Below are 61,980 nucleotides of genomic sequence, written 5' to 3'. Positions count from 1 at the left end.
CATTGATGAATGTTTTTAGTTATGAGGAAAATAATTGGGAGTCCTTTCCTTTTCTCCGTTTTTCTTTTCATTACCCCAGAGAGCCTGTAAGCTGTAGTTGCTGCAAAACAATTTCGACTAGCTAGTCACTCAGGTCTGGGTTGCACTGCAGCCAGATGTCAGGTAGACAAATCTGTGCTTTGCAGTCATACAGCATTGCTAGATATTTATAAGATGGCACAGTTCTACCCTTGAATTATATTCATAAACTGATAGGATACTAGAGATCATTTAGTCCACTGGTTTTCCAACTTTATTCTTTAAAAAACATATTTTTATTGATTTCAGAGGGAGAGGGAGAAAGACCAACGATGAGAGAGAATCACTGATTGGCTGCCTCCTGCACGCTCCACACTGGGAATTGAGACCACAACCCAGGCATGTGCCCTTGACTGGATTTGAACTAGGGACCCTTCGGTCCGCAGGCCAATGGTCTATCCACCAAGCCAAACTGGCGAGGGCTCTTTTTTTTATAGCACAAAAACTGTTCAAATTCCTTGATATGGTTTAATTTAAAAAGACATGAGTTCTTTCACAGCATAAAATGTGGGCTAAAATTTTAGGTTGCTGAAAATTTTTCTTTTTTTTAATATATATTTTATTGATTTTTTACAGAGAGAAAGGGAGAGAGATAGTTAGAAACATCGATGAGAGAGAAACATCGATCAGCTGCCTCCTGCACACTCCCCACTGGAGATGTGCCCACAACCAAGGTACATGCCCCTGACCGGAATCGAACCCAGGACCCTTCAGTCCGCAGGCTGACGCTCTATCCACCGAGCCAAACTGGCTACGGCTGAAAAATTCTTTACACAAGGAACAATTATCCTCCTATATAATAAAAGCCTAATATGCAAATTGTTCCCTTGACCGGGAGCCCGACCGCTTGCTATAATGTGTGCTGACCACCAGGGTGCAGCACAAAACGCGCCAGGTGTTGGCGACACGCTGCTGGCAGCGGAGGCACTGCCGGCCCCAATGGGCCCCAACAAGAGTGGGACTGCGGCAGGATGGTGGAGCAGGTGAGTAGGCAGCACCAGGCCAAGGCGGGTGCAAGTGGGGGTCCGATCACCCTGCCGATTGCCCCGCAGACAGCGACCAGCAGCGGGGAGCAGGGCTGCTGCCTGGCTCCCAGGTGCTGAGGGAGCTGGGTGGGGGTTCTGATCCAGATTGATCGCCCTGCAGGCAGGATGGCGGAGCAGGTGAGGGGGCGGCACCAGGCCAAGGCAGGGTGCCAGGTGGAGCTGCAGGGCTGTAAGGCTGGTGGCACGGGCTGGGGCTGCAAGGCTGGGGGCACGAGCTGGGGCCCAATCCCCACAGGCCACCCCAAGGGATGCCACCTGTGCAGGAATTCATGCACCGGGCCTCTAGTTCAATATAAAATGTTAATTATATATATATTTAAAACCTTGAAATTCTTATTTGCAAATCCAACAAAAACGAGCTGTGCTGCTCCTAGGCTCTCTTCTCAGTCCTTAATGTTTGGAGCTGCCATTTAAAAACTATCGACATTAGCCTACCCTCTCATTTTACAGTTATTTAACAAAACATTTTGTGCAAATACTAGGTATCTAGCATTATAAGAAGCTTAGGAAAAACATTGGGCCTAAAATATGAGTATGCTTTGGTCCATGGCTTATTGAGGAGACAGATGATTACAAAACAACATAGTAAAATTTAACAACAGGACCTGTGATGTTATGGGGCCTGGTATCACTGAGTCTCTGAAACTGAGCAAAAGAGCTTGAAGGGCAGTTCACTTGGAAAGAGTATAATCCAGACTAAAGACTGGAGTTTACCCAGGGTAAGTAGCTAGGGGTACATTCTGGAAGGTACAAGTTGCTTTATGCAGCAGATAATACAGCGAGAAGTGAGAAAAGGGCCTATACCATATCTTGATTCTTCAGGAAATAGGGAGTCCTGGAAGGCCTGTAAACAGGGAAACGAGGTCAAATTTATGCTTTAAATTGCCAACAGGGACTATGAATTTGATGAGAACAAGAAGGGAGGTGGGAGGTAGGAAGGCCTACCTGTAGCTCTTTGACAGAATATCAAGAGCAGGAGCATATTGGGGAAAACATTATGCATTCGTTTCAGGTAGAGATGCCCAGCATGATTGGATGGATAGCTCAAGTCTGAATCCTTGGCGAATAGAGTATGATCCTGTATACATAAAAAGGGATGGAGAGAGATGTAGGAAAAGGTTAACTTTGCTTAACTCTTGATTTTGGGTAAATTCTTATTTTCATAATCCTTTTCTGTACACTGAGCATATTACTTTTATAACTAGGCTAAAGCAGTTATTTTAGTTTTTAAAACTTTGCTTTACCTCAGTTTTCTTTAAGCTAAATTGACACCATGCCCTATATGGAATTTCCTGCATTTTCATTCAAAATTTTATTTGGGAACAATACTATGTACTAATAGCCATTAAAATCATGCTTTCAAAAGAAATATGCAATTATTTATCAGTCTTCTTACATTGAACTTCATGATTGTGTATAATTGGGTCCTATGCAGACACAGCAAGATAGAAAAATCTCTTGGGATTAAACCAGTATTCATGGCACTTCAAGTACTCTCTTGAATGGAGTAATCACAGGCAACCCAATGTGCTCCGTCACGGGTGATGGTAGAACAAATGCAAAGCGCAGGGTCTCACTGTCTGACACAGGAGTGTGGTGAGGAGACACAGGCTTTTCTGACGCTGCCTGAGGATGAATCTTCTCTGAAAACAGTAAAGAAAGGTTGGTGGTCTTTAATTGAACTCTCTTGCCACAACAAATATATCATAATCTGTGTGATTAATATCACCTACCAAATTGATACCTGATCTTTATGATACACAAAAGCTATCGATGAGCATTTGCTTTTAATTCACTAGACAAAAAAGACCCATCACTGTAATATTGACTTATTTCCACTATGCTCAAAGCAACTTAACAGCATCTAGAGCCCTAACCGGTTTGGCTCAGTGCATAGAGCGTCGGCCTGGGGACTCAAGGGTCCCAGGTTCGATTCCGGTCAAGGGCATGTACCTTGGTTGCGGGCATATCCCCAGTGGGAGATGTGCAGGAGGCAGCTGATCGATGTTTCTCTCTCATTGATGTTTCTAACTATCCCTCTCCCTCTCTGTAAAAAAAAAAAAAAAAAAAAAAAATCAATAAAATAAATAACAGCATCTAGAATTACTATGAGGAAAACATAACCTTAACCCCACACAAGTTTTTAAAAATTTGCCTGTATCTGAATGGGTTTATTTCCTTGTAGAAGTAAACTACTAGTAGTTACTGACTAGTACACACAGTATAGATTTAACTTGGGAACCTATGCTGACTTGGAGATGCTATCAAAATATAAAAATCTGCCCTAACCGGTTTGGCTCAGTGGATAGAGCGTCGGCCTGCAGACTGAAGGGTCCCAGGTTCGATTCCGGTCAAGGGCATGTACCTTGGTTGTGGGCATATCCCCAGTAGGAGGTGTGCAGGAGGCAGCTGATCGATGTTTTTCTCTCATCGATGTTTCTAGCTCTCTATCCCTCTCCCTTCCTCCCTGTAAAAAAATCAATAAAATATATTTTAAAAAATGATTAAAAAAATAAAAATCTGAGCAAAAATTTTCAATCATATAGATTTTTATATGAAACTGATTTTTAACTCAGGAAGTTTTGGGAGTGATACAAAGTGAAACACAGGGAATCAAATCCAAATTATCCAAGGAAAAAGTTCCATTTCTCTTTTAAGTGGATGTCAAAGATGGACAATATAATTTGAAAAGATCAGTGTGGTATTTCTCAAACATGCCTATCATAAGAACTGCCCTCAGTACTTTGAAAGAGTCTGAGACCTGTTCTCTTTCGATTCTAGCCCAGTGGGTGTAGGTTTAGACTGGAATCCAAGGTTTTGTATTTTTAGCATCCCAAGTTGTTCTAATAATCAGGCAAGTTAGGGAAATAGTGGCTAAGGTGAAAACAACAGCAACACCACCATCACAGCTCCCATCCCCTTACTCAACACCTGCCCAACACACTGCCTGAAAATTAGAAACACTCAACTGAAAATGAAGAATTGTCTGTAGAACAGTTTATTTTGAGTCCAAAACACAAAATTACTCATTTTTCTTAACATACTATATAATTTTCACTGCATGAATATTTATGGTTTCTGTATTCACAAGTGTATATTTCTGAACTCAGGCTCAAATGATTCATATATATATGAATATGTGTATTCATATATATATTCATATAATATATATATATATATTAATACAGAGGACAAATACTTTAACAAATTTGTTTAGAAAATATTTTACATAAAAACACACAAAGTATTTACTAGCATTCTTCATCTTTACAACCAGTCTTCAGCTAAGATTTGGCTGAAGTCCATTTTCTACAAAACATTCCAAGACTGAATATGATAGAATGTAGTACAGTAAGTCCTCACTTAACATTGTTGATATATGTTCTGCAACTTTAAATGACATATAATGAAACCAGTTTTACCATAGGCTAATTGATATAAACAACACTTAAGTTTCTATAGCATCTCCTCAACCTTATAATGAAAACAATGTTATTCGAGGACCTGCTGTATTTTACATACTTTAGCTTATTATTGTAATTTAAAGTTCCCCTTTCTTTGAAGGCTTCTGCATATATCATACTCATAACGCAACAGAAGACTTTTCTTTAACTCATGACGTATAAATAAAATTTGTCTTTTTTGGTGTAATTTATCCCCAACCCAAAACCAAATAGTCATGATGAAATCATGTAACTGACATGTAAGGGCTTTTTCAAACAAGAGAAGCATTTAATACCTATTGTTAAAATACACTTCATTGTTTTATGTCCAATAACAACCACCTGGAGTGCTGTTACTTCTAGTATTAGTTGGCATCAAAATATAAAGTAAAAATATGTACATTTTTTATATATCAATTCTTACCTGAATAATCTCAGATTTCTTGAGTGTTCCATAAAGTGGAATTTCTTCCTAAAGTTACAGTGAATGTGGTACAACGTGTACAACTTGGTTAACCAATCTTTGCTTTTTCATTTCCAAGACTTTTCCTCATCTTGAATCAAATGCACAATCTTGACTACCACCTAATGCACTGGCTTACAGTTAGCATATAAAGTCCAACTCACACTTATTTTGGTTTATTTTACATGCTTTATTAAAACAGTACTGGTATTTACATATCTGCAGAGTCCCTCCCAAGGCGCTCTCACACATTAAGACACACCCATACGACATCCATACTTCAGCCCCATGCACCCACACTAGTGAGCTATGAGGGTCAGAGTCCTAAAATTAGGGAGCTGTTGGGGGATAGAGTTGTTGATTTGGTTTTCAATTTTTTTGAAAAAAGCATGGGGGAATGCATTTGGCCATTAAAATGCTAATTAAGTTTGTGTATATTAACATATATGGCAGTAACACTGAATATTCCTTTTACATTCTATATACACAGAATGACATCAAGGTTTTGCAGTCAACAGAAGATTCCAACTTCGGTCTCAATGCTGCTTGTAGTGACTTCTGAATTCACATAGGGGCTTTCCCTAAAAATAATTCAAGTCTATGTAAGTGAAATAAGGCACAAGTAATATTGATTTGATCTAGGTGAAGGGAAGGGATGAAAACTAGTTTCAAATGATCTTACTGTTGGGGTTACTTTAACTTAAAATCCACCTGAAATCCTGTCTCCTAATATGCAGATTTCCTACTAATAAAGGTGTTTTGTTTTTTCCCCTTTTCCCTGACAAAACCCAAAAGTAAAAGTTTGGGAATTCACATTTGCATGTTTCAGTAACCTAAACCAGCGGCGGCCAACCGGTGGTCCGTGAGGTCCGAAAGGTTGGCGACCGCTGATTTAAGGAAATCTTTGGAGCAGCGGTCGCCAACCAGTGGTCCATCAGGTCCGAAAGGTTGGCGACCGCTGGCCTAAACTACTCAAATTGATATACACCCAGCCTTCTCCTGCCCAGGCTCCTCCCTCCCTCAATACCAAAACAAAAGCACAGCACAGCAAATAGGAATCCCTTGTTGTTTTTGAGATTTGTATACTTAAGTAGCAAATACATATCTGGTTGTCTTTGATTTTTTTTAAAAATAAGAAAAGCAACCTTGTAACTTTCTTGCTCTATAAAAAAATAATTCCTATCTCCTTTTCAGGATGATGAAGCCCCAACTGACATTACAAACAACTGTAACAAATGAGTTTGGCAGCATAAATAATGTCGTTTTCAAAACTTCATAGTGAGATTCATTTAGCTTGTACACAATCTGTTGAATGTTTTTTTGCAGCACGTGAACCAAACCCAAAGACGCTGGACATTCTGTGAAAGGGAGTAAGAATCGCAGTTCTGAAGGCCCCTGACTTTAGTTGTTTACAAAGTTCAATCCTGTTTATTGTGATCCTTGGTATCTTCTTCATCTGTATATTCTGAAGGTTCTTCTCCTGGTTTTAGCAGTCTGCCTACATAATCATATTTTTCTGAAAGACATCAAAAGAAAATCAGTAGCAATAAAATGTTTCACTATTCCATTGTACAGCACGGAAGGCACTTGCCTGTTCTGGAATGATATGGAATAAGCTAAATTTTTCCTACTGCTCACCTTGGCTGGTCTTTGTACTCATGTAAGGCTTGAATAAAAGAAAACAGGATTAGGGAACGTATAAAGCTTGGGAATTGTGCTTTGCAGGAGAGTGCTCCATACTACCACTTCGTAATCAAGGACACTATATCAGAATCACTTAGAGTAGTGGTTCTCAACCTGTGGGGCGCGACCCCTTTGGCAGTCGAACGACCCTTTCAGAGGGGTCGCCTAAGACCATCCTGCATATCAGATATTTACATTACGATTCATAACAGTAGCAACATTACAGTTATGAAGTAGCAACGAAAATAATTTTATGGTTTGGGTCACAACATGAGGAACTGTATTTAAAGGGCCAGAAGGTTGAGAACCACTAACTCAGAGAGTTTAAAAAAATATATATGTATGTCCAGAACCCATCTTGGAGCTACTTATCCCAGGCTTTTGGGTTAGGCCTGGAGAGAGACATGTAGTCTTAAACTGGTCTAACTCTATTGTGCACTGTGGCTCTCAGAATAGTTCTTTAAATCTTAATAGCCCAAAATATAAAGAAACAAGTTGGCAACATAGGGAATTTCCAAGTTATTTAAAATCTATAAATATATTAGGGTTTATATAGAACTGAGATGAAATAAAAATGTACTATTCTTTTTTCTATCAAATTCTCCTCTTAGATCTGTTACATTGCTTGTTTTTTTTGTTTTTTTTTTTAAATCCTCACCCGAGGATATTTTTCCATTGATTTTAGAGAGAGTGGAAGAGAGGGAAAGACAGAGAGAAACACTGATGTGAGGGAAACACATCCACTGGTTGCCTCCCGCACTTGCTCTGACCAGGGCCAGTAGGAGCCTGCAACCGATGTACATGACCTTGACTGGAATTGAACCTGGGACCCTTCGGTCCACAAGTCGATGCTCTATCCACTGAGCCAAAATAGCTAGGGCTACATTACTTGTTTTTATGTCACCAGGTGTTTCATGTAGAATATTGCTATGTCCAAGTTGATACATGGTCAGTAATTTCTTGGTTGGGAATTTGAACCTATCTTAATTGAATTAACTCACTAACCAAGAGGATAAGATAGGACTGCTTTATGCAGTAGAACCAGTACAAGTGCCAAGAAGCTAGAAGAACTGTTCCAAAGGATCCAAAGGTCACATAGGTCCAAAGTGTCACATAGGTGGTAATAACTGATGTCGCGAGGGTATAATAAAGAGAAATGACATTTTCCCTATATAGTTCGATGGTAAGATTTAAAAAATCATTTAGAATAAATTATAATTATTCTATAACATTAATGATCAGTTCAGTTTTAAATATACGCCTATATATTTTTTAAAACTATGCCTTAATAAACAAGCCTTATACCACTCAAGGTATTACAATTTTTGTTAGACTTACAGTTTGCAACAAGTCAATTTTTAAATATGGATTTTATAAATCACATGTAACAATCATATTGCTCTATCAAATAATGATAGTGATGAAAACATATGGGATCCTTGGGCTCTTAAAGAATGTGAAATAGCATTCACTTTCTTTGGCCAAAGACTGAGTATTTCCAAAGAACCCAAAAAAATAAAGGTACCTTTAAACTGCATTTCCCATTCTCGAACACTTTCCATTTGTACAGCATTCAAATCTGACAGATCATCATATTCATCTTTAAGTGCATCTTTATCTAGGCAAAATGTCGCCAGTCCTCTGGAGGCATCCCTACCAGCAAATATTCCATATGGACCCGCTGCGGGGGGGAAAAAGAAATTATATTTAGATAGCCTAACAAAGTGTCTCAAAGGAAAAAGTCAAAAGAAACTTCGTAACGACTCATATTTGGTAACAGCCTTAATTTCAAAACATGCACAGACACTAGATAGGATGAGAAGAAATTTCTTAGAATCTGCCTTATGACCAAAGTAAAGCCTTTCACTAAAATTTTAAACCTTAAATTTCAATTATTTCATATACCCCAAAACTTGTATTCAATGATGAAAACAGTGCTGTGCTAGGGGGAGAATAGATTATTTCAGAAATTAGGTTTGGAAGTGAGTTGGCTTCCAAATGATGCTTTACTGATTGCTATTAATTAATTGTGGCTTCTAAAATTAATTGACAGAACATCTACTGGATAAGTACTATGTAGAGACTCAGTGACTGTGGATCTAAAACATTTTTTTTCTCCTACCCAATGTAGATTGAAACTCTATGAGGACGGAGACTGAATCATCTTTGTATCCTCACTGACTACTTCAGTGCCCAGCCCATGTGTGATGTTCAACAATTCTTTGCTGAATAAATGGTCTGATCAGAAATGACCTGTTTTCAAAATAAATACCACCCAATTACCATAATATACTCATTATTATCTATATAAACTATGAAAAGTTATTAAAGAAAATAATGGTTTTCATTTACCATGACTTTTGGAAACAGTGGCTTTATAAAGAACAATTCTTCTCATTGACACAAAATTATTAGCATTTTGTACAAGGAGTTAGAAACTACCCTGAGGAGGAATGGCATGATTTATATGCTGATGGAGTGAGCCATTCCCAAAGTTTGTCCTTGAGAGCAAAAACTATCTTACTCATCCCTGTATCCTCAATGCCTAGCAAAGTGCCTGACATGAAGTAGGAACATGATACCTTTCTTCCAAATGAATTAGTTGCAATTCCAAATAAGGAGAAACTAGCTTTTGACCCTTTACAACACAGATTCACTTATGGTAAGCAAAATCTACACCTAAGTATAGACAAAAAAAAAAAAAAAAAGGAGAAACTTCAGTTATTTAAAACACTAATAAAACTGAAACAACATAATTTTCTATATCAAGAAATTGGTTAAATAAATATTAGTATGTTAATTGAATGGAGTAATATACAGCTACCAAAGAGAATGAGGTAACTATATGTACAGACATAGAAGTCTATGATATATTAACTGAAAAACGAAATTCAGAAGAACATACAGACATATGTAAATATCTACATATATAAAGAGGAAATATGCAAATTAGGCCAGGATGCCATAGTGGATCACAACCAGACAAGAGGAGGTTGTGCACGCAGGTGAGGCCCAGAGCGGAGCTGGAGACGGAGGTGGGGCTGGTGAGTCACTGCACCCCGGTTCGGGCCGGCCCCCTGGAGCCAGAGTGGACAGGGACAGGGGGCTGGCCCGCAGCCTCTGCGTCCGAGTGCAGGCCCAGAGAGGAAACGGCGGGCCCACCTCCCGCGGAAGCAGCGCGACTCCCTCCTGCCTCCCGTGGGCGCTGGCGGCTTGTTTCCGCTAGGGTTCCTGCCGGCTCCAGCGGAAGCATCGGGCGGCCTACTGCGCGCGATATCACGCAATGGGCTACTAGTATATATACAAGAGGCCCGATGCACAAAATTTGTGCAAGGGGTTCAGCCCTCGCAGCTGTGGCTGCCTCGGCCAGACCTTGCAGCCCCAGCTGCCTTGGCCTTCGCAGTCCTGGCCTCGTCTGGAAGGTCATCCGGACAGTCCTCCAGAAGGTCGCTCCGCTGTTCGGTCTAATTAGCATATCAGCTCTTTATTATATAGGAGTAGAGGCCCGATGCATGAAATCGTACATGGGTAGGGTCCCTAGGCCTGGCCAGCGATCAGGGCCAATCTGCAGGGAGATTGGGGGGCGGGGGAGCCCCTGGCACCTGCCTTGGCCAGCCTGGCGCCGTCTGCTTGCTGGCCCCGCCCCCCTCTGCAGGCAACCAGCAGGGCGATTGGGGGAGCCCCCGCTGGCACCTGCCTTGGCTGGCCTGGGGCCTGTGGGCAGCTCCTGTGTTGAGTGTCTGCCCCCTAATGGTCAGTGCGTGTCATAGCGACTGGTTGGTCTGCCGTTCAGTCGATTTGCATATTAGGCTTTTATTATATAGGATTATGATTCACTCGATTAAAGAATATACATGTATGCACACTTTAATCTCTGTATATGCATGAAAACACCAGGAAGAATACAGACCAAACACTTAACAGTGCAATATTTTTGGGGAATGGAGAAGAAATTTTTACTTCATATAATTGGTAAGGTCTGGCTATTGAAAAATTTAATTCTAAAAGAATCAAGAGTTTTCCGTCTTTAAGTTAGGTTGCAGACTTTTCTGTTTAAGATGTTGTTTTAAGAATTACATACTAATAAATAAGATTTCCAAAATATGTAATTAAAAACAATACCTTTCCTGAGACTGAAAGTTATCCATACAGGACAGAGGTAATTTAGAGAAAATAATTTTAAAACCAGAATTACTGGCTTAACTGAAAAACAGAGTGGTCAGTAAGAAAGCTCCCATCCAGTTAACTGAATAAAGTATTTTATAATGAGAAGTAAACCAGTAGAAAAAACTGGAATTCCTTGATTTTTAAATTAGCAGAATAAGGATTATACCCACATTCACATTGGAAATATTTAGGAAATTAAAGGTTATGAGTCAGAAAAGCACTTGTACCTTTTAAAGAATTCTAAATTTTAAATAGACAAAAATCTAAACATTTATGATCATTACTTTGGATGATAGAAAGCACTGTACCATAAAGAATGTAAGAAACTCATTGTCTGAAAAGTTTACCATATGACTCAAGGGTCCCAGCTTTGATTCCGGATTCCAGTCAAGGGCACATGTCTGGGTTATGGGCTCAAGCCCCAGTAGGGGGCATGCAGGAAGCAGCCAATCAATGATTCTCATCATTGATGTTTCTATCTCTCTTTCCCTCTCCCTTACATTTTTTACAAAGAGGTGAAAAATAGGCATTTTCATGGAAGTCTACATTGGGCCAACTTATCTGTAGAGCAATTTAGGAATAAGTACCCAATTAGCAATGCCCATACCTTAAAAATCAGTAATCTTACTTCTAGGAATTGGTTTTATAATTATAATTTTACTCACATGGATAAAACGACAGTACAGGAACATTTATAGCAGCACCATGCAATAACAAGATTAAAAACAATTTGAATGTTCACTAATAGTAGACTGTTAAGCCCAACCAGCATGGCTCAGCAGCTGAATATCAACCTATGAACCAGGAGGTCACGGTCGATTCCCAGTTGGGGCACGTGTCCAGGTGGCAGGCTTGATCCCCAGTGTGGGCGTGCAGGAGGCAGCCGATCCATGAGTTTCTCATCATTGATGTTTCTCTCTCTCACTCCCTCTCTGAAAGCAATAAAAATATTTAAAGAAAAGCATTAAAAAAAATAGTAGACTGTTAAGTTACAATATATTCATTATGCATATATTTAAAACTAGAGGCCCGGTACACAAAAATTTGTGCACTTGGGGGGAAGGGGGGTCCCTCAGCCCGGCCTGTGCCCTCTCGCAGTCTGGGACCCCTTGGGAGATAACGACCTGCTGGCTTAGGCCTGCTCCCGGGTGGCAGAGGGCAGGCCCAATCCCTCGGTGCAGCCCCTGGTCGGGCTCAGAGCAGGGCCGATTGGGGAGTTGGGGCGCCGCCCCCTCATGCACAGAGCAGGGCAGATTGGGAGGTTGTGATGCCACCCTCAGTCACGCTCAGGGTAGGGCCGATTGGGGGGTTGGGGCACCGCCCCCTGTCACACTCAAGGCAGGGTCAATGGGGAGGTTGCGGCGCCACCCCCTGTCACGCACAGAGCAGGGCCAATCAGGGGGTTGGGGTGCTGCCCCCATCACACACAGAGCAGGGCCCATCAGGGGGTTGGGGCACTGCCCTCTATCACCCACAGAGCAGGGCCGATGAGGGGGTTGGGGCGGCGCCACTCTCACACTCAGGGCAGGGCTGATGGGGAGGTTATGGCTCTACCCTGTCACACACAGAGCAGTGCCCGTGGGGGGAGGGGGGATGGGGAGCTCCCCCCTATCAGGCACAGAGCAGGGCTGCTCAGGGGGTTGGGGCCCCGCCCCCTGTCACAAACAGAGCCGAAGGGCGATCAGGGGGTTTGGGCGCTGCCCCTTGTCACGCTGATCCCGGTGCCGGGAGGCATATTACCCTTTTACTATATAGGGTAGAGGCCTGGTGCATGGGTGGGGCTGGCTGGTTTGCCCTGAAGGGTGTCCTGGATCAGGGTGGGGGTCCCCACTGGGGTGCCTGGCCAGTCTGGGTGAGGGGCTGAGGGCTGTTTTCAGGCTGGGAGTGACTGAAGTTCCCAACCGCTCCTTTTTTTCTTTTTCTTTTTTTATTCTGGGCCAGCTTTAGCTTGAGACTTGGCTCCAGCTCTTAGGCCTCCGGGGCTGAAAGTAGGTTTCTGGCCTTTGCTTACAATGTTGCGAATCTGCTGGCTGAAGTCCGGCGGTATTTGTTACAATGTTTCTTAAACTGCCTGCTCAGAGGACTGCAGCTGCAGGCGGGAAACGTTGGTTTCCTCCAACGATCTTCCGATCTTCTGTCACTGAGGCAAGCAAGCCTGATGTTAGTTTCAAGCTGCCTGGCTGCCGGCCGCCATCTTGGCTGACAGTTAATTTGCATATCTTGCTAATTAGCCAATGAAAAGGGTAGCGGTCGTATACCAATTACCATGTTTCTCTTTTATTACTGTAGATAATGAGATGGCTCTCTTTATACTGATATAAAAGGCTGCCAAGATATTAAAATATTGTTAAAGGTTTGTATAGTATGCTACAATTAGTGTGGGGAAGTGCAAATCCACATGCTTGCACTTGCAGAGAACACTCTAGAACAGTGATGGCGAACCTATGACATGCGTGTCAGAGGTGACACGCGAACTCATTTTTTTGGTTGATTTTTCTTTGTTAAATGACATTTAAATATATAAAATAAATATCAAAAATATAAATCTTTGTTTTACTATGGTTGCAAATATCAAAAAATTTCTATATATGACACGGCACCAGAGTTAAGTTAGGGTTTTTCAAAATGCTGACAGGCCAAGCTCAAAAGGTTCACCATCACTGTTCTAGAATAATACTCAGACTGGTTCCTCACTTCTAGGGAGCGGAATATGGTGAGTGGGGTTGTGGGAAGGAGACTTATTTTTTCACTATATACCTTTTAAATGTTCTGTCTTGAGCATATATTACCTAATAAAAAATTCTGTTTTGTTTTCCACTAGGCCTTATTTTGAAACATACCTCAAATCACTCTACAGTTAGACTTCCACAACCTAGGGCTCATGGAACATCACAGAAAATACCCCAAGAAACAAAAATATACTGATTGCTGAAGGTAAATTTGCAATGAAAATTATAAACTAAAGGAACACCATGGAGGAGTGAGTACATTTAACAGATGTGAGAACTGGCATCCAAAGAATAATAGAAGCAGTTTAAAGAACAATAGTATGTTTGCTTAACGTTATTAAGAAATTAAGAGATAGATCATAAGGAAAGATTAACGGACATGATGGAAAGAACGAAAAGATAATGTGTATCTGAGCTCCAGAAGAAGGACTAAAGAGAATGGGAGAAGCAATAATTGAAAAAATAATGGGTTCACATTTTCTACAATAAATGAAAGGTACACATCTTCTGATTTTTAATAAAGTCTGAAAAAAAAAATTGCTGCCTGGACAAATCCTAGTGAAGGAGAACTCCAAAAACAAAAAGGAGGCCTTGTAGCTCAGTTGGTTAGAGCCCTGTCCAGTTATGCCAAGGTTGTGGGTTTGATCCCCCCTCAGGGCAAAACACAAGAATCAACCAATGAATACATATATAACTGGAACAACAAATCGATGTTTCTCTTTCTCTGTCTCCCTGTTTCTCTCTTCTCCCCCTCCCTTTGCCCGCTCTAAAATCAAGTAAAAAACCCCACAAAAACACAAAGGGGAAAACATCTCAACTATAGCAAGTTCTCACTTAATGTTGTTGATAGGTTCTTGGAAACTGACTCTAAGAGAAACGATGTACAAAAAAACCTAATTTTATCGTAAGTTAACTGAAATAAGGAAGAGTTAAGTTCCTATGACCTATTTCTGGTCAGGAAAACATCACGGAAATTCTAAATAAAGACTCAAACCACTTGTAATATTAAACACTGAAATAAATATGAGCTATATGGAATTTAAGAAAGATGAATAAAAACAAGAGAATTCTTTTCAACCCAAGTTTTCCAGTTCAGGGATGAGGCTGGCCAGATCTTATGCCAGCAGCTCAGATCTTATGCAAGAAGAGACCCACAATTAATCACAGGACCACTCACACCCACACTCACTCATACCAGCACAATGCAGACACCCCAATTCATCTAACATGCACATCTTTGGGATGTAGGAGGAAACCAAGAGTCGCTAGAGAAAACCCATGCAGACATGGGGAGAATACATAAACTCCACACACAAGTTTTTTTCTCATCAACGTCATAACAAAACAAAGTTGAACAAAATAGTTTTTTGAGGACCTGCTATACAACCAAAGAGAAAAAACATGTTAAAGCAATGAAAAACAAAACAAAAGTAGACTTAAAGAGCAGAAGACAGTGGCATAATACCACTTAAGATTTTAGGTACAATAATAATCTACAATTATACTATCATTCCAGAGTGAGGGAATATAGAAACAGATTTTTTTTTTTCCCTAGCAATGAAATAACTATAGGACGTACTTCATTAAAATGAAAACTGAGCCGAAACCGGTTTGGCTCAGTGGATAGAGCGTCGGCCTGCGGACTGAAAGGTCCCGGGTTCAATTCCGGTCAAGGGCATGTACCTGGGTTGCGGGCACATGCCCAGTAGGAGATGTGCAGGAGGCAGCTGATTGATGTTTCTAACTCTCTATCTCTCTCCCTTCCTCTCTGTAAAAAATCAATAAAATATATTAAAAAAAAAATGAAAACTGAACCCTGAAGAAATAAGATGCAATAAACAGCAGTGAATAAAGAAAATAACTACATTGACTATTGAAAAAAGGCAATAGTAATTTAACCAATTTGGAGGTGAAGTTTAAAAAAATACAGTGGAACTAAGAGTCTAATATCAGTAATACTGAGCCCGACCACCATGGCTCAGTGGTTAAGCACTGACATATGAACCAGGAGGTCACTGTTCGATTCCCAGTCAGGGCACATGGCCCGAATTGTTGATCCCCAGTATAGGACATGCAGGAGGTAGCCAATCAATGATTCTCTCTCATCCTTGATGTTTCTCTCTCCCTCCCTTTCCCTTCCACTGAAATCAATAAAGACAACAACCACAAACATTAAAAAAGAAAATAGGCTTGGGGAGAGATCAGAGTTAAAACTTTCTAACCAGGGCCATGGCATATGCCTGTGTACTACACAACTTCATTTGTATACATGGTAGTTTTGTATATTTATTAAGAAATATTCTGTCAAATGCCACTTAAGTGTCTTAAAGAGAGAGGCTTTTTTCCTAATTCACATAAAAATGTTCAGCTAAAATTCTTATCTTGTTCAGAAGAATAGTGTCTCTAGCAAAAACTTAAGGAAATCACCAAAGAACGGAAATAGAATGCATCCAAATCAGTAGAGGAGAAAAAGTGAAATAATTTTTTAAAATTGATCTGAGAAGGGCAAAAGGTGGAAAAAAGAGGCAATGAAAAGTATGACAGCCCTAACCGGTTTGGCTCAGTGGATAGAGCATCGGCCTGCAGACTGAAAGGACCCAGGTTCGATTCCATTCAAGGGTATGTACCTTGGTTACGGGCAACATCCCCAGTAGGGGGTGTGCAGGAGGCAACTGATAGATGTTTCTCTCTCTCTCTCATCGATGTTTCTAACTCTCTATACTTCTCGCTTCCTCTCTGTAAAAAAATCAATAAAATATATTTTAAAAAAAAGTATGACAAAGAGAAACAAGTAAATAAAATGGCAAAAATAAATCTAAATAACTAGTAATGACTAAACAAATAGTGATTAAACTAAGCTATTAAGAGACGCAGTGTTAAAAAAAAAAAAGAGACATAGTGTTGATAATAGATTCAGTGGAAAAAAATCCAGCTATTGGTTATTTGTAACTGAAAAATAAAACATAACACAGATTGGTTGAAAGTAAAAGGATGGAAAAAGAAACAATGAGGTAATACCAATCAAATCAAAGCTGAAGTCAAATCTGAGAACTAGTAAGTAGGTAGCACTGTAATGTACAGGCAACTCCTTAGTATTAAAAATGGAGCCGAAATCCTGTATTAAAAATCTTGAGACAGGATGCAGGTTCTAAGAGTACAGCAGTTATTTAGTGACGTCTATCATGGGTATGGGGTGGGGGTTGGAGTGGGCTATGTCATAGACTGAAAGAACTACTAAAAGAATGTGAATGGCTACCTCCAGATGTTACTAAACTGACTCTTCCAGCTCTAATAGCATCTTCTGCCCTCATATATGCTTTAAGCTATCCTTTTATACTTTGCAATAGTATTTAATATAAATACAATTCCCTCAGGGGTGCCAACCAAATAGGCACCGTAGAAAAAAACTAGTACGTATACATTTGCGCAGACTATTAAAATTCATCAGAAAACTAAGCTGATCCTATTATCTTACAGGTAGATAATGGATGTGAATGGACTTTAAGCCTTAACAGACCCAGTTGGCTTCGAAGCAAGAAGCTGGGATGAGTGCTAGGTAGTGTCAATTAGCACATCTATGAAGGAGTAGGTCAGGTTGGGCCTGTCTGTGAGTGAACATGAAGATAAAGCTCAAAAAATACACACCAACCAACCAACCAAAAACCCACTTAAAAGGCACATGTGTTCTTTTCTCCAACCTCCCAAATATTAGACATTTCATTGGGTACTTCTTATGTACGACTTATTTTTATTTTTCACAGTGTAATTTAAAAGTTGAAGAAAATACAGTGTTGGTATATATCAAAATACTCTACATGGAATAAGGGGGAAGCAAAATACCTACATTTCAGAAATGTGGGATAAACAATTAGTAAGGTAAATTGTAAAACCTCTTGCCATCCTAAAAAATAAAAACATTGTTTTTAGAAGAGTTCCATTGCAGTAATATTAAATTATTTAAAATTATATTGTTTGAAAATCCTCCCAATCTATTGACTCTGGAAACCTGTGAAATTATGTTGTGATACAATGGGAGAGGATGGCTTGTGAAGCCAGTTCACTGGATTTGATTTCTACCATTTACTAGGTATGTGGGCAAAATTTCTTGGAGTTTATTTCCACATTTGTAAAATGAGAATATCTTCAGAGATGGAAATACCTTATGGATTTCACTCTTCAATATGATAGCCCTGTGGCTACTGAGCACCTGAAATGTGGCTAGTGTGAGTGAGGAACTCAATTCAAAATTGCATTTAATCTAATTAATTTTTAAAAGCCACATGTGCCTTGTGGCTACCATATTGGACAGTGCAACATAAAGCCATGAAAGTGTGTTTCTTTGAGGCTTTAAATGCTTATGAGAACTAGGAGAGGGTATAAAAAAACAGCAGTAAGATAGATTCTCTACAAGTTTATTCCAAAAAGCAGTTTACCTAAAATAGTGTAGATAGCCTTTGAGGTGAAATATATCTGGATTTCAATATCATGTCTGTGTGAGCCTAGCAAATTTACCCAAAGTACTGAAACCTCAGACTCCTGAAGGACAGGAAAACCTACTAACCTCTCTGAGGCATTGTGCAGATGACAAATTAACGGATCTGATACAGTAGGTGCTTAACAAATCTGGTTTTCTTTCTTCTCCCACATTTCATTTTCTCACATGACCACTTTCTTCACATGCTGGCCAAGTGCTTGAACTGTTACTAAGTTTAATATTGACAAACGTAGTTAATGCCAACTGTTTGCCAACATGAGCATATCCACTAAATTGTCAATATTTAATTTAAAAAGAATCTGAACTTTAAAAATGACCAAAAATATATCCTCAACATAGAAAAAAGAAAACATTCTTTAACTCTAAAACCATTATTATAAACTGGAAGTAGATATTGCCTAGGTATGGCATAAAAAATAGGCTTTCTGGCACCCTTAGCTCATTCTTTTAAGCTATTAAGATTCTCAGATAAGGATTACTGCTTCTGAATTATTCTGCTACAAAACTGCTTAATTGATTTGAGAATGAAAATAAAAATTTAAACCAAAACAGAACTTGTATCTGTTACATAGAAATTTGGCTCCAAAATTTTTGCAAAGTGCCACATCTTTTACATATTGCAAGCCCATAAGATGAGCCAGCTACCTTTAAGGTTCCTTTCAATAATAATTGAATAAGAGATATTCCAAATATCTCTATTAGGTTGTTGATAAATACCTGGAATAAAATAATTGTCTATCATTCTTAGGCTGGGAATTGGTGGAAGCTAACCTAAAACTGACTTCCAGGTTGTTATCTGAGGAGTCCCCTCACTGCTCAAGCCACACAAAAGCTATCTACATTACACCTATAACTCTTATCTTAATTTTTAATTTCTGTTGCAGAACATTTGCCGCTGGAGGCTGCCAAACTGTGTCTATGACTGTCCCTCTTAGCTATTTTCAGATAGTGGCAAGGCATAATGTGTGAGGATAAATATGCTTATTTGCACTAAAATTTGCTTCACTGTCAGTTTAGACAAGGGGCTACAAAGGCAGATCTTTTAGTTTGGTAAGCTCCATATTAAAAATCTAAACCTGAACACAATTTCTAACCACTGAACACACATTTTAATATCAATGAGGGAAAAACTTTAGGTACAAAATATGGTGTAAATCTTCACTAAAAAAAAATAAAAAAATAAAAAAATTAAGGACTATTTAATTTGGTCTGTGCATCTAAATACTGTACTTTGGCCCTACTTTCTTGTCTCACATGCTCTTAAGTAAATAACAAAAAGTACTAACCATTTCAGCTGTTTTTCATATTCGTAGAACTAGAAGCAAATACTTGACAAGCTATCTGCGACTTAGTACGGCTGAATGTAGACATACACACAAAAACAAGCAACTAAGAAATAGTTTGATACAGAAAATCTCCAATTTCTTACCTCTATTCTAATTAACAAACAACACACCAAAACACTTCTTTTCCAGCCACGAGGTACTGAAATCATAAGTATATATTAGCAGGTGTCAATAAATCCCATGCACCAACAGACTGAATCAAATAGGGAACCAACTAGTCTTTAAGACTTGCCAACCTCCTTCACTTCAAGGCTTGGATGTACTCTTTTTCAACTCACTAGGTCTCTAATTTCCTTACTAAACTTTTATTGTCACTTTTTATGAAGTTTAGAATTAATTACCACACAGCCAGGATGTACAATGTTGCTCAATTTCATGGTACACCAACAGGATCCAACTGAAACTTACTGGCATAATCTGAAGTGTAAGCTATAACTACACAATAAAAGAAGGGTTTCTACACCAACTACCCTACACACACGGTTCTCTGCAAGCAAAGTTCTAAATATGCTTCACTTGCAGGACTGGTGCATGAGGGATAATGAATTTGTAGCTTTTTAACGTTTTTTTTCTCTGTGAAAACACAGTAAGTCATTATCAACGTGTATCTGAATACTTGCTTTCGTACTACAAAAAAAGAAAAAGAGAAACAGAAGGAGAGAGAGAGAGAGAGAGAGCGAGAGAGAGAGAAGGAACTATCAGACTGACATGCCTGCTGGGTGGATGAGCTCCACCCCCAAAACTCTGGGCGAATACCCTGGTTAGTCTTTCTTAAGATCTTCATTCTGGTCTGTCCTCATCCCACATACACTGTTAATCTTGGAAAGCATCTCTGTACAAACACTGGTTTTTTAAAAAAGTCTGAGGTGTTGCTTATATGCCCAGATTTCACAGGCTACAGGGTTGGGACTTGGAACTACGTGTACTAAAACGTGGCCTTATGGAGAGTAGTGGTGGGGAAAGGGAGGTCAGTGGCAAAAAGAGTGTAAAGAGAGAGAAGCTGTGAATTTCGGGGCCCAGAATGCTAGGTCCCTCCTTTACAACCCCCCTGCCTGCTGCCCCCACCCGTCCCAGGAGTCAGGCAGCTCCGGAGAGCTTGAGGGGTCAGGCGTGCCTGGCGACAACCGAAAGGATTTTGAAAAATTCAGCCCTAGAAAAGGCTGGGAGTAGAAAAGAGATGGGATTACGCGGAAAGCTGAGAGCTGCTTCCTGGGGCCACACTGGGCCCCCGACTTCAGGGGACAAGCTGGAGGTGCCCGCGGCTGGGGGTGTGCGCGGGGCGGGCTGTCCCAGGTGCGGCAGCTCAGGCGCGCAGGTCCCGACTTGGAGGAGGCTGGGTCGAGGCTGCGCCAGCTGACCCGGGGCCTCCCCTTCTAAAGGGGGTAGCGCTTGAGGTGCAGGGGGTCCTCCCCGTCCCTTCCGGCTCCTCCTTACCAGGGCCGTAGAACTTGCTGCCTTTGGTCACGTCGAAGACTTTCCCATTGACCGCGAGCAGGATGCGCGGGGTGCGGGACCCGTCGTATTGGCGCAGCTGCTCCAAGCTGAAGTCGCGCTTCTTCATGCGCGGCAGAGCGGCTGCGGGGCTCTCCTCGCCCGACCCGGCCCCGGCGCCCAGACCCCGCCGCCCCCAGCGCACCCACAGCCGGTAGGCCCCCAGCAGCACCAGCGCCACCAGCGCCACGTTCAGCAGCATCTCCCCGCCCCCCGTCAGAAGCGCCAACGCCGTTGCCGCCCAGCCACCCCCTTCAGCTGTCGCTCCCGCGCCGCCCGGGCTCCCGCTGCTGCCTTCGCTGCTGCTCTCACTGCCACTCCCCAGGGTGCCTAGCTTCACGTCCCCATCACCCGCCGCCATCACTGCCCGCCAGCGCCTGCCTCCTTGTCCCCGCCCCGTGCCCGCCCCCAACCCCACGGTCCGCCCCGCCCATCTGGCCTCCCAGCCAATAACGTGAGGACAGGAGGCGGGGTCATGCCGGCTCCCGATTGGGTGTTGACGGGGTAACGTTGTCTAGGATCTCCCTCCCCCTCCCCTTTTTTGCAGGCCGCGCTCGCGTGCAACGCCCCGCCCACCTCGCCCCACACTTCCCGGCTCTCTGAAGTGGAAGAGGGGGGCTGGACCGAAGAAAATAGGTAGTGCCGGCCGCGCGCGCGCATGGGCGGGGCGAGGCCACAGCGCGTGCGTAGGGGCCGAGGCGCCACGCGCTTCCCATTCCACCGCGCGCTCTCCGTGAGGAACGCTCCGCCCAGTTCCCTTGTGCGCGTGCGCCCGGGAAACGCTTCCTTTGCCTGACCTAGGTTCGCGTCCGCGAGTACCGCCTGTTTGCCGTCGCTCCGCCCGGCAGCTTCACGTGCTCCGAAGCGGCCGCGGAGGTGGGGCCCGGCCGGGGGCGCCTTTCTGAGGGCGCGGGCTGGTGGCTTGTGGGAGGCCGCGACAGTCTTAACCGCTGGCACAAACCGGTGAGGGACCGCTCTCTCCCCAGGGCGCAGTCGCGCCCGCCCGGAAGCCAGGAGCCGGGGCACGCAGACAGCTGCCGCCCAGAAGTTTTGGCGACGCGCGGGTCTCCCGGGCGCGGAGAGGGCGCGGAGCCCGCACCGGGGCGGTTTGGCTCCGGGAAAGTCGGGGCGCCGGCCCCGCGCCGCCACTCCCTGGTGGTTTGGGTCAAGGGTGCTGCTGTAGAACTTTCTCTCGGGTTTTAGGCTAAAGGTGTCGTTATTCCTTACATGACACATGAGGTGGCAGAGAAGTGCGTAAGATGAGGTGGCCCTTCTAGCGTCTTAGTCTCTCGAGTCCTTGGAGTTCGGGCCTAAATGTCACCTCTGAAGCCTCGTTACCGGGCCCCTCAACTCTTGCGAACTCGGTTGGTTGGTGGACGTGCTGTCTCTGTCTCCCCGGCCCTGTTCAGGTTTCTTTGTGTCGCTGAGTTGCCCACCCCACACCCCACTCCCCACACCCACCACCCACACCCACACCCACACCCCACTCCCCACTACCCACTACTAAGCGCTGCGCACTGCAGGTGCGAAGGGGGGAGCCGCAGTTTTCCTTGAACCTGAGGAACCCACGGGATGGAGGAGAGACCTGGGCAAGCAGTGGTGACATGTGACCGGAGTTAGAGAAACAGCCGGTGGTTCATCCTGGTTTTAGGTAGGGAAGAGGAGCAAAGTCTCGGAAAAGGAGGCCTGGGCCTCATACTGCGTTTTGGAGGAGACATTGAAGGTAATGACAGGGCAAAGGTCAGGCAGCCATGGAGCTGAAGTGAGCAGGAGGCTTGCTTGCTCCAGTGATGGAGGAAGCCAGCCTGCCACTGGCTCTCATCTCCACTCAAAAGCAACCAAGTTGCAATTATAGAAGATAAATAAACCCCAGATACCTGCTTTCAGCCGCCAGTGGCGAGCAGGAGCTGGCTCTCAGCTCCACTGAGGGCAACAAAGTTGCAATTATAGAAGGTAAATAAATCCCAGAATAAAAAAGAAAAAAAAGAAAGGCTGGGAGCTTCTGTTGCTGACAGGCTCAGCCAGCCTGAAAACGGCCCTTAGCCCCTCACTCAGACTGGCCAAGCACCCCAGTGGGAACCCCCACCCTGAAGGGGGTGTGACCAGCTGCAAACAGCCATGAGCCCCTCACCCAGGCTGTCCAGGCACCCCAGCGGGGACCCCCACCCTGATCCGGGACATCCTTCAGGGCAAACCAGCCGGACCCCACCCGTGCACCAGGCCTCTATCCTATATAGTAAAAGGGTAATATGCAAACTGACCCTAATGGCAGAATGACTGGGAATGACTGGTCACTATGACACACACTGACCACCAGGGGGCAGACGCTCAATGCAGGAGCTGTCCCCTGGTAGTCAGTGCACTCCCACAGGGGGAGCTCTGCTCAGCCACAAGCCAGGCTGACGGCTGCTAGTACAGCAGTGGTGGTGGGAGCTTCTGCCTCCTCAGCAGCGCTAAGGATGTCTGACTGCAGCTTAGGCCTGCTCCCCGCTGGCAAGTGGACATCCCCCGAGGGTTCCCAGACTGCGAGAGGGCACAGGCCGGGCTGAGGGACCTGCCCCCTCCCGAGTGCACAAATTTTTGTGTACCGGGCCTCTAGTATATATATAAAGGAACCAGTATGGCCGGGGTCCAATAAAACTTTATTTGTGGATACTGAAATTTTAATTTAATATAATTTGGGGTATCAGGAAATAGTCTATTGGCTTTTTTCAATAATTTAAAAATGTAAAAACCTTCCCCCGCCCCCCCCCCCCCTTCCTTGGAAGTGTAAAAACAGCCCACAGGCCATAGTTTGCTGATCCCTGTTTTAGAGGTATTTTCCTGAGGCAGAGTGAACAGGGTTTAATTAGGAATAAGTCAGTGGCCCTATAATCTAAACTAGTGGTTCTCAACCTTCCTAATGCTGTGACCCTTTAATACAGTTCCTTATGTTGTGGTGACCCCCAACCATAAGATTATTTTCGTTTCTACTTCATAACTGATTTTGCTACTGTTATGAGTCGTAATGTAAATATCTGATATGCTATATGTGTTTTCTGATGGGTCTTAGGCGACCCCTGTGAAAGGGTTGTTTGACCCCCAGGTTGAGAACCGCTGATCTAAACTCATCCAATCTGTAACATGTTTGGAAGTGAAAGAGGGCACTATTAATTACACTGGGAGAACAGAAGTAAAATCACATTGTTGTCCCAAGCAAATCATCCGAAGATGAAGGTTTAGAGGTCGAGGCTGCCTTGGAACTCTGTGAAAGGAAATGGAGAGGCTGGTGATGGAAATAGGGAGATGGGGAAGAAACTGATTTGGGGCAGAGATGACCGTGGTAGTCCCAGGCGTCCTACAGCAGGACAGTGTCAACCGGCAGAAGGAAACCACCCCACGGGCTATTTTATCACAGGCCACTCCTTATACTGACAAGCACTGCGTCGCCAGCTGTTCCCTAAAGCCGTGACTGACAGCACGGGGCTACCATGGCCGGTCAGTGTTGACCTGGCGTTTGGCACTTCTTACACAGGACTGTGGCGGGCATTGCCGGACCTTTCGCATCATGGGTCCCTTCCCACTAAATGCCAGTAATGTACCCGCGGTATTGTGACACAGGAAAAACAAAAACAAAAAGCCCTACTTCCCCTTCACCCCACACACACTCCCTACAGATGGTACTGGTTGAGAACCACTGGCTTAGAGCAAACAGGATTTACTTTGGAGCTCAATTATGAGTTTGTAGGTTTATTTTCCTTGTTTGGTTTGGAGGGAAGAGAGGAATTAAGCAGTATGTTCTGTTCTCAAGGAAGTAAGTAGGGTGGGGAATGTAGGGGAGGTAACAAACATCATCTGCCATGGGAGGTAAAAATTTAAATGTTTGTATCCTGGCTGGTGTGCTCAGTAGTGAGAGCACCAAAGGGCCTTGGGTTACATTCCCCATCAAGGGCAACATACTTGGGTTTCAGGCTCCATCTCCTGTTCAGATGGTGGCGTGTGGGGGAGGCAGCCAATTAATGAGAGAGGTGTCTCTCTCATCCCCCTCCCCCGCCCCCTCTCCCATCTTCCCTCTTTCCTCCATCCCCTCTCTCCCTCTCTCCTCTCCATTCTCCCCTCCCCCTCCTCCTCTTTCTCTCCCCCTTCCTCCCCTCTCCCTCTCCCCTCCCCCCTCCCCCCTCCCCCCCTCCTCTCCTCCCTCCCTTTCAGAAAATCAATGGGAAATATATTCTCAGGTGAGGATTTAAAAAAAAAAATTAGATGTTTTCTTTTATACCCTTGATAATTATCTCAGCTTCTCCACACTTGAAGCCCTTCCTCTTTTATTTTTTTAGTCCTCTGACTAACTTATTCTCATTCTAAGCCTCCTGATCTAGTCTGGGAGAGACTTTTTCCTTTTTCTCCCCTGGGTAATGATCTCTCCCAATAGGATATTCCTGCTTTGAATGCTGCAATAATTGTCCAACCAGTGGCTTACTCCGTCTTCCCCTCCTTCATTCCCACATGAAAGAACTAGTCTTGTATATTGGTTTCCTTTACTCTGGCACCTATCTTCAGTGATGCTCACCTATTTAAAGAAAAGAACTCAGAACTCTTAACTGGCACTCACGGGCCTCCATTAAACCACAAACCATTTCTCTGCCCTCCCCCTCCACAGCAAACCTAATCCACTTTTTCTGTTACACCTGACACACCCTTTATTTCAGTGATATATTCTCCTGTACAATACCTAATCTTATACCCGCCCCCCCCATTGCTAAGTTCATTCCCCATTCAAGAATTTACTCATGCTATTTCCTCATTGAAAGTACCCTTCTCTCTCCAACCATCCAAATTCTGCTACCTTCCAGTTCCTTCTCTAATGCTACCTCTGTCCCATGTCTGAGCCCACACTGATCTCTTTCTTTGCATTTCTATGAACACCTTGCCCATACCAATTTTGACCTTTTATTTTATGCTTTTCTTGACTATTCTGTTCTTGAAATTTTCCTTTTGGTCTTAAAATTTCTCCTTTTGCCTCATTTCTTTTCTGACTCTTCCACTCTCCTTTTCCTCCTTATGTGCATGCCTCCCTGGATTTGCACTTTCCTACTCCTTTGAACTAGGCATGGCCAATGAAGTAGAAGTGATCTTTGACATTTCCAAGCAAAAACTTTAAGAACCCATGTACAATTTCTCAGAAGGCCTCTTTCTTTTGACACAGTGATGTAATGTTTTAGTTATCTATTGCTGTATAACAAACCACCCCAGATTTAATAACTTAAAACAATAACTATTTGCCCTAGCTGGTTTGGCTCAGTGGATAGAGTTTCGGCTTGCAGACTGAAGAGTTTCAGGTTTGATTTTGGTTGTGGGCATATAGTACTCCATTATAGGCTCGATCCCTGGCCCAGGTTGTGGCAGGCAACCAATTGATGTGTCTCTCTCACATCGATGTTTCTTTCTCTATATTTCTCTCCCTTTATTCCACTCTGAAAATCAATGGGGAAAATATTCTCAGTGAGGATTAATAATAATTAAAAAAAAACCCACCAGTAACTATTTTATTATCTCTGATGGTTTAAAAAACCCAAGTTGAATGGGTTCATGGACAGTTGCCTAATTTTGCTTGGGGTCTCTCATGTGGTTGCAGCCAGGTATTGTCTGGGCTGGAGAACTGGGATGCTAGAATGGCCAAGTCTTTCTCCTTCCCAGTGTTATTCCAGGACCTCACTTCACATTGGCTTCTCCAGCAGAGCAGCCTGGTTTCTTACATGGTGACTAAGGACCCTCAAAAAATGCAAGAGCAAAAGCTTCCAGGTTGTTTGTAGGTCTTGGGCAGGGAAATAACACATTCTGTTGGTTAAAGCAGTCACAGGGCCAGCTCAGTTTCAGGAGAAGGGGGCATAAACTCTACCTCTTGATGAGAATTGGGGAGAAAAATGACAGAATTTGTGGCCATGTTTAATCTACAGTAACAGCAATGTCTCAAATTGTGGCTGTTCCCATCAGATAGGGTCATAGAGTCGGGACAAAGTAGAAAAGAGCCCTTGGCTAACATATATGGCAGTATGAATCAGAAGTACATCTTTGCTATTCTAAGTCACTGAGGTGTTTGGTAGTAAACAAAGCCTAATCTATACTAATACAAAAGTGGTACCAGAAGTAAAGCACTGCTATAACAAAAAAACTAAAATATGCCACATTCACATATATGGATATGTTATAAATGTTAGTGGTTGGTGGTTAGGCAGCATCCAGCTCTGATTCACTTAGGAATCTCCCAGCAAATCTAGTTAAGAAATTTGAGCTCAATAAATATTTCTCAAATAAGAGAGACTGTTTCTTGTAATTCTGTTATATTTCCCAATTTTAGGGGAAACACTTCTTTCCCACATCATATGTTTCTTGAAGCATGGAGGAGGTGCCACTCACATAACACTGATACTTTATTCCAGTGCTACTAGCAAGTTTCCTGATGTGTAAGTTTGGCACGTGCAATCCACTTTCTTCTTATACCCTTTCTCATGGGAGCCAGCACCACACACAGAAAGCGTGCTTTTGGCTCTGCTGCTTCATACCACAAGTTTCACAGGGGCCTGCCCATGCCAAGGGAGGCCTGGAATAAGCTTAAAAGATAGATCCTCTGGGGGAAGGGAAGCTTCAGTTTAGGAGCTAAGTTCACTGCCAGGGAGTGACAAAACCTCTTATTTGAACTTTAATTCACAAGAGCAAGAGAGTTCAATGTTGGACATTAATAATTGTGGACTTTAACACAAAAGTTGGTACTGATTACTTTGGGCTCTAATTTAGAACAAGATAATTTAATCTCTGAACTTTTCATTTCTTTCTGGCTAATTCATGTTGGGAGGGATTCATAATCAAATTGAGGCAATCTTGTTGGCTCTTAATTTTTAGAGTATTTTTATGTTATCATTTGATCTTCTTTTAGAACTTCTGATTATATTGAATACGGTAGTGGGACATAATTTGAGATGGCAATAGGACAGGTTGTGAATTATATATTGCCTTGGGTTTCAAATAGCATTAGAGCTGAGTTAATTGGTGTACTATTCTGACCCATTCAGGGCATTCTGGGAACAAAACCTATTTAACAGAGGCCCCCAGGAGATCCCTCAAAAGATGAAATCAGTATTAGAGAAGTATTCCTTATGAAGATGGGAGCAGGACTACCCCAATTGGCTACTGACTTCTTACCCATAGGGGATAACCATATCTCAGTGGGTAAGCTGAAAGGGTTAAGGCAATGGTCTTTATACATTTTTGCTGACATACCTTTCTAAAATAATTTCTAAGTCGGCATGTAAAATTTTTTTGTCCTAAGCTTAGTTGCAAAAGATATAACTTCTGTTGTAATATAAATATGAATATTTTAAAATAAAAAAGGTTAGGCCACTTAAAAATGCATTTCATGAAATTAAATCCCAGAGAAATGAAAACTTACCATCCATTTTTATAGAAATTTTATGTTATTCTTTTTTCTCTTTGAATTTTCATTCTACTTCCTCACAGATATTTAAAAAATATATTTTGTATCCCCCTAGTACCCTCACCCACCCCACTTCCAAAAAAATTATTGGATTATTCTTACAAAAGTAATACATGTTCTTTGCAGTAAGCCTAAGAACACAGAGATGTACAAAGAAAAAGTTAAAACTTCCTCCTTTCCACTCAACACCACACACATACATACATAGTGTGCTTTAAAATATATGTATACTTTTAACTAAAATAGATCTGTGCTGCACAATGTGTACAGTTCTCCCCATTCTTACCACCACTCCCAAAAAACAATATCATGGACATAATTCTAGTACCTGGTAGATGTCAGGCACCATGCTTTATCTCATTTACTCCACAGCTACCATATGAGGTAAGTACTCTTAGCCCCATTGGGTGGACAAGGAACTGAGATGTGATAAACTTTCCAAGGGTCACACAGCTAATGACTGTGAAGCAGCAGTTTGAACTTGGGCAATGTGGCTCTCAAGTCCACAGTGCTAGCCAGTGCCTTTTAATATCTCCCAAATAATGTTATTTTTGTTCTTTTAAATAACTGCACAATATTTATTTGGTTATCTAGAATTTATACAATCATTCTATCGATAAATGTTGAGTTTTTTTTTTTTTTATTGTTGTTGTTGTTTGATTTTCCCACTACTTAAAATGCCTCAATATGAAATTCTCCAAAGTGGGGTTGAAGATCAGAGGGCATGCTTATTTTATTATACATGGCCAGATTATGTTCCAAGGCGTATGTAACATTCTTACATACCAAGAAATGTGGGATGGTATCTGTTTCCCTATACCCTCACTAGTCCACATGATACTGATATTTTTAGGGTTGTTTGTTTGTTTTCCACTGTGGTCAGTAAAAACCGTGCAATTTTGATTTGATTTGCATGTTTCCTGACTACAGGTGAAGTTACGATTTTTTTCTATGTTTTTGAGATATTTGCATCTCCTTTTCCATGATTTGTTCAGTTATTTTTTCTCGTGTTTATTTTTTTTCTGTTGGGTTTTTCTTCGATCATTTTGGGGGAGGGATGTTTATAGACGTAGCAATAACTCTTTTTCTGACATGTGTATTCATTCACCTTTCGCTTTTTTAAAGGCATCCTTTTCTTTATAGAAATGCTTAATTTTTATGTGGTAAATCTGTTGGTTTTTCCCTTCATGGCTTTTGGGCTTCCTGAAATTGATAGGCAGCTCTCTTCATTAAAGATTGGACAGCTAGCCACCACTCCCCTTGGAGGGTGCTTGGTGGGCTTTGATAACTTTTGCCTAAAGCTCTTTTTTTTTTTTTTTTAACATATTTTATTGATTTTTTACAGAGAGGAAGGGAGAGGGACAGAGAGTGTTAGAAACATCAATCAGAGAGAAACATTGATCAGTTGCCTCCTGCACACACCTCACTGGGTATGTTCCCACAACCAAGGTACATGCCCTTGACTGGAATCGAACCTGGGACCTTTCAGTCCGCAGGCTGATGCTCTATCCACTGAGCCAAACCAGTCCGGGCACCTAAAGCTCTTTTACGTTTGCTGTTTCTTCCCACTCTCCTAAGGATTGCTTTCTCTTGGGATTTTCTGTTACATTCAAGCAAAGCTATTTTGGCCTGGGTGTCATTTGTCAATTATAGAAGGGGTTTGCATGTCTTTGCTTTATTCGCTATGTGCTAATTTTCAGTTTTTCTCTCCTAGTTTTAAGAAGCAATCACCATGAGGGTTTCTATTTTATGTTTTGAGTTTGGGGTCATCTTCAGCCTCTGGGTTCTTATGATTTTTTAAAGGCAGTTTAGAGGGAAGATATGCACTTGGTACAAGAACTGTGGATGGTGAAGATAAATTGGTAATGGGGAGGTTGTGGGTTTGAAAGTGGATTTGACTCTGTCTTTGAAGCTGTATAATCCAGATGAGGTTGTTCTAAACCTCAGGGCCCTTTTCCATAAAACTGAAGTGATAGTCATACTGCTCTGAGGCCACTTTTTGACAGTGCAGGTTGGTCTCTTAACAGTTAATTTAGAAGTTTTTTCCTTTTTGGTCACCTTTCAAGAATATGTAATTTAATGAAGTCAGGCCTTCACAAATTACCTTGGTACTCCTTTTGGCAAAACAAACTCTTTTGATTTGCTCTCAGCCCATCAAAGAAGGATAAACTCTTTTGGCTTAAAAGACTAGAATCCTTTACAGAGTCTTTGGAATGAACTGCCCATGTTTCATTATTGAGAAGAGAAACACTTAAACTCTCAGTGGAAATTAAATTTGAGTTTATTTTACACAAACCATGGCTCAGGTCCAAGGCTCTAAGACAGAGCATGCGTGGGTGGGGGTGGACACTAGAGAAAAGAGTCTGGCCTGCATTTGGGTGGATTTCAAAATGTGTACAGAATTTGTTCCAAGCCTTCATTAATGGGCTCATCGAAAAGAAAGTTAGAAGAGACCTAGAATTAACCAGGTCTGTGCTCTGCCCTCAAACTGGTGATCACAAAACCAGTTAGTGAAGGTAGTTTGTTGATTGCTCATTTGTTAGTATTCCAAATGGTAAGTACTGGGGCTGAGAAGCTAAACAGAAAAAGTGGGTCACAGGAGAATTTATAGTCTGACCCTGTGTAATGATCTGCCTTCTTCTTTGCCTCCCACTTGATATTTGAGGCGGCATAGACCTGCTCTTAATCTGGATCCAAGAGACAAGGGGAAGGAGGATTAAACCAGCAGTTCCTAGCTTAAAAGTCTTGCTGTTCTTCAAGCTCAGGCCTTGAAGGGTTCAGACTTTATGCAGGGATTCAAGGCAGCTAACATATTTGGATGCTAAGTATAAGATATTGTGTGGGATGGTGAGTGTTTATATACAAGAGAGATGGAGTGAGATGGAGGTGGAGGAGAGGGAAAAGGGGGTGAAGAAGGAAGGCAGAGTTCTTCCCCTCAAGTAGCAGAGGTGGCTAACTCAGATGTCTAGGATACCAGGCACATTTAATGGCTATGCATGTGTAAGAAAAACAACATAGTAACTAAGATAAAGGACAAGAGAGACTGTGTCACTGACAGTAGGACGTGGAAGTGTGGGGAGAGTATGACAAACGACAGTGTGCATCTCTATTTAACAGGAGCTTGGACCAGCAGCATCAGAATCACCTGAAAACTTGTTAGAAATGCAGATTTTCAGCCCATCCCAGACTTACTGAATCAGAAACTCTGGGGGGAGGGTGGGGGAGGGTTCTGCAGCCTGTTTTAATAGTCTCTCCCTGTGATTCTGATGCTCCCTGTAGTGATTGTTGCCTTGTGGTAATTTGAACTCAGTGTTGCTAGATCTTTGAATTTTTAAAAAATATATTGTATTGATTTTTTACAGAGAGGAAGGGAGAGGGATAGAGAGCTAGAAACATCGATGAGAGAGAAACATCGATCAGCTGCCTCCTGCACACCCCCTACTGGGGATGTGCCTAAAACCAAGGTACATGCCCTTGACCGGAATTGAACCTGGGCCCCTTCAGTCCACAGACCAACGCTCTATCTACTGAGCCAAACTGGTTAGGGCTAGATCTTTGAATTTTTTAAGAGGAGCTAGAAAACTAAATTTTTATGGACATTTCCTGAATTTTAAGTGTCAAAAAATGAAGAGGATAAATGTAATTTGAGGGGGGTGCGCTGTGTAGGCCACACTGTAGGCCAACGAGAATACATCTTTGGGCCGTGTGGTCTCTAGGCCTCCTGTTTCAACTTAAAATACAGTGATCAAATAGCTTGTTGACAGTGGAATAATTGAAAACGCTGTCAGACTAGAGGCATGATTCTCAGTGTGTTTGTGGGCGTGGGTGAGGCAACAGGACATTAGAATCTGGCAGGAGGGGGCTTTTAAAAGCTGCATAGATTCTGATAGTTTCTGAGCCCAGGTGCTTCCCCACCTCCCTCCATAGTGAAAGAGCTTCCCTTAGGGGTACAACAGCAGAGCAATCTGTGTCACAGTTCTAGAACACTTAGTTAAGTCTTCATGAACTGCTTCCACACCTGTCCTTTCATCAGATCCTTACAATCTTGTGCAACAGGTATGACAGGTATTGTCTTCATTTAGAGCTGCCGAAATACACTGAGTGATTTGCCTAAGGTCACACAACTTGTAAGGGGGTAAACGTGAAACTGAGATATCTAATCTTATCATTTCTAAATTAGAGTTTTTATCCCATATATTATTTTAAGTATGTATGTGTATTTGTTCATTCAAATCACCACAAATTCTTGAGAGGATGTAATATGGCTCATTTCAATGACAGGTGATTGGTCTTTTCATGTCCTGTGACCAAGCCCCAGCTTTCCCCCTCCCAGATCTTCCTTTTGCCTCCTGTGAATCCCCCAAACCAGTTGCTTCTCCATCACCCTCTTTGCTTCTGACATCTTCACAGGTTTGGGGTTTCTCTGTTCTGGCTTGTCTTGCCACACACTAAGTCTCATGGGGATACTCTGAGCCCAGAGCTGTCCCCAGTACAGGTGATCTGTGACCTGGATGTCAATTGTCGGGAACTGGATTGAGCACCCTCCTTTTACATAGGCTGCTGAATATCTTGCAAAGCAGTGCCTTTCTGACACATGATAAACTTGAGTGATAGACAACATATATCATCGGGAAAGCTAGAATTTAGGATTCTTCAAATATCCTTGCGAGTCTAGCTTAAAACAAAACAGTCATGCAGAGGGGCAAAAGGAAAAGAGAGACACAGAGAGAAAGACAGAAATGGGAGCTACTTAGTGACCAAGGAAGCACTGCAATGCAGAATGCTCAGCACAGCCCTGCTGTGGGTATTTGGAGGAGGAAATGGAGAAGGTGCCTTTGGCCAGGACCTTGCTTTGCCCAGGACTGGCTTTATGACAATTTTTTACTGGGGATGGGCAGATCACCATTGGGAAGGGTGTGTTTCAGCTTTATCTTGGATGCTTCCTTACTTTACATGACTTAATTCAGAAACTATTCAACAGTTTAGTGTATAGATTGAACCGCTTCCTTTGCATGTAATGAAAGTTTTATTTAAAATCCTAGCCCTAGCTGGTTTGGCTCAGTGGATAGAGCGTCTGCCTTTGGACTGAGGGATCATGGGTTCAATTCCGGTCAGGGGCACATGCCCGGGTTGCTGGCTTGATCCCCAGTAGGGAATGTGCAGGAGGCAGCCGATCAATGAGTCTCTCTCATCATTGATGTTTCTATCTCTCCCCTCTCCCTTCCTCTCTGAAATCAATAAAAATATGTTAAAAAAAATAAAGTCCTCATAACCATTTTCACTATTTTTCTACAATAGGAATAGTCAAGTGAGAATTGTAAATAGTTTTTTGGGGCCATTTCTACTTGGCAAAACAGTTCTGAGATAGACAGAAAAGTTGTCATCTAAGATTCTTGCCCTTTCTTGGAAAGTCAAGTAAAAAACAACGAAATAAACCACCTTACACTTTAATACAAATTTCACCCATCATATTTTTAAACATTGGGAAAGATGTATAAGTTCAGTTTTCCCTACTGGCCTGGACTCAACCACCTGCCTTTGTCTTTCACGGTCACAAGTCCATAAACAAATGCTCCGGAGGCAAAGGTCCTTTAGTCAACTGTGATAGAACAGGAAAGTCCTCATGAGCATGCCAGACAGGACAGCGTGAGCTCAGCCACACCTGCCTGGAGAGCAGCCTTATCGAGGACCCTCAGGCAACAGTGTCTGTTGTCTGTCTGTGAGCAGTTGGGCTGCAAGTCTTCACGGTTTCTTTTTTGGAGTCTGTATCTTTTTCTATCTCTGCCATTTATAGCTCTTGACCATGATTCTCCCCACTGTCACAGGGCTGGTCTCCAGCCTCTCTCTTTGATACTAGTTGTTCCTACTCATTCACAGGTCTCCCAGACCCTCCTTTCTGGAGCCTGGGATCCCCTTGGCCATAACTCTCCCCATTCTACCTTTATCAAAGTATGAAAGGGTCATGAGGCCCATAAACCTGTGACCAAGAGCCCTGCTCTCCTGGGAGGAGGTGCCTAGAACTAAGCAAAGTGCATTTTCTGGAGGCCCAGGTACCCGGCCCCAGGCAGCAAAGATGGCGGCAAAGACCCTGGCCACCTGTGCGCAGTGTATTCCTGTGCTGCAGGTCCTGTCCACTCCTCTCTCTTTCATCCTCACCTCCTCGACTTTAACATCTCCCTTCTCTCTGCCTCAGAGACTTCTGTTGTATAGTTTATGCTTTTCAGAATGTCCAGTGCTATTTTAATGAACATTTAATTCTGTTTTCTACTGTATAAAGTACTTGTTCTGATACTGGGATATGACTTTTTTTTTCTATTTCAGAAAACTTTTGCAAGTTGTTTTATTTACAATGCCAACTTTTGAAAAGTCACTAAACTAAAGTTAACTGGACAATAAACTAGGCAGAAATCGCTTTGCAAAAAGAGGGAAAGCCCAAAATGTCACTTCTATAGAGAACCCACAATTCAGTTTTATTCAGAGCAAAGAAAAGATATTTTGATCATACTGGAAGAAACTCAGCCATAGGTTTGCAATCTGTACCAAAACTACACATGCAATGAAGACAATATTCTGCTAATACAATTGATTTTCTTCTGCATTTGTCTACTGTTTGCCTAATATTAACAATTATAAACAGAGCAGTGGAACTAGTATTTGGAACAATCCTTACAGTGTTACAGTGTCAGGCACAACTTTTCACTTCTCTTCACACCACTGGTTCTCTTTGCGTACCTGGGCTTCCTCTTCTTCAGTAAAGTCATTTTTTATATTGAAGGTCTTGCGAATCTCTTCAGGGGTTTTCCCCTTGATCATATTGGCAACAGTCTTGCATGTAACATCAAGCAAACCTTTGATGTCTAAATAGTTTGCAGTCAGAATTAGTTCAAATAGTGTTCCTTGGTCAACTTTGAGGAATTCTTGGTCCCAAACAGGAATATCATCTGTTTGCTTTTCTTTGTTCTCATCATCCTCAGGAGGAGGAGGGTCATCCTCGTGGTGGGTGCACCACCGAATGACCTTTTTTAATATTGCTGCATTAACATTTGGTAGAGGAACTGGGTCATCATTGCCTTAATCATCCATTCCCAAATCTTCTAACATGGTCTTGATAGTCACAGATTGTTTGGCAATTTCAACATCAACTTCAAATATCTCTCCATCAGAACTCTGCAATTTAATTGAAGGCATGGTGCTCGGTCTCAAGGAGAGAGCGGGCCGGAGGCTGACGAGAGCCGGGCAGCATCAGCAGAACCAAAAGGAAAAAGGTGGAGAACAAGGCCACTTTGGATATGACTCTTAATGCCTGTATTATTTCTGTCTGAAAATGAAGTTTATGACAAAGAAATATGTTGATGGAATGTGATATCTTTATTAACAGAAGAAATTAGTAAACTGACTCAACTGTTATTAAGGGATATTTTAATTTGCTTTTTGACAAGATAATGATGGGTAAATAGTAAGTAATGCATCAATAATTGTTAATTTCTTAGTTATCAAATCCATCCTATATAATAAAGAGGTAATATGCAATTTGACCACCACGCCCTCGCACAAAATGACCACCCTCATGTCGTCACAAGATGGCCAGCAGGGGAGGATAGTTGGGGGGGACCAGGCCTGCAGGGGAGGGCAACCAGGCCGGCAGGGGAGGGCAGTTGGGGGGGGACCAGGCCTGCAGGGGAGGGCAGTTGGGGGGCAATTGGGCTGGCAGGGGAGCAATTAGGCGTCGATCAGGCCGGCAGGGAGTTGTTAGGGCAATCAGGCAAGCAGGCAGGTGAGCAGTTGGGAGCCAGCAGTCCCGGATTGTGAGAGGGATGTCGGACTGCCAGCAGTTGGACATCCCCCAAAGTGTCCCCAGATTGGAGAGGGCGCAAGCTGGGCTGAGGGACCCCCCCCCCAGTGCACAAATTTTGTGCACCAGGCCTCTAGTATTAAAATAACAGTAAAGAAAATAAGTATAGAAAAACTGCACTTACAATTCTACCATTCCAGATAATTACTATTTTTATCTTCCTGTGTTCTCTTCCGGACCTAGGCTATGTACTTTGGCATCTGCGGATGGGGTTCCCAAGACACTTCTGTGGTGGAGGAATTCTTGTGAAAAGTTGTATTCCATTTGACTATTGTACTTGACACTAGCTCTTAGTAGCATCCACATTTTGACTTGCTGCAGTAACCAGCTTTAGTCTATTATCTCAGAACGATGGCTGATCATTATAATGTTGAGATTTGTGTGTGTGTGTGTGTGTGTGTGTGTGTGTGTGTGTGTGCGCATGTGCGGGGGTGGCTGCAGCACGTGGGAGAATAGACGTGTGACAGTAGGTTTTCATTGTATGTAGTGAGTCTGTGGGTATTAATAGGCCTTTACACAGAAGAGCTAAATAATTCCCTCCTTATCTTAACTTCACTGTGTTCTGTTGATGTCATGGAAAGTTCAAGATAGGCAATGGATGGGCCTGAAGTAATAATCTACCTTATCCTCCAAAAGGGATAGCAATGTACATTCTGAAACTCAGTGGGGAGAGAAACAACTCCCTCTGGCCTCTCCCTCTTCCTAGTTTTCTTTCTGAAATTGCAGATTTCTTATCTTGATGTTTATAAAACTTGCCTGATTACAAAAATTATCTGAAGTGCTGGTGAAAAACGTAATTTCCTGGTCTTTTCCCAGACTTATTGAATTTGAATTCTGAGGGACAGCTTTGTTTAAACAGATACCCTGGTAATTTTTATAATCTATGCAAATTTGGCAAACAGTAGTTTATTTGAAGCCAATTTATAGCTGCTGGGTCACACATTTGTTTAGTCCACTTTATAAGAGAGTTGGCCATCAATTCCATCCTCAGGAGACCGACAGCTGTGGGTGCTGTCCTCTCAATCCAAGTGGCTATGGCCATGGCTCAATGACATATGTGTGTGTGTGTGTGTGTGTGTGTGTGTGTGTTTATAATTTTTCCTTATGCTTTTTTTTATGTGGTTATTGGGTTACTTTTAAAAATATATTTTTATTGATTTCAGAGAGGAAGGGAGAGGGAGAGAGAGATAAAAACATCAATGATGAGAGAGAATTATTGATTGGCTGCCTCCTGCAGGCCCCTCACTGAGGATCGAGCCTGCAACCTGGGAATGTGCCCTGACAAGGAATTGAACTGTGACCTCATGGTTCATAGGTAGACATGCAACCACTGAGCCATGCCAGACGGCCTTATTGGGTTATTTTTAATTGTTTATGCACTGAAAAATTGCTCCCTTATTAATCCCAGTGGTATTAATATGAAAGTTAAGCAGAGTTTATGCAACTCTGGGTCATTGCCCAGATCTGGAGTAGTATTCCCTGAAGTAGGCTGGGTCCCTCTCACACTGGGGACCAGGGCCCTCCTGCTGTCCTCCTGCAGCCACACTGTCTACTTTCCACTGCCCCTTTCCAAGGCAGTGTCCCATGCTCCCTTTTACGTTTTTTCTTGTGTCAAAGATAAAATAGAATAATAACAATAAATCATAATCCAGTAACTCTTATCTTCCAGATTTGGTCGTTTCAGCCAGCTGGTAGAAAGAAGGTAATAGATGAAATGAACTCATGCCATCGTGTCAACTACTGATTGGTGACTTACTTCATTAAGAAACTATCCCAAGGACGTTTACGTTTTAAGACAGTGCGTGTTAAGCTAAAGAATACCAGGTAGTTTTAAAGGAGAGGGGAAATTTGGGGCAAAGGGATCTTTCAATCACACCACAAGGGTCATAGTTCACTCTGATACCCGAGGTCAGCTGTTGCTCTTGGAAACGTGTTGATATGGTATTCAGCCAAGAAGGGTAGGGAAATATGCTTGAGTCTGGTTAAAGGGCAAATCCAGACCTTTCTCCCCACTCCCTTTGTCTCTCTGATCTCTAGAAGGGCATTAGATGAGTGCACTCTCTGCAAGGTGGGTTGTCATGGAAGCAAATGGATCACCTGTGAGTGCAGGGTCCACCCCAACAGAGGGAGCGTCCATCCCCTGCAGAGCCAGGAATTGCACAAACCCAGTCCGGGTCCTCACATTTTCATTATTTAAGGCCGATGACTTGTAGACTAAGTGGGTGTCAGTTACCACGCTTACATGTAGACAGAATCAAGAACCTTTGGCACAGGCTCTTATCACTGTGTAAAGGTGAAAAATTGATTGGAAGAAAATGTAGTACTTTATTCTGCCTCGTGTCAGTTGAAAGTTTAGTCTGTGTCACCAAAATAATAAACAAATCCAAATCCAACCAGACAGGCTTTTTTTTCTTCATTAAAGGATTCTGCATTAGGAAATGAAAATGTTTGACAGAGTAAATGCAGAATGAATAACAGAGCAAGCATTTGATACCCTTGCACATGAAACCCTAGTCATTCATCAAGCTGTGTGGTGTGACATGTCTGCTTCCTGCTGTCCTTGTGTCCTTAGGTACTGTGACTGCTTGGTGATGGGACAGACCTACAGAGACTAGGCTGGACATGTCTCTTGAATTTTATTTTCCACCCTTCCCCACACATTTATACTTCCCATATTAAATGAAAATCCAAAATGTTGGCAACAGAACTTTGATGGGCCCGATTTCTCTCATTTATGAGGTGTATGGGATGAGATTGAAGAACTCTCTTGGCTCAAGATTAATGGTTAAATATTCCAAAAGACATATTTTCCTGAGTGCCTTTGATTTATTGTAGTGTTTTGAGAGGCTTTGAGTTAGAGTGTTTAAATCACTTATTCTTCAACTGTATTGGAAGAAGTAAATGTAGATATTTTATTATAGTCAATAGTTTATCAGTAATGGCTGATCCTTCTAGGTGCCAGGCTCTGTTCTAAGTGTTTTATGTATATATCGTATCTAGTTCTCATAGCAAGCTCATGAATGATTGCCATGTTGTGGCCATTTGAGATGGAGAAACTGAACCACTGGGGTCTTGGGTGGCTTCAACAAGGTTCTATACTGGCTAGTGGAGCTGCTGGGCTATGGGTTTGGGAGGCATTACTCCACAGCTTTCATGCTTTAGTTGAAACTTTACTGCCTCCCCAGCAAACAGATGCCTAGAACACACTGCAACCTAGCAGGACAGCTCCTCTCTAATATTATGGGAAGGGGGCCAAAAAGAACCTTTGCCTTATCTATATAATTTGAATTTCTTTTTCTAATGATAATGTGTTTGTATATTACTGAATGCAGTTGAAACTGTGTAAGTTAAAATTGTCAGAGTCCCAAGTCAGGTTATTAATTTCTACTAGTTCACTACCACTTAAATTTTTTTTTTTAACTGGAATCTTAAAGCTGGTGGGTAATTTAGAAATCATTGAACACAATCCCCTTGTTTTTCAGATGAATAAACTGTGGCTCAGTGACTTACTGAACAAATTAGTGACAGAGCAGGTCTGCTGATGCCCAATTTTGTACACTTTCTATTGCATACCTTTCGTGGAGTAAAACATACAGCTCTTAAATGAGCAGTTTGAATTTCAACAAATGACTCTATACATGAAACCAATTAAAAAGCCAAGATGTAGATCATTCCCATGACCCCTGGATATTTCATTGTGCTAGGCATCTTTTTGAAAACTTTTCCTTTGTTCATTAGTGTATGTTAGTAAGAATTTAAATGCTTACATTTCATATGTGCCCACACATTTTACAGTTCTCAACAAAGGCACACCTTACTGTGTGGATTCTTCCTTCAAGACAGAACCAGGGTTTTCAAAAAGTCCCATGCTCTTCTTATCTTTTACAAACCAGTTTCTAATGCTGAAGTTGCTAACTAGTGTTCCTTGTTTAGAATCAATTACTCAAGTTGGTCTTTAGCCTGACGTAGTTATCATTTCATACAAAATTATTTTTCCATCCTTTAATGCCCAAGCTCCCCAGACATATTTATAGTCAAAGTACATGTCTTTTTTTTCCTGTTAACCAAGCAGTTTATGTTACTAGAGGCCCAGTGCACTAATTCGTGCACGGGTGGGGTCCAGCCGGCCCGGCCCTAATCAGGGTGGATTGGGGCTGGGCCTGTCGGGAGGAGACCACGGCGGGAGGTTGGCCAGCTGGCCCGCCCCTATTAGGTCCTGATCAGGGCCAGGCCAGCATGGGAGAGGGGCCGGCCATGAGGAGGGCCTGTGGGTGGTGGTTGGCCGCCCAGTCCCTGAGTGGGGTGCAGAACCGATGGGGGTCAGTGGCCAGGGGAGGGGCCGTGGGAGGTTGGCCGGCCAGCCCCATCCCCAATTGGTATGGGGGGTGCTGATTGGGGGTGGAGTTGGCTGGGGGAAGGGCCACGGGCCAGTTGGGGGCTGATCAGGGGTGGGGCTGGCCCTGGGGAGGGGCTATGGGCACTGGGCCAGCCAGCCCCACCCCCGAGTGGGGTGGGGGGCCAATTAGGGGCCAGTGGCCTGGGGGAGGGGCCATGGTTGGTTGGCTGGCTGGCCCTGCCCCTGATTAGAATGGGGGGACCAATTGGGGGTGGAGCTGACTGAGGGGAGGTGCTGTGGGCCAATGGGGTGGTGGAGGCCCATAAGGGGCAGGGCCATCCGGGGGTGAGAGGCCTCAGGCAGTTGGCAGCCAGCCCTGCCCCTGTTCGGGGTTGGGGGGCTGATCTGGGGTGGGGCTAGGTGCCGGGAGGAGCTGCAAGAGGTTGGCCGGCTGGCCCACCCCTATTGGGGTAGTGATCAGGGGCTGGTTGGCCAGGGGGAGTGGCTGCAGGCCGATTGGGGTAGTGGGGGCCCATCAGGAGCGCGGCCAGCTGGGGGGAGGGGCCTCAGGAGGTTGGCCGGCCAGCCCCACCCCCTGATGGGGCCGGTTTGCTGGCCACAGTGGGTGTCATAGTGACAGGTCGTTCTAGTCATTACTGCATTCTGGTTGCTGGCTTTTTAGATATATATAGATAACTTTGGAACTTCTGTAAGAATAAGACCTATTTACTAAAAAGTTTGGTCTGCTTTGCTTTGTGTTAATGAGAAAAGCATTCCAGCTAAGTTGGTGGTGAATTAACACAGCAATAGTCTGTCAGCTTGGTTCCTTGCACATCCTTATCTTCCCCATTTGATTTGCTCCTTGGGCTTGGTGAATGGTGTGTGTGTGTGTGTGTGTGTTGGAGAGCTGTTGTCTGGCAATGGTACCAATATGCTGATGAACAATTTTAAAACCAACTCCTTATTCACAAGTATGGAGAATATTTTCTGGCATGAGTGAATCTTAATCCATATAATTTTGACATCTCAAACAGTACAGTCACCTTTTCTGGATCTCGTTATACAGAATTATCCTAAAACCCCTAGGAAGTATTCCCAAAAGGAAATAAAGTAATTTTGATAGATATGTTCATAACCGTGATACTGAAATGTGAAAGTTGGAAATAAACAGAAATGTTCAATAATAAGAAAATGATTACATGGTTGATAATTATATAGGCACTAAAAATGATTGCTTTGTAACTAGGTTGATACATGGAAATACTTAAGACAATATTAAGTGAAAAAGAAGACCCTAAAATTTTAAGTACTTTATAAGTAGTAATGTACATCTACGTAAAAATATTTATCCCTTAATGGAATTAGGCTGGAAAACATTTTTGGTAAGAGAACATTTATTTGGTAAATTTCAGAAGTAGAAGAAGTAATTCCTAGAAGAAATGGGCTTAGGAAACAAGTTATGGAGGTACGGGAAGGGCTCTTGGAGCTTGGGTGTGAGGAAGCTAATGTTTTATGTTCCTGAGAGGAGGAAGGGGAAGGGAAAGGGAAAGGCACAGGCAGGCATGCTCTTGGGAGGGAGAGCCAGGTTGTAAAACTTTTTTTGCACAAAAATAATACTGATTTTAATGATAAAACATTAAATTTTTTAGTCCTTAAGTTTTTAAAAATTTATCTTTATTGTTACAAGTACTACAGATGTCCCCCTTTTCCCTCCATTGAACCCCTCTTCCTTACTCCCACTCCCTCCCAGGCCTTCGCCACACTCAAAAAATGTTTTTATTTTGAAGTAAGTTCAAACTATAGAAAAGTTGCAAGAATGATACTAAGAACTCCCCCTAATCTCATTTACCCTTTACAATACTTGTCACCAATTTTTAACATTTTGCCAGATTTGTTTTATCATTTGCTTTCTCTCTTTTCATATACACATATATATTTTCTTCTGCATCATTTGAGAGGAGGTGGCACATTCATGTCCATTTCCTAATTCTTCTGTGCATTGGTCCTAAAAACAGGGATATTCTTTTATGTAACTATGATGGAATTATTAAATTCAGGAAATTTAACATAAATATAACACCTTAAAAATACTCAGTTTATATTCAGCCTATATTCCAATTCTGTCAGTTGTCCCAATATAGTCCTATCCTAGCATTTCCCCCTCCAGTTCAGGAACCAGTAGAAGATCACGTATTGCATTTCGTCATATTGTCTCTTTGGTTTCCCTTAATCTGGAAGAAATCTGGTTTTCTTTGTCTTTCTATGACAGTGACATATTTGAAGAACATGGGCCAGTTATTTTATATTATACTAGAGGCCCAGTGCATGGATTTGTGCACATTGAAAGGAAATTAATTAGAAGAAATATTTTAGAGGCTAGGGAGGAACCACAGGATGCGTGTACAGCCCATCTCGCCCAGTCCTTATCGGTGGGACCCCAGCAGCAAGCTAACCTAACGGTTGGAGCGTCTGCCCCCTGGTGGTCAGTGTGCATCATAGCGACTTGTTGAAAGGTCAAACAAATGGTATTTGGCTTTTATTATATAGGATTCGTCTGTTTGGGTTTGTGTGATGTTTCTTCATGATTCGATTCAGATTTCTTCATGATAAGATGTCTGGTTAGAAAATAAAGGAAAGGTCATGTCCTTCTCAGGGTATGGCATCTAGAGCCACATGATATCCATCTGCTCCTCATTGGTCATGTTAATAATGATCACTGATTAAAATGTTTGGTTTCTCCACAACAAAGTTCCTTTTTCCCCCCTAACAAACAATAAGCAGTCTGAGGGGCATTGCATTAAGAGCACTTAAATATCATGCTCCTGATCCCAGTCTCTCCCCAGACTGAGCATCTAGCTCGGTTCCTTTTTAAGACACTTTTCACAAAGGCTTATTTACATATATCCCAGGTAAACAGGAAAACTGGAGTGATTTTGCTGAGGCTGTCCCTTTGCCTGCATAACACCCCCATCCAAACCTGTCTAGTTGGTACAACAATTGAAACCTATCTCAAAATGCTGCCATCTCTTCTTTCCTTAATTAGATGCAATGTCTTCCTCTTTGATCTCCGGGAGCACTTTGTACTTTTCTTGGGGCACATGTTAACATCTACTTCGTGCTTACCATTAATGGTGTGCTTCCTTTATTCTAGTTACCAGACAGTAAGTGCCTTGAGGGCATGGGCTGTGTCTTACTCATTTCTGCATCCTCTACTGGGCCCAGAAGAGACAGTCACTGGGAGACAGGTGATCAGTGTTTATTCAAGAAATGCATACTTACTCCTACTACTCACCCCTTCTGATGTGCTAATTGAATACCCAATCGAATATTTCAAGAACTCAGTTTCATCTCTTTAGCATCTCTTCACCTCCTGTTTAACAACATGTTGCTATTTTGCCCTTGAAGTAAGAATGGAAACCTTTCAGTATCATTTCTGTATTCTTACTCAGGTGTTAAGAAAAGTGTTGAGCGAATGAGTTCCTTCCTTACTGTGAGGATGTATGTTTCATGTTTCTTTCTAAGTCTCTTACTAGAGCACTGGGCCAGCTTCTCATTGTTTTGACAAGAAGGTATGATGAGGTCTGCTCTTCCTCTGAGGCATTCTTCTAACATTTACTAAGAATACTCCATGTGTATTGATAGAACAGATCCCTACCTAAAGATTTCCCTGTGTTCCGGTTTTAGAAACTGTAAGTATAAGCTGTCAAAATCACAGGAGTTAGGAGCCAAGATTATTAATTTGTTCAGATAGTATTAATTTGTTCTGCCAAGACATGTAAGAACAATCATTAATTTAGTTTATAAGTTTAATGAATGATTAGAAGAACAAAAATTCTAAGTAGGTCAATCAAATGTTATGGTTCAACTAACTTGCAGTTATACTGGAAAAGGGTGTCCAGACAGATGACACTAGGCTTTTTATTACTTTACTAGAGGCCCGGTGCATGACATTTGTGCACAGGAGGGGGGGGGGTGTCCCTCAGCCTGGTCTGCACCTTCTCTAATATGGGTCATCCCTCTCGCAATCCAGGATCGCTGGCTCCTAACCGCTCGCCTGCCTGCCGGCCTGATCTCCCTAACTGCCCTCCCCCGCCAGCCTGATCACCCCTAACTGCCTCTGCCTTGGCCTTGCCACCATGGCTTTGTCTGGTTTGCAGGTCGGCCATGTCCCCATCGGGGTTGGGGGTCTCTGCTGGTGGGCAGGGCCAGCCTAAGTGAGGGGCTGAGGGCTGTTTGTAGGCCAGCCACGCCCCCATCAGGGTGAGGGTCCCCGCTGGGGGGCATGGCTGGCCTGGGTGAGGGGCTGAGGGCTGTTTGGGGGCTGTTTGCAAGCAGGCCGAACCCCTGGCTTTGTCTGGAAGGATGTCTGGAAGGTCTTCGGAAGGTCTCCCAGTCTAATTAGCATATTACTCTTTTATTAGTATAGATATAAAAATATATAAAGCCAAAACCGGTTTGGCTCAGTGGATAGAGCATCGGCCTGCGGACTGAGGGGTCCCAGGTTCGATTCCGGTCGAGGGCATGTACCTCGGTTGCAGGCATTTCCCCAGTCGGGGATGTGCAGGAGGCAGCTGATCGATGTTTCTCTCTCATTGATATTTCTGGCTATCTCTCTCCCTTCCCCTCTGTAAAAAATCAATAAAATGTATTTAAAAAAATTAAAAAAAAATATATAAAGTACATCTTTTCTAAAGTGTGTGTGTGTTTTTTTAAAATATATATTTTATTGGTTTTTTACAGAGAGGAAGGGAGAGGGATGGAGAATTAGAAACATCCATGAGAGAGAAACATTGATCAGCTGCCTCCTGCACACCCCCTACTGGGGATATGCCCGCAACCAAGGTACATGCCCTTGACCGGAATCGAACCCGGAACCCTTCAGTCCGCAGGCCAACGCTCAATCCACTGAGCCAAACTGGTCAGGGCTAAAGTGTGTTTTTAAGTGTTGTTTTTTAAAGGGATGGGACCACATAGTTCTTATAGCGGGGCTTTCCTTAGAATCTTAACTAGTCCATTATTTTAAGAATAATTTTACGATTTAATAATAGATTTAGAGTTCTAGAAAAGATGCAAAGATAGTACAGAGAGTGCGAATATACTCCTCACACAGCTTTTCTTGTTAACATTCTACAGCACTATGCACAGTTGTCACGAGTTAGAAATGAACATTGGTGTATTATTATTAACTAAACTTAATACTTTGTACAGATTTCACTGGTTTTTCTCTAACGTCCTTTTATTTGTTCTGGGGTCCCATCTAGTATATCACATTACATTTAGTCATATGTTTCCCTCGCTTCCTCTGGCATTGTGACAGTTTCTCAGACTTTCGTTGTCTTTGATGACCTTGATAGTTTTCAAAGCACTAGTCAGTATTTTTTTTTACAGAATGTCTCTTAGTTTGGATTTCTTCAATGTTTTTCTCGTGTTAGACAGAGGTCATGGGTAGGGGGAGGAAGACCACAGAGATGTAGTACCATTTTCATTACATCATATTAAGGTTACATACTATCAACATGACTCATCACGTTGTTGTTAATCTTGAGCACCTGGCCAGGGTAGTCAGGTTTCTCCACTGCAAAGCTTTTTTTTCCTTTTCCATGTTCTTCTCATTGGAAAGCAGTCATTATGTCCAGCCTACTCTAAAGGGGGGAAGGGGATAGAAAAGTTCTACTTCTTGGAAGGGAGATTATCTACATAAATTATTTCAAATTCTTCTGAAAGGGAGATTGAGCTCTTCTCATTTATTTAATCATTTATTTGCATTAGTATGGACTCATAGATATTTATTTTATATTTTAGTTTAAAATCCAATATTTTGTTATTTACTTTATTGCTTAAATTGTTTCAGCTTTATGAAACAGACTGTGGAATCTCAGAGGGAAGGTGAAGGTGGATGGGCAGGAAGAGATCTACCAAAGAACTTGTATGAATTTATGCATAACCCTTGGACACAGACGATCGGGTGGGGACAGGGGCAAGCTAGAAGGGGTCAACGGGGGAAAAAAGAGGACATCTGGAGCTCTTTGGGAGCAGACCTTTGAGAACTCTTTTAGTTGGTTCCTGTGTCTCTGATGCATTCCATCATTTTGTTTTTTGAGCACTTCCTTATTTATAGATGGGGAAATTGAGGCCAAAAGTGAGGGGTGACATTGCCAGTATCTCATAGCCTATCCATGGCTGACCTGGGATAAATCCTACTCCTTTTGCTGCACCATGTATCTCCTGGGACTTGCTAACAACAAGGGTTGAAAATTCATGGTGGGTTTTACAAAGCGTTCTGAAGCCTTGACCAATTATCCCTGCCATTGCTCTGAATTGGTACATTTTTCGCTGTCATACACTGGGCTCTTCAGAGTGAGAAACACTTTCTTGTTTTTTTAATGAGGAAAGAAGGTTACAGTAATTAGTCTCTGAGTTGATCATTTCATTCATCAGCTCAGCCATTACTATGATTTGAGGGAGAGGCCAAAAAAGGGTGGGGAAGTCATTTCACAGCTATGATAAATATCTGTCTTCTAAGACTTTCTGTCAATTCCTAAGAGATGTGTCACCAAGAAGCCCTGAAAGCTACACTTTGTCTATGTAGACAAATGATTATAATGAACAGTTTCAGAAAACACTAAATTCCAGTATGTAATTTCTTAAAGACACACACATAAATTTAACAGATATTTACAAATGACTTTTTATATACAAAAATGTTGGGGTTTTTTTGGATATGAAAATTAAGAAGATATCCCTGATACCTGTTTTTAATGAGCTTATTACATTGTAGAGAAGGCAGATATATTAAGCCATTAATTACAATAGAATAAAATAAGAGTCATAAGGATAAAACTATTGATGCCCTAGTCAGTTTGGCTCAGTGAATAGAGCGTCACCCTGAGGACTGAAGGGCCCCAGGTTTGATTCCTGTCAAGGGCACATTCCTGGATTGCAGGCTTGATCCCTAGCCCTGGTCAGGGAACCAATCAATGTGTCTCTCTCACATCAATGTTTCTCTTTCTCTGTCTCTCTCCCTTCCACTCTCCCTAAAATTTCAATAGAAAAATATTCTTGGGTGAAAATTAACAAAATAAAACAAACAAACAAAAAAACCTACAGATAAACTACTAGAAAAAGAACACTGAAGTTCAATTCAGAGGATCAGGGAAGACTTTCCGAAAGATTTGAGCAGGACTTTGAATGTTGGTCAGATTTCAATAGTTACAGTTGGGGATGAAAGCTCTACAGGCCAAAGGAAATGCATGAGCAAATGTGCATAAATAGTGATGGGGGAAGAAAAAGAAAAATGAATTAAATATGTAATAGTCACTTTTTTGTGGCACCTCTGAGGCTGTTGGCTGCTTCAGGAACTCATTGAAGTGGATGATGAACAAAAATGTAGTAATTTTTATGAGAAGCATATGGCCACAGAAGTTGCTGCTGATGCTCTGGGTGAAGGATGGAAAGGTTATTTGGTCCAAATCAGTGGTGGGAATGAAAAGGTTTCCCCATGAAGCATAGTGTTTTGACCCAGGGCAGAGTCTGCCTCCTGCTGAGTAAGGGGCACCTCCTGTTATAGACCAAGGAGAACTTGAGAGAGAAAATGCAGATCTGTTTGGGGTTGCATTGTTCTCAACTTGGTCATTGTGAAAAAAGGGGAGAAAGATATTCCTGGTCTCACTGATACCACTGTGCCTCATGGCTTGGGGCCAAAAGAGCTAGCAGAATCCACAAACTTTTCAATCTCTCTAAAGAAGGTGATGTCAGAAAATCTGTTGTGAGAAAGCCTCTAAATGAAGAAAGTAAGAAACCTAGGACTAAAGCACCCAAGATTCAGCGTCTTGTTCCTCCACATGTCTTGCAACACAAATGCAGGTGTATTGCTCTGAAGAAAAAAGGTACTAAGAAAAATAAGGAAGGGGCCGCAGAAGATGCTAAACGTTTTGCTAAGAGAATGAAGGACGCCAAAGAAAAATGCCAGGAACAGATTACCAAGCGATGTAGACTGACCTCTCTGAGAGCTTCTACCTCCAAGTCTGAGTCCAGTAAAAAATGAGATTTTTGTAACTGACAAATAAAGGACAGCAAATAAAATATAAAAAGGAAATATGTAGTAGTGACTTTGGTCATATATGCAGGGCTATGATTGGCAAGCCTAGGGAGTCTGTTCCATTCAGTAAGCTTGTGGGATCTATGACAGTCTATTGAACAGGGAAGTGTCATCATCTGGGATGTTTTTATGAAGATAAAACATGCAAGATTAATTAGAAAGAGACTGATGGTGAACAGACCACTAACAAAGTTATTGTGGAACTTTAAAGCAGAGCTGGTACAGGTCTGCACAGGAGGCTAGCAGTGGGAGTATAGGAACATTGGAGAACGGTGTGCAAGTCAACTTTGGACCTGGTAGCAGGATGAAGGAAGGGGATAATAAAATAAATTAAAGATGATTTCTGTGATTTGGAGCTTCACTACCTGGGAGAATGATAGCGTTACTACAGAAATAGGGAAGAGAGGGAGAGGGGATGGCTTGGAATGGAAGTTTCAAACTGTAGAGATCAAAGGGCTGTAAAGATATGTATGTACAATTGGGTGTAGGCTTTGGTGTGAGTGTAGCTTACAGATTTAGGTTTGGGAGGCATTTGCACAGGAAATAGGGGCTAGGGTAGCTGTATGTTATACTATCTCTCCCTGTTATTTTCTGTTCTCTAAAGTAAGTTTTTTATATGTTGTAACAATACTATGAAACGGAGACCTAGAGAGGTTGATTGGTTTGCTTATGTTCTCACTGTTCATTAATCTCATCACCTATTGAGGCCCGACTATGTGCCAGATTCTGTTCTAGTAAATGCCAAAACTTGGGTCAGATCTGTCTTCAAACTTGAAGTCTTACTACATGAGAAAATGAGAGGTAGGTTAGATCCATCAGTGAAAAAAATATATGGTGAAAATAAGATGAAGATACCATCTTGGGGAACACTATGCTTTGGAGAGTGAGGGGAAGAAAAATAAGGGCCAAAAGAAGACAGGTAAGGTGAAGGTAAAGGGAAGTAGAAAATAAGAATAGCATTACGTCTCAGAAGAGGAGAGAGAGCTAGAACGAGAAGGAAGGAATATTTATCCAGCTAACAGTGTCAAATGCTGCAGAACAAGCAAGGAACTGAAAATTGAGCACTATTCTTAATGTGGTTGAGTTGGTTAGATGAATCCCCTCAAAATGGGGAGAAAGAAGCCAGATTTCATGGAATTAAGGAATAAATGGGTAACACAATGGAGGCAATGAGCAGAGATAATTTGGTAAACAGAAAAGGGAGACAGTGATCGACAAAACGGAAAGTGTAGGAGACCAAGGGGCTGAGGATTCTAGGAAGGTAGTGAATTATCTGAACATTGGGCCAGGCTGGATTGGGAAGCAAATCAAGCTGAACTGAGATGGATTATGGGATTGTGGGCTGTTACAAAAATCAAAGGGCAGTGGGATGAAAGAATGGGTGAATTGGGGAGATGGCAGATTATGGTCCTACAGAATGAATTGAATTTCAGATTAAGATTTTAGCCCTGACCGGTTTGGCTCAGTGGATAGAGCGTCGGCCTTCAGACTAAAGGGTCCTGGGTTTGACTCTGGTCAAGGGCATGTACCTTGGTTCCTGGCACATCCCCAGTAGTGGGTGTGCAAGAGGCAGCTGATTGATGTTTCTCTCTCATTGATGTTTCTAACTCTCTATCCCTCTCCCTTCCGCTCTGTAAAAAAAAAAAAAAAAAAAAATCAATAAAATATAAAAAAATAAAAGTCAGTGTGCTGTATAATTAAAAAAAAAGATTTTAGAAACGGGGCGTTATCCTATATAATAAAACCCTAATATGCAAATTGACCAAATGGCGGAACCACTGGTTGCTATGATGCGCACTGGCCACCAGGGGGCAGACGCTCAATTCAGGAGCTGCCCCCTGGTGGTCAGTGTGCTCCCACATGGGGAGTGCTGCTCAGCTGGAAGCCGGGCTCATGGCTGGCGAGTGCAGTGGTGGAAATGCTAAGGAGCAGTGAGCTAAGCAGTAAGGAGCAGTGAGCAGGCAGGCGGTAAGCAGTGAGGGGTCCCAGACTGTGAGAGGGATCCTGGACTACGAGAGGGTGCAGGCTGGGCTGAGGGACCCCCCCCCCCCCCAGTGCACGAATTTCATGCATCGGGCCTCTAGTATATAATAAAGCTAAGATTTGACTGTATTGAAAGGAGGCTGAGATGGAGTGAAGAAGAGGAAGGAGGCCCCTGTCAGGGTTATCCGTAGATATGGATCTTCCCAAAGATGATGGTGTTCCAAGTGTAGAAGAAGAGCCAAAGATGATGGTGGAGGAAGATACGGAGCCTGGTTCTAAAGCAATTGGGGAGGATCCCTCAGGTCTGTGAACAGCCATAGGAGGGATGGCAGATGGAAATCAGATGTTCTTCACCTGAAGTGAGGAGAGGTTATTAAATAAAGTTTTGGGAATATAAGACAGTGTGAGAGGTGTGTGACGAAAGCATAAAGAATGCTTACTCACATTAGAAGGGAGATTTAAAAGTCACATTAAAGAAGTAGATGGAGTGAAATAAGATGGTCAATTGCTAGAGTCCATTTGGATGGGGATGAAAATGTTGGGGCCAGATGGGAGGAGAAAAGAAGAAATAACAGAAACAGACATTTGAGAGGAGGCTGGAGGAGATGGGGAGTTCTCAAAAAATTTAGTTAGACTGCTGGCTGGATTACTTTAAAGTGATTATAAAGCTACCATAAGTAAATATAGCTCAAGTGTGTTATACCATATAAATATTTTGAAATACAGAGTGGAGCTGTTACACAACAAGGCCCGAATGCTTACTTTGGGTTGGCTAATCAAATGGTGAACCTGAAAAGGTCAGGGGAATTCTCTTTCTCTCTTTTTTTAATGGAACAGATGTCACCATACATTAACTTTGTTTTAAAAGTTTTAGTAGCTATATAAATAGTTATGTGCCCTGGAGGAATAATTCTCACACTTTTTTGGGGGAGTAATTTTACTTTCTTTGAAATGTTATGGAATTTTTAAAAACAAGTTCCCATTTGCTTGAATAACTGCCATACCATCTTTAAACCGTGCAGAAGTTCCCCCAAATAAGCCAACTTTTAAAATAAATCCTTTCCTTCTGAATTGCAGAAGCCTCCTCTAAGTGGACAGGGTGGTGTCCACAGAGTCAATACAACACTAGATCTGGCATCGGATGCCCTGTGTGTAAGACCAGCTTTCCCGTGCATTGAAGGAGTGACTTGGCAAAGCTACTTAACCTCCTTCAGTTTCAGTTTCTTCATTTGTAAAATGGGAATGAAAACAGCATCTTCCCCAGAGGTTGTACATGAGGATGAAATGAGGTAAGGTATTTGAAATTATCGACTCTGAGGGTTGGGTTCTGAGAGCTCCTCATTGAGGAATTCATATGTACATCAGAGGTTGAGAATGTGTGGTCTAGGCTCGTGGTGGGCAAACTGCGGCTCGCGAGCCACATGCGGCTCTTTGGCCCCTTGAGTGTGGCTTTTCCTGAGCCTTAGGAGTACCCTAATTAAGCTAATAACAATGTACCTACCTATATAGTTTAAGTTTAAAAAAATTTGGCTCTCAAAAGAAATTTCAATCGTTGTATTGTTGATATTTGGCTCTGTTGACTAATGAGTTTGCCAACCACTGGTCTAGGCTATGTGTACTTCTCATCTGAGTCTCTGGAATGTCTTATAGTTTCTATAACCAAGAACAAGATCATGGTGCTTATTTATTTTTAAATATATTTTTACTGATTTCAGAGAGGAAGGGAGAGGGAGAGAGAAATAGAAACATCAATGATGAGAGTGAGTCATTGGCTGGCTGCCTCCTGCATGCCCTCCACTGGGGATGGAGCCTGCAACCTGGGCATGTGCCCTTGACTGGAATCCAACACGGAACCCTTCAGTCTGCAGGCTGATGCTCTATCCACTGAGCTAAACCAGCTAGGGCAACCATGGTGCTTATTTAAAGGGAGAATAGGGGAAGTCTAGTGGGCCACTGAGGGAATAAACTCACTATAGGGACTTTAAGTGAGCACTCTGTCGGCTATGGCCCTTGAAACTGCTCCTGACTCCCTTCTTGAACTGCAGCAATCCACTGGCTTATCCTTCTTGAGAGACAATGCCAGTTCCTCACCATTATGGAGAGATTAACCCTGATTTAAGCCTCCAATTTTCCTGGCAAGAGCAGGGTTCAGGTTCTATTTATAGTAGGTCTTTGGACTAGAGTCTGGCTTTATCTCTGAACTGATTTTTTTTACCCTGGTGATTATAAAGTCAGTTCTGAATCAGGTTAAGAAGAGAATATCAGATTGACCTTCTAACTCTTCCTTTAGGCCTTTCCTACTTCAAATGAACATGTCTCAGGGAGCTGTATTTTTTTAGATGTAGAAGTTAGGGAATTAGGAAATTAGCTGATTAGGGTTCTAAATAAGATTATCCTTTTTATAAGATTATAGGACTGGATTAGTCCAAAGAATACCTAGACATTTTTTAGCCATCAAAGGGTCTCTCTGATCATACTTATCTCTTCTCCCCTCCCTTCCCCTCTTCTACTCTCTCTTTCCCTCTCCTACTCTCTTCTCTTCTCCCCTCTTCTACTCTCTTCCCCTCTCTCCTACTCCCTCCCCTCCCCTCCCCTCCCCTCCCCTCCCCTCGCCTCCTCTCCTCTACTCTCTTTTTATTCCTCCTCTCTCCCCCTCCCTTTCCTCATTTATTTATTATCTATCATCTACCTATCTATCGATCTGTAAGTTTGTCTATCCTATCTATCTATCTATCTATCTATCTATCTATCTATCTATCTATCTACCTATCTATCATCTAACTACCTGTCACATGTCTTTGTCTACCTGTTGTTTTGTTTTCATGGAAATGAGAGCAAAGGGTGATGAGGGAGTAGAAGTTATCTGAAATATCATTGGAGTTTGTTGGAAATGTTGGATGATGGCAGATCAATTACATATACATATTTGTATCATTTATTAAAATAATGATCAAGGAAGAAGACGACTTTTCTGGAGTCCAGTAGACACAATTCAGGGTAATGGGGAAAAACAGAGCAAAGGAAACTTATTGGTTAAAGGCTAGAATGCCAGGTGATAAGAAAACAATTAAAATCTCCTTTATCTCCCCAGAAAAATTGAGTCTATAGTCGCTCCAACTCCTCACCTGACCTCATTTTCCTGTTGCCACAAAAATATCTGCCCTATGCCCTGGCTGGTTTGGCTCAGTGGATAGAGCATTGGCCTGCGGACTGAAGGGTCCCAGGTTCGATTCCAGTCAAGGGCACATGCCTGGGTTGTGGGCTCAATCCCCAGTGGGGGGCGTGCAGGAGGCAGCCGATCAATGATTCTCTCTCATCATTGATGTTTCTATCTCTCTCTCCCTCTTCCTTCCTCTCTGAAATAAATAAAATATTAAAAAAATACCTGCCCTAAGACGATGGCCCTTTGGTCTACACCTGTTACCTTTGGGAGCAGCCAACAGCCCCACAGGTGCTCAGGCTGTGACAATACTGCAATGAAGGGGGAGACCAGCGTGCTCCCTGTGAGACAGCTCCTCCCCTAGCCAGCATTGCTCACTGATGAGCTGTTTTCTAAGAAACCCTCACACATCCCAGCTAAATACTCTGGATGACACTGCTTACTCGCATGCTTCCAGCTTCCTAGGACTACACTTAACACCCCCGCCCCCATCCCAGTGACCTCAGTCAGCACGAGAAGCCCAAACCTCACAGACCATCGTCATATGTTGCTTATCTCAACACTGCCTTCTACCTCCCCTAATATGACTCAGTTTACTTTGATTTCCTATAATTTCATATTCCTCCACTGCACTCTGGAATTCCTGGTTTGCCATCAGCAAACTCTTCTGTGTCTCACACTCTTCTCTGAATATTTGCTTCCCCTTCTTCCTCTCACTGAAACCTGGCTGTTCCTCTCAAGTGGAAGATGTCTTTTCATTCACCTCCCGTTTGCCTCAGGACCTGTAGATAGAGTAGGTCTTGGTTTCTGTATCTCTAACATTTGGTGGATAGTCCTTGACCAGCCTCTCACGGGTTCTCCAGAGAATCAAATGATGCACGCTGTAGGGTTTCTTCCACTGTAAGGGATTGCTCAGCTACCTTTTGCATGTGTCACAGTCCTGGGCTCTTCCAAGAAGTGATATCTTTGGTACCCATGCCAGGAGGACCTTTAACTCACCTCCCTCACTGTCACTTCTCCTCCATTGTCAGATCTATCCCACCTGATGTCTCAGCTGTTGTCATTCCTTCTGCTCTCCCGCAGGCTATGGAGCTGCCTGGTGCTTTAAATGGATGGACCATAAAGCCTTTGTGAAGTTGCCTGTATATCCTTTATGTCTGTACATATATCAGATTGTAAACCCCCAGAGGAGCAGAGCCAAGTTGTTAACTCATATTCACGGCTCTAAATTCAGTGCAGTGAGCAGATCGGTTTATCTTCATCATCATGATGAAGAGGAGTTGGAAGATTTTTCTCCCATTATATTAAATGCAACTACTGAATTTTACACACTCCCTCTTAGAATTTTTCTGGGTGGTCTCCTACTTTTCATTTGCATACCTTATTATCCCAGAGTGAAATGCAGGATAGAGAGGTAAATGGTCTGAAAACAAACGTACTATAATACATTCACTTTGGCTACGAAAATAAAGCAACCCAAACCTAGTTTTTCTTGCAGTCTTTAAATCCAGATGGTAGTAAAATTTGACATTTCAATTCTGTTTGTGAAATTCATTTTGTTTTTAAATTGGGAAGAACCATGGAGCTAAAAATGGTCCAAAGTACTAGGAAAGCCTGGTGAGACCTCTTTAGGCGTTTTATTAATATGGACTTGGAATTTTAAAATGAATTTGGAGACAGTGTAGATAGAGCTGCAAATAACTGCGGTGGGTATGAACCAGGGCCCCAATACCCAGAAGTGATGTGCTACCTCATACCTAACCTGAAAAAGACAGAGGATTGGCTTGAGCAATGAAAGGAAACAGACATCTGGACAAAAATAGAGACTGTTTTAGTAGCCAAATTTAGTTAATTTTTTATAGTTCTCATTTTTTTTTGTTTATAGTTCTCATTCCATAAGGTAGGTTATCATTCTCAACAGTCTGTTCTGAAATTATGTAAGGTCTTTTTTATAAATAAACATCAATATTGTAAAGATTCAGTTTAATTAGTTAAATTTAAGATTTAGGGGTCCAGAGTGTTCAAAACCAGGTAAGAAGGCCCCCTTACAGAATACTTTATTGGCAAGTTTTATTTCTGACCTGATCTGTTCTATATTTATTCCTGGAAGAAATCACAGAAACAAATCAGCATTTATATGTTATAAACCGTGTATCAGTTAAGTTTCCTTGGTTGAAAGTGAAGAAAGCTCAATCCAAATAGATTTACTATGAAAAGGGGATTTACTGCCTTTAAAACTGAGAAGTGCAGTGGGGAGACTGGCTTACCTGTTGCTTGACACAGGTACTTCAGAAACATCTCCAGGGCCTCCAGGTCTCACCTCACTTCTCTCTCTTCCACATGCAGGTTTCATTCTTAGACAGAACCTCCCCTCACGGCTGACAGAAGGCTGCAGCCTCTCAAGACTTCACACTGCCAGGACTTCAAGTCTGTTGGGGAGAAGGAGACCACTCATCCTCAGCATATGAACAAAAGCCCCAAGTCTGGTTATCATTGGCTGAATTGGGTCATGTGCCCATCCTGAAATCAATCACTTTGGGTAAGAGGATGGAGTCTGCTGATAAACTTAGTCTAGTTAAAGCTCACACTAGATTTAAGCATGGGAATCAGTCATTTAAACCGCGTGGCTTGAAATGGGTGGGAGTGTTTCCTTTAAGGAGATTCATGATGAATACAGGGATATATATATATATATATATATATATATATATATATATACTATAAATAATATTTAATTAAAATACTTAATGCTTTAATAGAATATTTACTAATGTTGACTGTTTACAGTGTGCTAGGACATTGAGGTGAATACGAAAGGTACACTCCTTCAGATTTCTTATGGGAAATCACTTGATTCTTAAAGTTGATGCTGCTATGAGAGCTTTATGTTTCCTAGCTCTCATGTATTTAACTAAGAGGGTCTGAGTACCTGACTGCTTTGATATATTGTAGAAAGATATATTAATGAGCTATTTTCTCACCTTTCTCCAGGGAAGCATACATTCTCTGGAGATGGAGAGAACAAATTTCTTCAAATACTTCCTTCCTTTTACTAACCATATTCTATGTATAGATTAAGATGAGAAAGTTATTTCTGGCACTGGGCTGAAGGAAATTCCTCAGTGGTGCATTGCTAGTGTAGACATAAACTGTATATTTGTGTGTGCGGTGACAGTTACAGCTCCCTCCACTGGCTCTGGTTTGGTTCTCCTTCCCTCTGATGATTTTGTCTTTGTTTCCTTCCACATCTCTGCCCTCCTCCATAAATACATAATACTTATGTATGTGCATGTGTATGTGCATGTGTTTATACACAATTGATATTAAAATATTTATTAAATGATATGGCATATTCATCTGCCAATCAGAGTGGATGTCAGCCATGACCAACCAGAATAATTTTAGTGGGACATAAAGGCTGTGAAGAAGCAGAAACCATGTCTTATGTGAGGAAGCAGAGATTCAGATTCACACAGAATAGGGTGAGGGAGCCAGTCAAGAGTGAGAAAACAGAACTAGGTCGAGAGTGAGAGTGATTGCAAGAGAGAAGGGAAGAGAGTACTTAGTATCCAAATTGTCTCTGTGTTTGATGGCTCCCATTCCTTTGAGGGCTATCTCTATTGTACCATGGTTCTTCTGAGATACCTGTTTCCTTTATTGCTCTATCGATTCTTCTACTAAACCACTCTCTTCCCTTTCAAAGCTACATTGAGGGACTCTGTTAGTATAAACTAAAGCTAACTAACTAAAATTAATGGGCACATAGCATTTTTGTAACTTGCTATAATAACATTGTTATTCCCTTATCAATAAAAAACATCTTCCATGTCTGCAGATAGAACTACATCATCACTCTTGAGGCATGAGTCTATTTACTGATCCACAAACACACATACTTTAAAGGCTTTTGATACACACTGGAGCAAAAACATTTGTCATTAACAGTTTCATTTATTTGTCAAAAAATTAGCCACTAACCTGAGGACATAATCTATCTACAACAAATCCATCTAAATGACTGATTACATATTGAAAACTGGCTGCCTTCCATAACTGTAAGCCAACACCCTAGTTGTGACTAAGGTAGAGTGACTTGCTTCATTCAGTACAAATCAAACTTAGTACTGAGTTTTTGGACTTAGCTTTGCCAACCACACTTTGGTTCTTTTTTTTTTAAATATATTTTATTCATTTTTTACAGAGTGGAAGGGAGAAGGATAGAGAATTAGAAACATCGATGAGAGAGAAACATCGATCAGCTGCCTCCTGCACACCCCTTACTGGGGATGTGCCCGCAACCAAGGTACATGCCCTTGACCAGAATCGAACCTGGGACCCTTGAATCCGCAGGCCGACGCTCTATCCACTGAGCCAAACCAGTTAGGGCTTGGTTCTTTTTAACACTATGAAGTAAGAAGTGGTCAGAGATTAGAAGAGAAACGTTTATTTAGTTATTTTATTTTATTATTTTAAAAAGTATTTTTTATTGATTTCAGAGAGGAGGGGAAAAAGAGAGATAGAAACAATGATGAGAGAGAATCATTGATTGACTGCCTCCTGCACCCCTCCACTGGGGACCAAGTCTGCAACCCAGGCCTGTGCCTTGACCAGGAATCAAACTGTTGACCTCCTGGTTTATAAGTCGATGTTCAACTACTGAGCCATGCTGGATGGGCTTATTTAATTATTTTAGCATGATTGTGTTAGTGATAATGCTGCTCAAGAAAGTTTTCAAACACACAAAAACCTTTAATTCAGTCTCTAATGCTGAAGCTTTTAAGCTTCCCATAATAAAAATTTTCTTGAGAGAGATCACTAAAGAGGTTGCAAGTACCTCGAGGTCTCTCTTTCTTGAAGATGTGGTCAGGATTGACCCAAAATAACGCTCCTAAATTCCGTGTCCTTGGTGAAGGTGTCTCTCACCTTCGGCTTCACTGCAGTGAATATAAAGTGGAAGTTACCAAATAAGCAAAGAAAATTATATAAGCTTTGACAGCATATCATATGAAATGTATTATTAAGATTGTATTACCTAGATTGCTTACATACACACTAAATAGCTTTATATTTTATCCTGCACAGAGAGGTTAACTTATAGTTAATTGATGGTGATTGTGGGTTCCATAAAGGGGTGCCCAATAGGTGCTTGGTTAGAAGTACAGTTATTTCTACAGAAGAGAAAATTCTACTAATGGCCTATAATAAAAATGTTGGGCATTAACTTCCTAGTCAAGAGTGAAAATATTTATAATAATATTGTTTCTATGAGAAAATTAATGTCTATGTTGATTTAAAAATAACTTTTCCAGGAACTTAACTCACCTAAATGAAAGAATTGCTCGTCTCACAAATCTTTTTTTTTTTTGTGTAAACTTAAAGGAAATATGGTCAAAAATATTAATACAGTTTAAAATTGCTTTTGAATGGGATTCCTATTGATTAAGTTTGGACAGGATAGTTGGAGCCAGAACTTGGAGTCTGGGACATGGCATTTGGGAGTTTGAGATAGGATGTGCGAAGCCAAATGAAGCTTTTGAGAATTGAACTAACCAGAAAAAGTCAGGATTTTAAAAATTATAATCTGTACATTCTAGATGGAAAGAAGATTGGGAGAGCAGTTCAAAAACTGGTGTAGGCCTGAGATGATGAAGGCCTAGGCCAGTGATGGCGAACCTTTTGAGCTCGGCGTGTCAGCATTTTGAAAAACCATAACTTAACTCTGGTGCTGTGTCACATATAGAAATTTTTTGATATTTGCAACCATAGTAAAACACAGATTTCTATTTTTGATATTTGTTTTATATATTTAAATGCCATTTAACAAAGAAAAATCAACCAAAAAAATGAGTTCGCATGTCACCTCTGACACGCGTGTCATAGGTTCGCCATCACTGGCCTAAGCTAATGTGTTGGCTCTGGAAGCAAACATAAAGGGGGAAAAGAGATAAAAGAGATATCGGAAAGGATATAAGATGCTGATAACAGAGGGGCTGGGGAAGAAATGGTAGGAGAATTATGACTGTGTTTGAATGACTAAGAGCCAAGGTTTTTCCACCACTGTATCTTCAGTGTCTCAATCAGTGCTTGACACAGAGTAGGTGTTCAGTAAATATTTGCTGAAAGAATGACAAGTATATAAATCACCCAAAAGGAGATGAAGTTACCCATATGACTTTCTCAAATTAATTCCTCACTTGATATTTGTGAATCACACACCCGAGACTCAGTGCAAATGTTTACCAAACCATATACTAGGGGTTTTTTCTCCCACCAGCAGACCTGGTTTGGCAGATTTGTTTTATAGCGTGTCCATCATGTTATCCCTTTACCTTGTCTCCAAGGAGTGGATTCTCCAAAGGGTGATGCTCCTATGATTTTTCCTACATCTTTGGAGCAACAAATGATTTACTGGTGGACCTGGCTACCAATTTACTCCCTCCATGAAGTTAGGAAGAGAAACATGCTACATTAGTATTTACTTGCTTTCTATGGTGTGTGGAAAGTGGAAGGAAAGGGTTGACTTGCAAGGAGGAAGCCTAAGGGGCCAGAGTTTATACCCATGAAATCCTTCATTAGGAAAGACTATGGAATTTGGGGATGGTTTGAAGTCCCAGTCTTAAGTTGAGGAATGCAAATAGTATGGTGGAAAGAGTCTAAACAGGAATCAAAGAAAATTCACATGGATCCCTGGCTGCCTTGTGGGTGGTTAGAGCATCGTCCCAAGACACCAAGGTTGTGGGTTCAATCCCCAGCCAGGGCATATACGAGAATAAAACAATGGATGCGTAAATAAAATATGTGGAATAACAAATCGATCTGTCTCTCTCTCTCTCTCTCTCTCTCTCTCTCTCTCTCTCTCTCTCTCTCTCTCTCCCTCCCACACACACACACACACACACACACACACACACACACACAAACAAATCAAGAAATAAAGAAAACTCATGTGATAGAGGGCAACTAACAGCTTTCATGAGTCTCATTTTCTTCATCTGTTAAAAAAGAGAGACTTGGGTTAGGTAATCTCTAAGATCCTTTCTAGCCCTACAGCCCTAAAGTCTATAATTCCTTTGTAGACCCAAGGCATTGATGAAAATATCATCTCTTCTTCATTATGGCTTCCATTCAGCTTCCTTCTGAGTACTTACCCTGTGTTCCACTGTCCTCCCAGTACATACTTTTAAGCCCTTACCAGCATTTTGACTGTGTTCCGTAGCTTGTTATCATGGCAGCACTCCTCATTTTGTTAACACTTAATAACTTATTCAACTCAGATAACTTAGCCGCTGTGTTTGAAACAGCTAGTTTGGTGAGATTGTAAAAGGTACCCAGAAATTTATTAGGAGTGGCCTCAGACACAAATCAGCCTGTCTGCCCTATAGTTAGTGTCCATAACACACATATTTATACTCCCACTGTATTTCCCACTAAGCCATAGCATTCCAGGACTCAGTGGCTGTGTTAGCCCTTGCAATTCTAGTCCATCACCTGGAACCATCTTTCTTACCTAATGTCAAATGGACACATAGTCCTATCATAAGCATTAAAGAGTAAGCAGGTGTCTTGTTAAAAAAAGTCTGAGCTCTCATATTCCTGATTCAGTAGATTTATTGACAGGTCATTGCCTGTTCTGTTTTAAAAAGGCTACTATATCATATCTGTTCTCTGAGAAAATTCTTAAATAAATACATATAGGCTTGTTGACCTCAGATTTCTATGTATTTATTAAATTTGGATGAAGTTTAACAAGGAGGTCATAGCTTTAAGTTGACAATGTAAATACTGGCTATAAATTATGGGTAAAGATTGAATAGAGATTCAGAACCTGAGTAAACTTTTAACCTTTGCCTATAAATGCAATGGTGTTAACTCACTTAAAAAGACACTCTAAAAAATGAAAACAGCACATAAATATTTAGAGGTATCAACTACCCAAAGGGAAATATTACTCCTTTTTTTGTAGTGTTTTAGATGTTTAGATCACTATCTGGAATTAGTAACTATCTAATCTGGGAATTTATGGAGTTCCAATGGGAACTCTTGTTAATTAACCCTTCATTTAAAACAGAGACTAACCCAGACTTCCAAATTCACAGCTTGTTTTTTAGGGGACTCATTTACCTTTTGGTGTATTTCACATAG

General features: G+C 41.9%; 1 protein-coding gene and 2 pseudogenes across 5 annotated transcripts; 1 reads left to right on the top strand and 2 right to left on the bottom strand.

Annotated features, from left to right (window-relative positions):
* Nucleotides 1-5,196: 5,196 nt before the first annotated feature.
* Nucleotides 5,197-21,328, bottom strand: PGRMC2 (progesterone receptor membrane component 2). Of its 3 annotated transcripts, none has more exons than XR_013996005.1 (4): nucleotides 20,885-21,328; nucleotides 8,239-8,394; nucleotides 5,987-6,546; nucleotides 5,197-5,917 (listed from the first exon to the last, which is right to left on the bottom strand). XR_013996005.1 is itself a non-coding variant. In XM_081091640.1 (4 exons), exons 1-4 carry the CDS (start codon nucleotides 21,300-21,302, stop codon nucleotides 6,537-6,539), a joined length of 612 nt encoding a protein of 203 aa, XP_080947766.1. In that variant the 5' UTR covers nucleotides 21,303-21,321; the 3' UTR covers nucleotides 5,197-6,536. The 3 variants fall into 3 exon arrangements, 2 of the variants coding, with proteins under 2 accessions (XP_080947766.1, XP_080947767.1); XM_081091640.1 differs by adding an exon at nucleotides 6,669-6,696 and having other exon boundaries at nucleotides 5,197-6,546; nucleotides 20,885-21,321; XM_081091641.1 differs by having other exon boundaries at nucleotides 5,197-6,546; nucleotides 20,885-21,321.
* A 13,508-nt stretch (nucleotides 21,329-34,836) lies between these two features.
* On the bottom strand, nucleotides 34,837-35,631 carry LOC308518869 (S-phase kinase-associated protein 1-like; annotated as a pseudogene). The gene has a single exon. The product of its transcript is annotated as an S-phase kinase-associated protein 1-like (transcript).
* Nucleotides 35,632-46,113: 10,482 nt separating this feature from the next.
* LOC308520269 (small ribosomal subunit protein eS6-like) lies at nucleotides 46,114-48,641 on the top strand (annotated as a pseudogene). Its single transcript has 2 exons — nucleotides 46,114-46,155; nucleotides 47,953-48,641. The product of its transcript is annotated as a small ribosomal subunit protein eS6-like (transcript).
* The last annotated feature ends 13,339 nt before the right edge of the window (nucleotides 48,642-61,980 follow it).

This window comes from Myotis nattereri, assembly GCF_964212035.1.
Source record: "Myotis nattereri genome assembly, chromosome: 5".
In the NCBI taxonomy this organism is placed as follows: domain Eukaryota; kingdom Metazoa; phylum Chordata; class Mammalia; order Chiroptera; family Vespertilionidae; genus Myotis; species Myotis nattereri.
This window is presented reverse-complemented; position numbering and strand designations above follow the sequence as displayed.

Bases quoted from the DNA above. Each gene is read 5' to 3' on its own strand.
- PGRMC2 (XM_081091641.1), bottom strand. From the start codon at position 21,302: ATGGCGGCGGGTGATGGGGACGTGAAGCTAGGCACCCTGGGGAGTGGC. The intron at 8,395-20,884 runs GTAAGGAGGAGC...TCCCCCCCGCAG, and splicing joins CAGCAAGTTCTACGGCCCTG to CGGGTCCATATGGAATATTT. The intron at 6,547-8,238 runs GTACCTTTATTT...GATGTCTTTCAG, and splicing joins ATGGGAAATGCAGTTTAAAG to AAAAATATGATTATGTAGGC.